Raw genomic sequence first — 67,876 nt, forward strand, 5'->3', positions numbered from 1 at the left:
ACACCTGCTCTTTCCATGAGATAAACTGACCAGGTGAATCGAGATGAAAGCTATTATCCCTTATTAATGTCACTTGTTAAATCCAATTCAAATCAGTGTAGATGAAGGGGAGGAGGCAGGTTAAAGAAGGATGTTTAAGCCTTGAGATAATTGAAACATGGATTGTGTATGTGTGCCATTCAGAGGGTGAATGGGCAAGACAAAATATTTAAGTGCTTTTGAACCGATATGGTAGTAGGTGCCACTGGTTTGTGTCAAGAACTGAACATGTGTGGATGGGGGGAGGGGGTATAACTCAATATTATGAAGGTTTCTTAATGTTTTGTAATGTTTAGATTGAGATAATTCAAACAGCTCAAACTGAGAGGAGCAAAGTGAAATGCCATCTCCAGTGAACCATCCAGATGCTCTAAATGTGTGCAATGTGAAGTGAAATCCATGGAATTTGTTTAACAAACCACAAAAAATGTTTAAATAACTGGCATGGGTCAATAACTATGAATGTTATGAACGTAACCAGACAAAGGCCATTACCTTATCAGGATCAGCTAACAGACATATTCTCATTCAGCCATGGCCAAGACAAAATATTCATAAAATAACAGGAAGCTGACACAATCTGATGTCACTGTGAATCCATCCCCCCAGTCACCTTCTTTGAGTCTCGCTGGCAGTCCAAGCAACACAGCTGGAAAGTATTCACTGTGAACAAAGAGAAATTGTGAAGGGAAACTCAACACTCATCCTAGGTTTACACAAAGGTCAAGTCACTAATTTGAAACATCCCCTATAGGTCCCCTGTAAGTGGCTGATCTGCTGTGCCTGTAAGCATAGATTTACAATGTATACTTGCACAACCACTTGTTAATGTAGCTAGGTTAGCCTAAATAGTTATTTTCTTTTGTGAGTTGCTGTAAGAACAAAATAGAAAATAAAGAAGTAGAATGAGAAAAATTGGAAATTATAATATATTTCCCCCCACCATTCAATCATATAATTTACTTCACGTAAATTAAATTCTCTATGTAAAAGAGCACATTTTATAAGTACATTTTGTGATTGAATTTGTTCATTTGATGTGTGTGGTCCCTTTAAGAGGAGTCAAAAGAAAATGCTGTATTTATAACCAAGTGGGAAGCTGGTATTTACCACACTGGTAAAAATCCAGTTGCACGAACCTACAACTGGTAATTACTAGTGGTAAACTCGTGTATTATCTCCGAGCTCCGATTTCTCACACATTTATTTTTATTTTATTTCACCTTTATTTAACCAGGTAGGCAAGTTGAGAACAAGTTCTCATTTACAATTGCAAAGCAGTTCGACAGATACAACGACACAGAGTTACACATGGAGTAAAAACAAACATACAGTCAATAATACAGTATAAACAAGTCTATATACAATGTGAGCAAATGAGGTGAGAAGGGAGGTAAAGGCAAAAAAGGCCATGGTGGCAAAGTAAATACAATATAGCAAGTAAAACACTGGAATGGTAGTTTTGCAATGGAAGAATGTGCAAGGTAGAAATAAAAATAATGGGGTCACACATGCTGAACTCTGACGTCAAATATTAAGGAAAATGTCTCAATAACAGCATTTTCGGCAGTAAAATGCAACAACAAAACAGTATTTATAGAAAGCAGTCTATTCATGTGTTTTTTAACACTATAATTTGTTTGCGAGCATGATAGCTGTACCTTTTTGTCGATGGTCTCAACAAGTTCAAAGCACGTGAATGCACCGAACTCGTTTTTACGACTTCACAACTGGTAATTACCACCTTCCCACTTAGTTCTCAACGCAGCAGAAGTCCCAGCATCCCAAGCGATACAGCTAGCAAGCCAACCCGGCTTTTGACAAATATTTCCTATAACAAATCATTTGTGGGTGCAAAACCAATTTCAGATTAATACATAGGAAACGGACGTTATTGATGTTGCATACTGAATAGGTCTGTATGTTCTGGCTAACATAAATGTGCCTCAACAACCCTAAATCGTTGCAACAAAACAAAAATACTAACTTAGCTAGCTAATGTGTTTAGCCTTAGTTCACAGACGAACACGTTAGTTATAAGTTTATCTGGCCAGGTAGCTATTTTACTCGATTACAAGCTCGGGTACATCAAGCAATGTCAGGACGAAAGAGGACGCAAATATCCGTACCTGAGTCCGAGGACCAAGTAAAAAAGGGCGTGTCACTGAGACAGGTGAGGTCTACCGTCCATGACCATGAGAGCGGTGATGTCAGACCAGGGACAGTGAAGAGTCAGTACTTCTCCAAGGAGGGGGACCCTCAAAGGCTTGGAGAAGAGTTCTTCAACCAGCCCTGTATAAGTTTGGCTAAAGCATTCCTGGGCAAGGTACGTTCCCTAGAATCAAACATTGTAACCCAAACCGCTGTTGAATAACCCTTGATCAGATATAGATTATAACACAGTAGCTAGGCCTATGACTAGGGCAGCCCTCGGGATGGGAAGGTTGGCTCTTGTCTACCCCTGATATAGCTACAGATTGTTACACCAGATAATGTGATTGAACTTTTTTTTAAACTTGAAATAGACACGATGGTAGAGTACATATTGTTGGATTACTTCATGGAACACAAATGGGAAAAACAAAAATGATTATCTGGTGTAACAATCTGTAGTCACCTCTAAGGATTATTGTTGCAACTAAGAGTTGGAAAGGTCATCTATTTTAATCCTGAACAGAAACACTGTGCTTGCATTCAAACGACCAGCAAATTTCAAAGCCAGGAAGTGCTTGGTATGCAGAGTTACTATTAATAATCATAGCCATGACTCCTTTGCACTTAGCTTTTTTTTAAGCCCTCCAGTGGCTGAATCCTGTGCATGTTTGTGTTTAATTAAGCTAAGTCTGGACCAGTTTACAGGAAGGCTGTAATAAAAAGTATGAAAGCCATTATCATGTGGCAAGGCTTCCGGGCTGGTTGTTAATTGTCAGAGAAGCTTGGTTCCCCCCGGTGTGATCATGCATTCCACCAGCCTTCCAGCACACACTGCCTCAGAACACTGTGTGGTTTGTGAACAGTCCTTTGCTCAATGCTGAAATAATTGCTCTCCTCAATGGTGACTTCTTTCAATGGCACTGAAAGAAACCCTCTGACTCTGAGTAGTTGGTGCTGACTGAGATCCAAACAACTGATGGGAGAGGACTTATCTTGTAGAGAAATATTGTTTTCCTTCTCACATTAACCTCATTTTATACTACTTTGTCCCCCCCAGCAACACCTATACTAAATGCCTTCTCAATGGAGTCTCATGGCCTCTGTTGATTTTGTATTTATTATGGATCCCCATAAGCTGCTGCCAAAGCAGCAGCTACTCTTCCTGGGGTCCAGCAAAATGAAGGCAGTTTATACAATTTTAAAACATTGCAATACATTCACAGATTTTACAACACGCCGTGCATCCTCAGGCCCCTACTCCACCACTACCACATATCTACAGTACTAAATCCATGTGTACAGTGGGGCAAAAAAGTATTTAGTCAGCCACCAATTGTGCAAGTTCTCCCACTTAAAAAGATGAGTGGCCTGTAATTTTCATCATAGGTACACTTCAACTATGACAGACAAAATGAGAGAAAAAAAATCCAGAAAATCACATTGTAGGATTTTTTATGAATTTATTTGCAAATTATGATGGAAAATAAGTATTTGGTCAATAACAAAAGTTTATCTCAATACTTTGTTATATACCCTTTGTTGGCAATGACAGAGGTCAAACGTTTTCTGTAAGTCTTCACAAGGTTTTCACACACTGTTGCTGGTATTTTGGCCCATTCCTCCATGCAGATCTCCTCTAGAGCAGTGATATTTTGGGGCTGTTGCTGGGCAACACGGATTTTCAACTCCTTCCAAAGATTTTCTATGGGGTTGAGATCTGGAGACTGGCTAGGCCACTCCAGGACCTTGAAATGCTTCTTACGAAGACACCCCTTCGTTGCCCGGGTGGTGTGTTTGGGATCATTGTTATGCTGAAAGACCCAGCCACGTTTCATCTTCAATGCCCTTTGCTGATGGAAGGAGGTTTTCACTCAAAATCTCACGATACATGGCCCCATTCATTCTTTCCTTTACACGGATCAGTCATCCTGGTCCCTTTGCCGAAAAACAGCCCCAAAGAATGATGTTTCCACCACCATGCTTCACAGTAGGTATGGTGTTCTTTGGATGCAACTCAGCGTTCTTTGTCCTCCAAACACGACGAGTTGAGTTTTTACCAAAAAGGTATATTTTGGTTTCATCTGACCATATGACATTCTCCCAATCTTCTTCTGGATCATCCAAATGCTCTCTAGCAAACTTCAGACGGGCCTGGACATGTACTAGCTTAAGCAGGGGGACACGTCTAGCACTGCAGGATTTGAGTCCCTGGCGGTGTAGTGTGTTACTGATGTAGGCTTTGTTACTTTGGTCCCAGCTCTCTGCAGGTCATTCACTAGGTCCCCCCGTGTGGTTCTGGGATTTTTGCTCACCGTTCCTGTGATCATTTTGACCCCACGGGGTGAGATCTTGCGTGGAGCCCCAGATCGTGGGAGATTATCAGTGGTCTTGTATGTCTTCCATTTCCTAATAATTGCTCCCACAGTTGATTTCTTCAAACCAAGCTGCTTACCTATTGCAGATTCAGTCTTCCCAGCCTGGTGCAGGTCTACAATTTTGTTTCTGGTGTCCTTTGACAGCTCTTTGGTCTTGGCCATAGTGGAGTTTGGAGTGTGACTGTTTGAGGTTGTGGACAGGTGTATTTTATACTGATAACAAGTTCAAACAGGTGCCATTAATACAGGTAACGAGTGGAGGACAGAGGAGCCTCTTAAAGAAGAAGTTACAGGTCTGTGAGAGCCAGAAATCTTGCTTGTTTGTAGGTGACCAAATACTTATATTCCACCATAATTTGCAAATTAATTATTAAAAATCCTACAATGTGATTTTCTGGATTTTATTTTCTCATTTTGTCTGTCATAATTGAAGTGTACCTATGATGAAAATTACAGGCCTCTCATCTTTTTAAGTGGGAGGACTTGCACAATTGGTGGCTGACTAAATACTTTTTTGCCCCACTGTATGTATAGTGTGTATGTTATTTTGTGTGTATGCATGTGTCTGTGCCAATGTTTGTGTTGCTTCACAGTCCCGCTGTTTCATAAGGTTTTTAAAAAATCTGTTTTTAAAATTGATTTGTACTGCTTGCGTCAGTTACTTGATGTGGAATATAGTTCCATGTAGTCATGGCTCTATGTTGTACTCTGTGCCTCCAATAGTCTGTTCTGGACTTGGGGACTGTGAAGAGACCTCTTGTGGCATGTCTTGTGGGGTATGCATGGGTGTCCGAGCTGTGTGCCAGTAGTAGTTTAGACAGACAGTTCAGTTCAGTTCAGACATGCATTCAACATGTCAATACCTCTCATAAATAAAAGTAGTGATGAAGTCAATCTTTCAGCCAGGAGAGATTGACATGCATATTATTAATATTAGCTCTCTGTGTACATCCAAGGGCCAACTGTGCTGTCCTGTTCTGAGCCAATAGAATTTTTTTGTGGCACCTGACCACTCGACTGAACAGTAGTCAAGGTGCGACAAAACTAGGGCCTGTGCTAGTGCCTGTAGGACCTGCCTTATTGTGTTAAGGCAGAGCATCGCTTTATTATAGAGAGACTTCTCCCCATCTTAGCTACTACTGCATCAATATGTTTTCACTATGGTATTTTACAATCTAGTTTTACTCCAAGCAGTTTAGTCATCAACTTGCTCAATTTACACATTATTTATGACAATATTTAGTTGAGGTTTAGGGTTTAGTGGGTGTTTTTTTCCAAATACAATGCTTTTAGTTTTAGAAATATTTAGGGCTAACTTATTCCTTGCCACCCACTCTGAAACTAACTGCAGCTCTTTGTTGAGTGTTGCAGTCATTTCAGTCGCTGTAGTAGCTGACGTGTATAGTGTTGAGTCAACCGCATACATAGACACTCTGGCTTTACTCAGTCAGTGGCATGTTGTTATTAAAAATTCCTGATTCTAACTGGATTATATTTGATAGGCTTCCATTAAGACAAGTAACTCTTTATCCACATTATAGCAGGGGGTGTAAAGCCATAACACATACGCTTTTCCAGCAGCAGACTATGATCGATAATGTCAAAAGCTGCACTAAAGTCTAACAAGACAGCCCCCACAATCATTTTATCAATTTCTCTCAGCCAATCATCAGTCATTTGTGTAGGTGCTGGGCTTGTCGAGTGTCCATCCCTATAAGCATGCTGAAATTCTGTTTACTGTAAAATACCATTTTTTCCCCCAGAACTTTACTTAGGGTTGGTAACAGGCTGATTGATCGGCTATTTGAGCCAGTAAAGGGGGCTTTACTATTCTTGGGGAGCAGAATGACTTTAGCTTCCCTCCAGGCCTGAGGGCACACGCTCTCTAGTAGGTTTAAATTGAAGATGTGGCAAATAGGAGTGGCAATATCATCTGCTATTATCATCAGTCATTTTACATCTAGATTGGCAGACCCTGGTGGCTTGTCATTGTTGATAGGCAATCATTTTTTCACTTCTTGAGTTGATGAGTTGAATGACCTAGATAAACATGGTGGGAAAATGTGTGTTGTTTCTGTGTTCCTGTAACAACATTGGAGTCCAGCTAGCGGTTGCACAGCCATTGGCACACACACACCATCAGCAGGGCTTATTGTGACCCCACACATGTAGTCTAGTTCTCTTCAGAGACAACAATAGATCAAGTTCCTACTGAAGACTTACCCACTGAGGACACACATGAAGGAAAGTCTTTATTTAGGCCATCCCTTGTTTGTGCTGCAAGGTATTGGTGCGTCGGAGTGCGGATGGCACTGAGCTGAGAGGGAGGGTGGTGGAGACTGAGGCCTACCTGGGAGGAGAGGACAAGGCCTCTCACTCTGCTGGGGGAAAATGCACTGAGAGGAACACAGCGATGTTTATGAAACCCGGCACCATCTATGTGTACCCCATCTACGGCATCTACCTCTGTATGAATGTTTCCAGTCAAGGTAAGACCATACAACAAAGCAGTACAACAGCCAGGCTTACCCTGAAGGCAGTGGAACAAACCACCAGTAATAAACCAAACTGCCATTAAAATCACATGCAGTAAAGTTCAGTGTGTTGGCCTTATCTGTAGGAAAATCACCTAATTAGAGACTAAGTAGTGTTGCATCTCCCAGGCTCCCCCATATTACTTTCATTAGGCCGTAGTTCTCTCTCTTTTTCAACTGTTTCTCATTATTGAAGACGTTATATTATATGTTGCACCATGTTATTATCCATTCATTCACACTGGAGAAAGGGCAGAGGAAGGAGACAGTATGGCTCCGCTCTATCATGCCCTGTGTTTGTTCTCTCTAGGGGAGGGTGCTGCCGTGCTTCTGCGGGCTCTGGAGCCTCTACATGGCCTGCCTCTGATGAGGCAGCTGCGGACAGCCAGGCGGAGAGAGGGGGCCCGGCCCCTGAAGGACAAGGAGCTATGCAATGGTCCCTCAAAGCTGTGCCAGGCCCTGGACATACCACGCTGCTTCGACCGGAGAGACCTAGCCTCAGAGCCAGAGGTGTGGCTGGAGAGGGACCCCCAGATAGGACCGCAAGAGCCAGGCCTCAGGGAGGTGGTCTCAGCAAGCCGGATCGGCATTGACTCTCATGGGGAATGGGCCACCAAACCCCTGCGCTTCTATCTGCGTGGTCACCACTGTGTGAGTGTAGTGGACAAACAGGCAGAGACAGAGAGTTGAAATTGGGAATATTTTGGGAATTGTATCAAACCATGATGAGTACATAATGTTTTTTTCTTAACTATAACCAGCTTTTTACAGACAATGCTAGAGCAAGTGAAAACATGTCAGCTATGAGCTATTTCAGTAATTTGGTCTAGCTATAGGCAAATCATTGCAAAAGACCCAAAGCCAAAATGTTTGCTCCGAGGGGAATCCAGAATCAATACATACACACATTGTTGCACAAACACAAATCCCACAGATATGGAATATGCCATATTTGTATGCTACAAATGATTAAACTACATTCCAAACATCTGTAAAATATTTGATCTAGCCTCCCCTCCCTGCTATCAAAGCAACTAGAATTTCCATTCCAGTCATTCTCAATCTTCCACCTGTTTTTTAATAAAAGTCCTTGCTTGAAAAGTTATTTTGTAATAATTGATTTCACAGATGTTTGGAACGTCGTGCTCCTTCTCTCAAAGCAGAAACAGCATGTCTGATGTTTGGCATCTATTCATTCTTTCCCTCCCACTGAGACCCCTGGGGGAGGCAGCCTTGCCTGCAGCCTGGAATGAGCATTGGGGTTGTTTTCCTACATTGTGTTTGTTGGAGATGATTTATCACTTTTGGGAATCCCCCAAATGGAAAGGCTCAAGTGGAGTACAGTGTTTAAACTGCCCAATTTATAGGTGTCACTAAAGCTCTTCACACACTGTTATTCAATCATGTAGTATTGAAAACAAGGCATTGAACCTAAAACATCTAAGAGACAAAGGGACAAATTAAATCATCTAAAAGCTACATACATTTACTCACATTCCCCCAAGCAGAGCAGACAGTTATGCTTTTTTAAATCAGTATATTTTTCTGGTGCATTGATAGATGAGTACAGTATATTAGTTACCTCAAATTGCAATATTATCCAGTTGGCTGAAAGCAGCAAGCACCATAATAAGGCCTTTGTACAGCAGCAGTCTGTATCATTCTGTCCGTCTGGTATTTCAGAAAGGGTCCTTCATCTCATGACAGACCTCTCTACTCCAGAGGAGACTGGAAGAGGGAGATGACAGACCTCTACTCCAGAGGAGAGCAGACGAGGGAGATGACAGACCTCTACTCCAGAGGAGAGTGGAAGAGGGAGATGACAGACCTCTACTCCAGAGGAGAGTGGAAGAGGGAGATGACAGACCTCTACTCCAGAGGAGAGTGGAAGAGGGAGATGACAGACCTCTACTCCAGAGGAGAGTGGAAGAGGGAGATGACAGACCTCTACTCCAGAGGAGACTGGAAGAGGGAGATGACAGGATCCTCATGGTTGGTGACCACCAGAACACTTCTGAATTTGTCAAAGAGGGTCTTCAGCTGAGAGCGCCTCATGTTTTCATTATACATGATCTCCTCCAGGTGATGGTGCCCTCGGAAGTAGTGCAGCAGCCTGGAAGGAACATCACACAAGAGGCAGAGAAATTAGACTAAAGCAAATTCTCCATCAAATCATTAGCTGAGTAAATCTAGCATGAAGCAGCACTTGTTAGAGCCAGTGATCACATTAGTGCATCCTGCACACTATGCAGTCACGCTATTGATTCACTGCTTAGGGTTTTGGCGTTTTCCTTCAAGCTTTTTCTCACTTTTGCAACTCAACAATTGCTACACAACCGAAAAATAACATTCTCTTTCCCATATATTGTTACATGACGACAGGATGAGAAAAATATTTTTTCTAAATTTTGTTAAATTTTTTAAACAAAAATCCTTTCATTCTCCACAAGACCAAGCTGACAGATGTATGTTTGTTCTGAAGATATACGAGTCACAAGAGCCTCCAGCCCAGGTCCTTCAAAACGACCCAGCCCACCTGTCATACTGGCTGTTACACAATAGAGGGCGCCATTACGCCACTGTCCACAGCCACTGAAATACAGTAGCCCACCTTGGTGCCAACTAGTAAAGGGCAGGGGACATACTTTACCTGGCAAACATGCGCAGGTCTTCAGGGCTCTGTGCAGCCGGGATGTTGAGGATGACCTGGCGCTCGTGCTCTGTCAGGCTGGCCAGTAACGTCTCGGTCATCCTCCTGTTTAGTGGAGAGTCTCCACCAGGAAGCAGTTCTGCACTGGAGTTATCCATACTGGGACTGGTCAGGGTCATGTCATCACTGCTGGCTACAGAGAGAGAGAGTGAGGGGTGGAGAGAATGAGTGAGACAGACATTGATTGAGGAGGAGGAATGACAGACAGGGGTTGATGATTAGCTGACTAGAGGCACAACTGTAGCAGGTAACCCTATTGAACAGGTTAACCAGGTACAGAGTATGTTTTAATATACTACCATCATAAGAACAGAGTGTACTTCAACACTTCACCCCCAGAGTGCAAGACAGCTGGTTGAAGGGGCAGTTCACATACTTGGGGATCCGAAGCTGAGTGCGCTGGGCGTGCTGAGGCTGCGGCCCCCCACCCGGGCCACCAGAGGGAGCTCCTCGTCCCGCAGCAGACCTGACTCCTCCTCACTGGGGGGCACCAGCAGACACACGTAGGTATGGAGCTGGATCAGCAGGCGCCGCTGGAGCATCCACACCACCATCTGGATCAGCTGGGCCTGGCCAGAGGAGGAGGGGAAAGGAGAAGGGACAAACTGGATCAGAGACACCACTCAAAGAAAATAACTGAACATGTGGAACTGGAAGAAGTGTCACCCTGTAACTGGGCGCATCTCTTTCAGACAGACAGGTTCCAACCTGGCCCAAAATGGAGCCAAGAAATAGCTGTGTGTTCTGGTCCTGTTCCCATGAAAAATAAATGTTGAGAAGGATGGAGTTGATGTGATGTCTTTTATTATTTATCATCTTCGCTTAGAGAGCTCGGCCAAACCAGGATGGGTCTGGGAGAGAGCCCAGACGTTCTTTCTGCTTCAGACATCAGCATTTCTGATTATATGCTGAGTAGCTTTCTGGAAGCTATCTTTTAATCAAAACGAGCGTGTGTATTTCCTAATAGACCTACCTCCTGCACAGAAGCATCCAGTGGGTTCCTAAACTCAGACAGTGAGAGGGGCAGGGAGAACTTGGCCAGCATGGAAGGCAGGTCATGACCTGGGAACTGCTGGCCAAACGCCTCAGCCAATGGAGAGTACCTATGCAAGAAGAAGGAGATGGTGATTTCTTACTTCTTCATATTGTACCCGGTACAAATGTTCAAGCAGGAGAGAATCCTTTCAGTCTACAGTACAAAATACAGACGGACACAGTGGCCCAAAGGAAATCTAATTCAGTCAACAAAAATAATGAGTTAACATTATATGACATCACATTTTGTTATAGATTCACCATCCAATCATTAGGTCATAAGCCAATCATAATTCAACATTAGCGCCCTGATGCTCATGATGAGTTTATTATGTTGGTATAAAATGGATGTACAGATTACAGTGTCTGGTTCATTAGTTTAGCCACCTCTCAATACACACCCTGTTAATGAGGCATGGAAGGAATGAGAGAAGGAGAGAAAGGGAGCACGAGGCTGTTCAAACACTCACACACAGATACTCACAGGCTGATGTTGGCGTGTGGGGACAGCATGTAGACATTGTTCTCACACAGAGGGTACACTATGATGGCTTTTCCCCAGTACACCAGGTGAGCAGCAATCTGGAAGATCTGCACACACAACAAACAGAAGCAAACATGTAACTGTGAAAATGCATTATTGGGCATGGACAGAACCTGTCTATTGAAAGGAAATATTACTGAAGAGAAAGAAGATTCCTAATTTACTCCACTAGATGGCAGTATGAGAACAGCAACATGACACCAACGCCATGGTGTGCCATTGTGGACAGTTTAATGACTTGCTATTATTTTTTATTGACAATTCTTTATACTGCAGCATGTTAGTGTTCAGCAACTTACAATGAAATATAGTCCCCTGTTGAAAAGTGGGCTGATGTCAAATAAACCTGGCTACAAATTTAGGGTATTTACTATTTAGGGTATTTCAATTGCTTTCAAATACATTTGGAAGTAAGTATTTATATTTCATTTTTAAAGACAAGCAGTTGAATATTGGAACATATTTGGAAAGTATTTAAAAATACACTGACTCAAATACACTCCAATGCATTTAACCCAGGCATTTGAAAATAATATTTGAAATTAGTATTTGAAAATGCTTTCAAATAATAGTAGGCTATTTATAGGAAATTATTTTAAATACATTTACATGCTTCCAATAAGTATTTTATTCAGTCACATTATTTGAAAATACTCAAATACACAGAAAACAAGTACTAAAATAATAAAATCAAATACCCATGTATTTGAACCCGAGGCTGGTGTCACTGATACAAGGTGCTCATACAAACCTGTAACAGGTTCAGGTCTGCATCCTGTGCCAGCTGCTGCAGGTTCTTGACTGCAGAGCAGGTCTTAATGAGGCGCACCAGAGCAGGAGAGCAGTCCAAAGGCAGCTGGGCTAGCAGAGCCTTCTCACTGTCCAGCAACAGCAGAGCATGATATGGCCTGGGGGACAACAACACATACATTTAACACAGAGCCCATGTTAATGACAAATTATCACTAGTTACATTCTATATAGTCCATGAAGTGTATGGAAATACACTTAGTGCCCCTTCATTGGGGGTGTCAGGTAGCCTAGTGGTTAGAGCGTTGGATTTGTAACTGAAAGGTTGCAAGATCGAATCTCCGAGCTGACAAGGTACAAATCTGTCGTTCTGCCCCTGAACAGGCAGTTAACCCACTGTTCCTAGGCCATCATTGAAAATAAGAATTTGTTCTTAACTGACTTGCCTAGTTAAATAAAGGTAAATTAAATTGCTAGAAATGTACAAATTTTTTTCTTGGAAAATACTCATAATATATAGCTATTATTATAGCTTATATTTAAGTTTCAATGCATGTTTTACTAAGGGAAAATTGGACTTGTAGTATTTTGAGATGAAGACGCTGTAACATTGCTCTGACTAAACATAAGCATGTGAAAGGCAGAAGAAGTAAATAAAGAATGCCATTAGGTGGCGCTGTGGCCTACAGGAAATTATTGGTGGAGCTGCTCACCAGATGCAGTTAATAGTTCCACATAAAGAAGCAGGCCACAAGAGCTAACTGTTACCACAAAGACTTCTCTCTCACAGCCTCGGTATATAATTACTGTAAAACGTTCCATAATACAATCAGATCAACCTAATGTCCACATACAATGAAAGCCTACGAAGTTCTGCCGTCAGTTACAACTTGTAACCCACACGTCACAAACAGTGTTCAGTAGCTCACAAACTCACACGCATACACACCTTATGGCCTTGAGGCTACGCTCCAGAGCCTCTGGGGGTACGTGGTTGCCCCCTACCCGGTGGATCTTGTGAGGTAAACAGAAGCTCACCTCCAGCCAGTTGTTGATATGGAGCCTCACCACCCCTGTTGTACACAGGCTAGAAACACAACACAGACTCTATTATTACACCTGCACTGTAAGAACAAAGAAACTATCCACAAATACATGACTTTGTAGGGTGTTTTTACAAACCTGTCATATGCCTCCTTCAAGTCCCTGGCAAGCTTGCATTTAGGAAGGATTTGTCTGAACGGTGACTGAGGGCTGCCATCAGCTAAGAGCGAAAACACAGAAAATCAAGTCACATACATTGACCTCTCCGTGACATTGTAAATCCATGTCGCGTGAAGACTTTGACAGACACCTCTCATCCCCATCTTCTTTGGAACAATATGGAGAGGAAAATATATGCATTGTTCTGTAAAATGCTATCAGAGTAAAGTGGGTACTTCATGGTATATGGTACTTAATGGAGGGTACTTTTTGGTACTAGACTCAAGCACTGAGTGGTGTGTTTTGGGTATGTAGTATGTGACTCACTCTCGGTCATGTTGGTGACCTCGTCCTGCACGGCCAGCATCAGCTTGGCCTCTCTGGTGAGGTACTGGCAGCGGCGCTCCTCGTGCTGCAGGGCGATGGCGATGCGCCGGGACAGGTTGTGCATGCAGCTGATGACTGACGGGTCGGCGTTGGCCTGTAAGGGGCGCAGGGACAGAGAGACGGCATGAGACACTGGTGCAAAGCAACTGGAACACTAGCCACACTTCAACACTTGGTTAAAGGGATACTTCGAGATTGTGGCAATTAAGGCTCTTTATCTAACTCCCCATAGTCAGATGAACTCGTCGATACCATTTTTATGTCTGCGTCCAGTATGAAGGAAGGAAAAGGTCGTGTCGTGAGCCAATTCTTACTAGCGTTAGGACTGGAAGTGTATAGACTTCCAGTCATTGCGCTAACACTAGGTAGCAACTTCCTTCAAACTGCACGCAGAGACATAAAAATGGTATCCACAAGTTCATCAGACTCTGGGGAGGTAGATAACGGACCTAAATTGACAAAATATCCCTTTAACTTTTTACTACTAAAATGTACTTTATTATTAGTTTGTAGATGATTAGAAATCTGTAATAGTTATAACACCTTGGTTGAAATTGTGAGCATCTACTAAATTATTACATTGTAATTGTAACAAATAGGGAATCTATGGTCCGTAAGTCAGTAACCCAAGATATCGGTTTGTTTACATCACTAGATCTGAGTATTAGCAGCATTGCTGACTGCAAAACATGTTGACTTTAAAATATTGTAATCTCCAACTTCAAAACAGCAATATTAGCAGCATAATCCATTTAGAGGTTCAATAATAACTATTTTATTTTATTATTGACTGGTAAAATGACCCTCGTTCCAAACTGCTCATTTAGAAAAAAAATTGCATACTATACAAAAATAATATCAGATATTTGATCAATACATGCATGTCAAATTGTATTTTTGCAGTTAAATAATTTTGGGTGAACCCGAGATTGAGTGACATTACTGGCACTCAATTACAAAAAAATGAATCAATGAATCAATAATGTATTTAAACAAATTACTCATATTTCAAAATAAAAACCAAACAAGTCAAAAGGGCAGGACATAATTTTCTGCATTCTCATGTTAGGTGCAGAGCCATAGAGCCATAGAAAATGCCAGTGAGTGACAGGCTGGGTGGGTTGCTGGGCAGATATGAGGTTAGAACATGACTGTGCACATTCCGCCCAGTCTCAGCTGTGCAGGGCTAGGCAGCCTCCAGTGAATCAGCAGTCTGCCAGGCTGAGTCATGCCCAGGGGAGGGTAGTGCCATGCCGGGTAGAGTGATTAAACAGAGCCCAATGCTCCCGCCCAGCTCTCACCCTTCTTTCCACCACAGATAGACCCCATGCTGGAATGTTATCACCCCGAGAGACCCATCCCTTTCTGAGAAAGCACTCTCCCTGACCTGGCCTCACCCACCCAAATTACCAGCTGATTTATTTAATTTATTTAGAGAAAATGTATTTATCACCAATGAATGTGGTGTTTGTAAAATAAGCACATAATGTGGAAAACATTTAGCTAATCCAAAACCTGAGTATTAGCACTTATTCATCAAATTAAGAGGAATATTATTGACATGACAATAATTATATTCAAGAGGAAAGAGAAAGCTATTTATGGAAAATAAAAATTACGTTCTTACCCTCAGAGCAAACACAACACTGAACAGGATCATGGTGGGCATCTCCCTCTTAGGTGAGGGGTCTGTCTTGGACACCTGGACAGAAAGAAATAAGATAATAAATATAATAAATGTTCTAAATCACTCTGACTATGATCAATGGCTTTGCACACCACTATTTAAATCATAATACATTTAAATCATAATACTTGCTATTGTATGTATTGAAATGTATAAAACAACACAGTGAAAACATTCATGTTAGTCCTGTGACAAAGTTATAGAATAAACAGCTGTAAATGTCTCCTTTTATTCATGCCTTTTATACTGGTATTTTCAACATCTTATTTACAAAAATACATAAATATATAATTGCACTTTTTAAAGCTTGGTTTATTACAGTAGGTATTCAATTAAGCTTTTAAATAACATTCTATGAGAGCCATAGCTCATGAATTGTTGGTATAATTTCTGAAAAGGGCCATTTTGTAAGGATACTAACATACAGCTCAGGCTCAGTTTTTAGGGGATCACACTGATGAGAAATTGCCATTTGGATAGAATCAACAGCATACAAATCACATGGATTAAATAAGTCTTTATGGAAAGCAAATTATTCACTGCACCAGTTGAGTAATTTGTTATCAGGTTCATCATGACACTAATTTCAACCCTCCAATAGACTACATGTAGTCCAGTGAATGGAATAGTACCTATCATCAACCTACTTAGGTTAGATACGTTTTAGTTACGTTACAAACCATTTCAATATTTGCCTAGAATTTCACTCCAAATGATTTCTCCACCCCTTATATTCAACCATTCTATCTTACTTCTGTAAATTGTCAAATAATTATTGTGAAACACTGAGATGTAAGGCACTTCTTCCACTAGATGGAGCAAGGGACCTGAATTCACAGTCTCAGAGTGAAATTAGAAGTCAAAGGAGAATTGCTGTTTCAGATTGAGGGGAGAAGATCTGCCGTCTCTCATTGAAGCCACGAAGTTCAAAGCCGACCGCAGTACTGCAGAATTTTTTTGCAGAAAATAGTGATTGGGAAAATGTAGTGATTGGAAAAATGTAAATCTTCATGGTCAATCTTCGTGTAAATAAATGAAAATATTCTAAGACAAGCATGGTACCAATAATTGCTTCTATTACACCAGATGTATGTCCTTGAACTGATTATTTTAAAACCAAAAGGTTGCTGGTTCCAATCCCCGAGCCAACTAGGTAAAAAATCTATCAATGTGCCTTTGAGCAAGGCACTTAACCCGATGCAATCTCAACCACACTGCACAATGCCCTAACCCATCTGGACAAGAGGAATACCTATGTGAGAATGCTGTTCATTGACTACAGCTCAGCATTTAACACCATAGTACCCTCCAAACTCGTCATCAAGCTCGAGACCCTGGGTCTCGACCCCGCCCTGTGCAACTGGGTACTGGACTTCCTGACGGGCCGCCCCCAGGTGGTGAGGGTAGGTAACAACATCTCCACCCCGCTGATCCTCAACACTGGGGCCCCACAAGGGTGCGTTCTGAGCGTTCTGAGCCCTCTCCTGTACTCCCTGTTCACCCACGACTGCGTGGCCACACACGCCTCCCACTCAATCATCAACTTTGCGGACGACACAACAGTGGTAGGCTTGATTACCAACAATGACGAGACGGCCTACAGGGAGGAGGTGAGGGCCCTCGGAGTGTGGTGTCAGGAAAATAACCTCACACTCAACGTCATCAAAACTAAGGAGATGATTGTGGACTTCAGGAAACAGCAGAGGGAACACCCCCCTATCCACATCGATGGAACAGTAGTGGAGAGGGTAGTAAGTTTTAAGTTCCTCGGCGTACACATCACAGACAAACTGAATTGGTCCACCCACACAGACAGCATCGTGAAGAAGGCGCAGCAGCGCCTCTTCAACCTCAGGAGGCTGAAGAAATTTGGCTTGTCACCAAAAGCACTCACAAACTTCTACAGATGCACAATCGAGAGCATCCTGTCGGACTGTATCACCGCCTGGTACGGCAACTGCTCCGCCCACAACCGTAAGGCTCTCCAGAGGGTAGTGAGGTCTGTACAACGCATCACCGGGGGCAAACTACCTGCCCTCCAGGTACCACCCGATGTCACAGGAAGGCCATAAAGATCATCAAGGACAACAACCACCCGAGCCACTGCCTGTTCACCCCGCTATCATCCAGAAGGCGAGGTCAGTACAGGTGCATCAAAGCTGGGACCGAGAGACTGAAAAACAGCTTCTATCTCAAGGCCATCAGACTGTTAAACAGCCACCACTAACATTGAGTGGCTGCTGCCAACACACTGACTCAACTCCAGCCACTTTAATAATGGGAATTGATGTAAAATATCACTAGCCACTTTAAACAATGCTACTTAATATAATGTTTACATACCCAACATTATTCATCTCATATGTCTACGGATATACTGTACTCTATATCATCTACTGCATCTTTATGTAATACATGTATCACTAGCCACTTTAAACTATGCCAATTTGTTTACATCCTCATCTCATATGTATATACTGTACTCGATACCATCTACTGCATCTTGCCTATGCCGTTCTGTACCATCACTCATTCATATATCTTTATGTACATATTCTTTATCCCTTTACACTTGTGTGTATAAGGTAGTAGTTTTGGAATTGTTAGTTAGATTACTCGTTGGTTATTACTGCATTGTCAGAACTAGAAGCACAAGCATTTCACTACACTCGCATTAACATCTGCTAACCATGTGTATGTGACAAATTAAATTAGATTTGATTTATTTAGCTGCTCCTGTAAATCGCTCTGCGGAAGAGCATCTACTGAATGACTAATGGAAGCCTGCAGTACCCCGGTAGGCCTTCAACTTGATATAATCATTGAGAGGGGGCAGCACGGAGCTAGCCTGCAACGTCACTTTCTGGAGTAGCTCAAACTGTGCATGTTATGTATCCATGAGACACCATATTAACCAACTTTCTTGGCTTCAAATGTGCTATTGAGTCTTCACAAAGGGATGAATTGTGTCACGTGACTGATGGCTTTGTCCATCCATTCATATACAGTCATTGTTCAGATCTCATGGTACTGCTGGACTGACTGACAGAGAATCTCTGCGGGTGAATGTGTAATTATGCTCAGGCCATCACAAATTCACAAAAAAGTATCTTACCTGAATGGTGTGAGGATGCTGGAGGAGGGTGGGGTGCCCAACGAAACGCACATTGTCTATCTTCAGCTCAAACTTCTTCCCACACATATCAGACTTGGTGGCCAAGATAGTGGCGAGGATAATGTCAGAGAACCTTATTGGAGAAAGAGGAGAAAAAGACCTAAGTAAACCAGCTGAGAGTAGAGCAGGAAGGTAGGAGAGCAACAAGATATCTGAGAAAGTGCCAATTATATCTAATTCGGTTTTATTGTCTTTGTTTTATTATTTAGTCCATCAACCTATAATGGTAGCCATAGTGTGACTATGGATAGGAGGGTTAGGTTAACCACATGGATCAGCCTGCAACCTGATTGATGGATCACAGTTTGAAAGGAGCTGATGTAAATAGTACTTGGAGAGGAGAGACGACAGTGAATAAGCCCCCTCTGGCAGAGAAGGTGAGGGCTTTGTTAAAGGGAGGTGACAGACTCATGCTGGTTTACATAGCTCATGCTGCAGGCTGGCCCCATCATCAAATACAAATTATATCATCATTATCAGGAGCTATTATTCCACCAGAAAACCCGAAAAGGGACAGATTCTAATCCGATCTTAATCATGACTATGTTTTTTGTTCTGCGAAATACGTTATTATGGCTCTGCTTGGTTTAGCCATGTAGAAGAAGTCTATGTATCTATTCAGAATTGATTTCCCAACAATTAAATATCATCAGATGAAGTGGATTCCAACGCTGAATGAACTGAAAAATCTACGTTGCTGGTTTTGGAGCAATCATTTAACAAGGCTTAATTGAAATGCAGGATTTACCAAGATAGACCAGTGAATCATTCCATCTGTAATAATTCAACAGGAATTGCAGAGATTAAGGTTGGCGTAGGTATATATATATGTACACACACAGGATATATATTTATATATATATATATATATATATGCAAGACAAAACAGGAAGGAAGGAGTGAATAAAGACAAGGGTGTTGTAAACAAAAGAAAGGTGGTTTTAGAATGACTTGGTCTTACCCTGCTACCAACTGTTCATCAGTTAACGGAGTTTGTTCTCTGAAATGGGAGTAGGGCCAGAAAAAAAAGAAAACGCAAACAAAAGGAAAAAAATGCAGCAGACAATTGGACAGAGTGCATAACAGAAGGACATCACAAACAAAAGCTAAACAAGATTACCACTTGAGAGTGACTTGAATCAATATTTAAAAAGCAAATTGATCTCATTTTTGTACCAAAGACTTGATTACAGAAAATGTTGTAACGCTTCACGATGCATTGCTCTTGTCCTGGAGTACAAATGCTATAATTGACCCAGTAACAATGTTATCAACATGTTATTACAAAGTAATTTAACATTTGCTTTGTAATTACATAGTAGTCAACATTAGTTTTTTTTGTTAGTGGACTCCATTAAAATGCAACAACAAAGAAATAACTAAGTAACAACAAGTTACTAGAGTAATTACCATGTTAATATCATAGATGGGTTGAAATAGGTCAAGAGTAAGCCTAACTTGATGTAAATAGGCCTGTAGCTTTTATTGGGTAACTATCAATTGTAGCCATGTGTATTTTTGTTAAATTCTTGCTTTTAAATTAAATGAGTCACTGAAATCTTCTTCTTTTTTAAATGCTGTATCTTGTGGCCACTATTTTACATGCCAGTCATTTCTTATTATCTGAATGTCACTTGAAAATTTAAACGCAAACATTTGAAAAGCCCACATGTTAAACAAAAGGCACTGATGTAACAAGGTTAAAAAGCTCATGTAATCTATCCATTTATTTGACACACATATAGAGTGACTTTCATAATCACCTTATTCCAAACAACAGATAAGGGGTGTATTGCCATGAACCCATGCTGTAATATCACAGACAAATATGCAAGAGGGCACAAATACAACCCTAGCCGTCTTGGGTGTACACCAGCCAATAGGACCCTAGCCAACACACATGCCGCAATTGTTTTAATCAAATGTTGACTAATTTTGTTCTGATATGAACATATCCAAAACATGACTGCTTAACAAAACATATGATGAATATGCTGAAGCCTGTCACACTGGTGCAGTTTCACACAGTCCCCTACCCCATTCATAAATGCTAACTACTTTAGCAAATATTGATGATAGTATCTTCTGACTAGGGGAGTTTTGTTGAGAGCCCAAACACTTGCTCACTTGCATTAACACTTGCATTAACAAGCATTAAGAAGCATTGCCTGAGGTACTATATTGGAAACATAAGGAATGTATCTTTCATATCAGTGAGAAATACTTTTTATGTTTTATTAAAGTTACTACACACCTTATAGGGTTAGTGTTCCCACACAGCCATATCTCCATGTTACAGAGCTTGTTGATGGAAGACATTGGCCGCCACCTGTGAAAATTGGCTATCTAGTGTGTTCGGAACACCTGTGTGTAAGATAACTGAGGAGGAAGTGTAGTTCATAAACTGGGGGCACACAAAGTGTATGGATCTGTGTAAAACTACTAAAGTAAGTGTATCTTTTTTTATTTGAAAGATTATTTCTCACTGACATGAAAGATAGGGGGCATATCAGCATACGTTTCGAAAACCGCTTCGAAAGCGATGATTATTGACGTTTTTAAACCTTAAAACACAGCATCGGAATTGTAGTTTACACCGAGTCAAATGCGGACGAATGCAATGGCTGAAAATTCTACATACGGAGAAGGATTTTCGAAAGCTAACAGTCCCCATTCAAAGGGATGTTGTTTATTTCCCCGTCGTGATATAGGCCTAAACATGGAAACATTATGTAGGTGACATAATATGATGACCAATACCTTGAATCTCCATCTGGGTCTTCAAGAACATCTCCTGTAGTGTTCAATGCATATGGACTTCGCTGTTTTGCTATTGGGCAAAAACATCAGATTAGAAGATTTGTTTACCAAATCTTACATATCACACCACATAGCAAGCTAACGTCACACACACATGAAGGACTACTTACTCGTGAGTGATGATGTGCAATCTGAAACCTGTTGAAATGGGTACCTAAAGAGCAATTTGTTCCCTCGGCTACCCGAAGTAACCAAAATTACACTGATAGGGCTTGTCTTTTCACCACATTTGAAGAACCTATTTTCAGACTGTTTATACATAGATTTTCGCTCGCCTTGTAAATCAAATGAAGATGAATGAATGTACATATTTTAACGTCGAGTTAGCAAATTGTTTGTCAATTAATATTTAACAATACTGTAGCTAGTCACATGGTTATAAGAAACCTAGTTGCCAGACTTTCCAACAATTTTTAAATATAACTTTAGCTAGCTCCGAGCTAACTAGCTTATGCTAGCTAAGAAATGTTTAGGGTTAACGTTAGCTATCGCAGCTACATTGATTAACTACTTAACAAAACTCGGTAATATACTGGCGACAATATATTTGAATACTTATATAATTATGTTAGATGTGTTGTTTCTCTACTCCAGCTCAGCGCTGCCTTCCAATGTTGTGTGTTACACTGATATGTGATGTAGACCGTAAAAATAGTTCCGCTAGTGGGGTGGGAGATTACAGTGACTATGTGAGATTATCGGTCGATTCTAAAACAAATACCCTGTGTAGTAAAACTCGCATTTTGCCAGTTAATATCATCACTGTTATTTTTCACATTCAGTAGCAATGCATCTGTACTGTAGCCTCGCGAGCCAGCATGATCACGTGAGGCTAATACAACTGGAAAGCATAGAGCAGGGGTTCTTAAACGTTATCACCTAGAGACCCAAATAAAACATCAAATAAAAAAAATTAAAAAGTTTCATACACATATTTAGCAGATGTTATTGCGGGTGCAGCGAAATGCTTGTGTTCCTTGCTCCAACAGTCCATTGGTATCTAACAATTCACAACAATACACAAATCTAAAAAAGAATGGAATTAAGAAATATATAAATATTAGGATGAGCAATGTCGGAGTGGCATTGACTAAAATACAGTAGAATAGAATACATTATATACATATGAGATGAGTAAAGCAGTATGTAAACATTATTAAAGTGACTAGTGTTCCATTATTAAAGTGGCCATTGATTCCATGTCTATGTATATAGGATAGAAGCCTCTAAATTGCAGGGTTCAGTAACCGGGTGGTAGCCAGCTAGTGATGGCTATTTAACAGTCTGATGGTCTTGAGATGGAAGCTGTTTTTCAGTCTCTCGGTCCCAGCTTTGGTGCACCTGTTCTGACCTCGCCTTCTGGATGATAGCAGGGTGAACAGGCCCTGGGTCAGGTGGTTAATGTCCTTGATGATCTTTTTGGCCTTCCTGTGACATTGGGTGCAGTAGGTGTCCTGGAGGGCAGGCAGTGTGCCTCCGGTGATGCGTTGGGCAGACTGCACCACCCTCTGGAGATCCCTGCGGTTGTGGGCGGTGCAGTTGTTACAGCCCGACAGTTTGCTCTCAATTGTGCATCTGCAAAAGTATCTGAGGGTATTAGGAGCCAAGTCACATTTCTTCAGCCTGTTGAGGTTGAAGAGGTGCTGTTGCGCCTTCTTCACCAATCTGTCTGTGTGGGAGGACCATTTCAGATTGTCAGTGATGTGTATGCCGAGGAACTTGAAGCTTTCCACATTCTCCACTGCGGTCCCATCGATGTGGATAGGGGCGTGCTTCCTCTGCTGTTTCCTGAAGTCCACAATCAGCTCCTTCGCTTTGTTGACGTTGAGGTTATTTTCCTGGCACCACGCTGCTAGGGCCCTCACCTCCTCCCTTTCATCATTGTTGGTGATTTGTTGTGTCATCTGCAAACTTGATGATTGAGTTGGAGGCATGTGTGGCCACACAGTCATGAGTGAACGGGGAGTACAGGAGGGGTCTGAGCACGCACCCTTGTGGTGCCCCTGTGTTGAGGATCAGCAAAGTGGTGGTGTTGTTTCCTACCTTCACCACCTGGAGGCGACCCATCAGGAAGTCCAGCATCCAGTTGCACAGGGCAGGGTTCAGACCCAGGGCCCTGAGCTTAATTATGAGCTTGGAGGGTACTATGGTGTTGAGCTATAGTCAATGAACTGACGTAGGCATTCTGACGTAGGCATTCCTCTTGTCCAGGTGGGATGTGGCAGTGTGCAGTGCAATGGCGATTGCATCGTCTGTGGATCTTTTGGGCCGGTAAGCAAATTGAAATGGGTCTAGGGTGTCACGTAAGGTAAGGTAGAGGTCATATGATCCTTATCTAATCTCTCAAAGCACTTCATGTGAGTGCGAATCGGCGATAGTCATTTAGTTCAGTTAGTTACCTTTGCCTTCTTGGGTACAGGAACAATGGTGGACATATTGAAGCAAGTGAGGACAGCAGACTGGGATAGGGAGAGATTGAATATGTCCCTAAACACTCCATCCAGCTGGTCTCCGCATGCTCTGAGGACATGTCTAGGGACGTCGTCTGGCCCGGCAGCCTTGCGAGGTGCGAGGGTTAACACGCTTAAATGTCTTACTCACGTTGGCCACGGAGAAGGAGAGCCCACAGTCCTTGGTAGTGGTCTGTGTCGGTGGCACTGTGTTATCCTCAAAGCGGAGAAAGAAGGTGTTTACCTTGTCCAGAAGCAGGAACGTCGGTGTCCGCGACATGGCTGGTTTTCCCTTTGTAGTCCGTGATTGTCTGTAGACCCTGCCATATACAGTGGGGCAAAAAAGTATTTAGTCAGCCACCAATTGTGCAAGTTCTCCCACTTAAAAAGATGAGAGGCCTGTAATTTTCATCATAGGTACACTTCAACTATGACAGACAAAATGAGAAAAAAAATCCAGAAAATCACATTGTAGGATTTTTAATGAATTTATTTGCAAATTATGGTGGTTAATACGTTTTTGTCACCTACAAACAAGCAAGATTTCTGGCTCTCACAGACCTGTAACTTCTTCTTTAAAAGGCTCCTCTGTCCTCCACTCGTTACCTGTATTAATGGCACCTGTTTGAACTTGTTATCAGTATAAAAGACACCTGTCCACAACCTCAAACAGTCACACTCCAAACTCCACTATGGCCAAGACCAAAGAGCTGTCAAAGGACACCAGAAACAAAATTGTAGACCTGTACCAGGCTGGGAAGACTGAATCTGCAATAGGTAAGCAGCTTGGTTTGAAGAAATCAACTTGGGAGCAATTATTAGGAAATGGAAGACATACAAGACCACTGATAATCTCCCTCGATCTGGGGCTCCAAACAAGATCTCACTCCGTGGGGTCAAAATGATCACAAGAACGGTGAGCAAAAATCCCAGAACCACACGGGGGGACCTAGTGAATGACCTGCAGAGAGCTGGGACCAAAGTAACAAAGCCTACCATCAGTAACACACTACGCTGCCAGGGACTCAAATCCTGCAGTGCCAGACTTGTCCCCCTGCTTAAGCCAGTACATGTCCAGGCCCGTCTGAAGTTTGCTAGAGAGCATTTGGATGATCCAGAAGAAGATTGGGAGAATGTCATATGGTCAGATGAAACCAAAATTTAACTTTTTGGTAAAAACTCAACTCGTCGTGTTTGGAGGACAAAGAATGCTGAGTTGCATCCAAAGAACACCATACCTACTGTGAAGCATGGGGGTGGAAACATCATGCTTTGGGGCTGTTTTTATGCAAAGGGGCCAGGACGACTGATCCATGTAAAGGAAAGAATGAATGGGGCCATGTATCGTGAGATTTTGAGTGAATCCCTCCTTCCTTCAGCAAGGGCATTGAAGATTAAATGTGGCTGGGTCTTTCAGCATGACAATGATCCCAAACACACCAACCGGGCAATGAAGGAGTGGCTTCGTAAGAAGCATTTCAAGGTCCTGGAGTGGCCTAGCCAGTCTCCAGATCTCAACCCCATAGAAAATCTTTAGAGGGAGTTGAAAGTCCGTGTTGCCCAGCAACAGCCCCAAAACATCACTTTACTAGAGGAGATCTGCATGGAGGAATGGGCCAAAATACCAGCAACAGTGTGTGAAAACCTTGTGAAGACTTACAGAAAACTTTTGACCTCTGTCATTGCCAACAAAGGGTATATAACAAAGTATTGAGATAAACTTTTGTTATTGACCAAATACTTATTTTCCACCATCATTTGCAAATAAATTCATTAAAAATCCTACAATGTGATTTTCTGGAGAAAAAAATCTCATTTTGTCTGTCATAGTTGAAGTGTACCTATGATGAAAATTACAGGCCTCTCTCATCTTTTTAAGTGGAAGAACTTGCACAATTGGTTGCTGACTAAATACTTTTTTGACCCACTGTATGTCTCGTGTCTGAGCCGTTGAATTTCGACTCCACTTTGTCTCTATACCGATGTTTTGCCTGTTTAATTGCGTTATGGAGGGAATAACTACACTGTTCGTATTCGGCCATATTCCCAGTCACCTTGCCATGGTTAAATGGGATGGTTTGTGCTTTCATTCGCGTTTAGCGCAAATGCTGCCATCTATCCATAGTTTCTGGTTCGGGCAGGTTTTAATAGTCACGTGGGTACAACATCTCCTATACACTTCCTGATAAACTTAGTCACCGTATCAGTGTATTCGTCTATGTTGTTCTTGGAGGCTAATCAGAACATATCCCAGTTCGCGTGATCAAAACAATCTTGAAGCGTGGATTCCGATTTGTCAGACCAGCGTTGAATAGTCCTTAGCACAGTTACTTTCTGTTTGAGTTTCTGTCTATAAAAAGGGAGGGGCAAAATGGAGTCGTGATGTGATTTGCCGAAGGGAGGGCGGGGAAGGGCCTTGTAGGCATCCCGGAAGTTGGAGTAGCAGTGGTCGAGTGTTTTAGCAGCACGAGTACTACAGTCAATGTGTTGATAGAACTTCGGTAACGTTTTTCTCAAATTTGCTTTGTTAAAATCCCCAGCTATAATAAATGCACCCTCGGGATATGTGGTTTCCAGTTTGCATCAAGTCCAGTGAAGTTCTTTGAGGGCCATCATGGTATTGGCTTGAGGGGGAATATACACAGCTGTGACTGTAACCAAAGAGAATTCTCTTGGGAGGTCATACGGTCGGCATTTGATTGTGAGGTATTCTAGGTTTGGTGAACTAATGGACTTCAGTTCCTGTATGTTATCACAATCATACCATGAGTAGTTAATCATGTAACATACACCAAATTTCCACTCACGCAGCACTCCAGACCCTAGAACTGATCATTTCTTTGTTCATTTTTTTATTTTACCTTTATTTAACTATTCAAGTCAGTTAAGAACATATTATTTACAATGATGGCCCAAGAACAGTGGGTTAACTGCCTTTTTCAGGGGCAGAGCAACAGATTTTTACTTTGTCAGCTCGGGGATTCAATCTAACAACCTTTCGGTTACTGGCACAACGCTCTAACCACTAGGCTACCTGCCGCTCAGCATGAGTAAAACCTTTTGCTTGATACTGTTATTCATAATAAAAGTCGACATTAGAATCCCGTTTACTTTTAACCACCTCTGAGCGAATTTATCCAAAGAGCTCTAATGCGCCTAAAGTCGTTTTCCATTGCTTTGCTGCCGTTATATCAGTTCTAGCATGTCTCAATAATGACCAATCTACACTGAACAAAAACATAAACACAACATGTAAAGTGTTGGTCCTATTTCATGAGCTGAAATGCAAAATCTCAAATGTTCCATTCACACAAAAATCTTATTTCTCTCAAATGTGTTTATTTCCCTGTTAGTGAGCATTTCTCCTTTGCCAAGATAATCCATCCAAAAATGTGCAGTTTTGTCACACAACACAATGCCACAGATGTGTCTCATGTTTTGAGGGAGCATGCAATTTACACGATGACTACAGGAATATCCACCAGAGCTGTTGCCAGAGAACTGAATGTTCATTTCTCTACCATAAGCAGCCTCCAACGTCGTTTTAGAGAATTTGGCAGTATGTCCAACCTGCCTCACAACAGCAGACCATGTGTAACCACGCCATCCCAGGACCTCCAGATCTGTCTTCTTCACCTGTGGGATCGTCTGAGAGGGGGTGGAGGGGGTGCTGAGGAGTATTTCTGTCTGAAATAAAGCCCTTTTGTGCGGAAAAACGCATTCTGATTGGCTAGGCCTGGCTCCCCAGTCGGTGGGCCTGGCTGCCAAGTGGGTGGGCCTATGCCCTTCCATTGGTGCACCCATGCCAAGTCATATGAAATCCATAGATTACGGCCTAATGAATTTATTTCCATTGACTGATTTCCTTATATGAACTGTAACTCAGTAAAATCTTTGAAATTATTGCATGTTGCGTTCAGTATAAATAGCCTACCTACAACTGGTAATGCATTGTTGCTCTGTCTCTGTGCAGCACTCTCCCAACCAGTGCTCTCAACGCACGCACACCCCTCTGGCTCTCCCCGTCTTCACCATTCATTCATTCACTCACTCACTCACTCACACACTCAGTAACAGCCTGCTCACTGCCTCAGCATCAGGCCACAGTGAAATGTATATATATATATTTTAGGAAATGCCATGGCGGCTGCGATACAATTTAGAAGTAGCCCAAAGACCTGCCACCCAAGACCAATACATTTTCACCTGCAACATCGTTTTCAAAGTAGCCCAATTATCAGGAAAACTGAAAACACGTCTGCAGTGCACCACAAACATACGGTTCATAATTGCCAATCACAACACTGGACTGGCCAATGGCAGGAATTTGTTAGTTCGTCCATCACTCCAGTAAAAGTGACCAATTTAAGGTTTATAGACATGCACCCGCCTGTAAGCCCACACCCCCATCAGCCTAGAATCCAAATCCAAAGGTGCCAAAACTTGAGAGAGCGCAATTTGAGAAATTGAAAGTGAGTGACTATTGCTGGTGGATTTAATGCACTCAAATACTTTTTTACACATTTGAATCACGTTTGCTTACAGTTCTATATGTACTGTTTAATTAATAAATCTTCTCTAGGGTAGGGGGCACTATTTTCACCTCCGGATAAAAAGCGTTCCCAAAGTAAACTGCCTGCTACTGAGGCCCAGAAGCTAGGATATGCATATATATTTGGATAGAAAACACTCTAAAGTTTCCAAAACTGTTAAAACAATATCTGTTAGTACAACATAACTGATTTTGCAGGGGAAAACCTGGGATTTGTGTTGTTGTTGTAGTTTTCTATTCAATGCCATTACAGTATCCATTGATTTAGGACTCAAATTGCACTTCCTAGAGCTTCCACTAGATGTCAACAGTCTTTAGAAATAGTTTCAGACTTGTATTCTGAAAAATGAGCAAGACCAGTCTAAATGAGTGGACCCTACAGTGTCACACAGAGCTCTTTCATGCGCAATCCCGAGAGTGCGCCTTTCTTGTTTACCTTTTATATTGACAATGTTATTGTCCAGGTGAAATATTATTGATTATTTAGGCTAAAAACAACCTGAGGTTTGAATATAAACATAGTTTGACATGTTTCTATGAACTTTACGGATACAATTTGGATTTTTTGTCTGCTTGTTGTGACTGTGTTTGAGCCTGTGGATTACTGAAGAAAACGGGCAAATAAAACTGAGGTTTTTGGATATAAAGAGAGACTTTATCAAACAAAACAAACATTTATTGAGTAAATGAATGTCTTCTGAATGCAAACATATGAAGATCATCAAAGGTAAGTGATTAATTGTATCTCTATTTCTGACTTGTGTAACTCTTCTACTTGGCTGGTTACTGTTTGTAATGATTTGTTTGCTGGGCGCTGTTGTCAGGTAATTGCATGGTATGCTTTCGCCGTAAAGCCATTTTGAAATCTGACACCATGGTTGGATCAACAAGAAGTTCATCTTTAAACCTATGTATTACACTTGTATGTTTTCAGAATTTTTATAGTCAGTATTTCTGTTTTTGAATTTGGCGCACTGCAATTTCACTGGATGTTGGTCATGCGGGACGCTACCGTCCCACGTACCCTAGAGAGGTTTTAAGACATGTTTCTTTTTAATCTACGATGAGTTTCTCCTTGCTCAAAGTCACACTTGCAGGCTCTCAAGTTTAATTTGCGCTCTTGACTGGCCTGTGCACTCGGGACTCACAATGCAGAGGGCTCCGTATAACTCCTCATTGCCATGATTGGTTGACTGTAGGTAGGGGCGCGAGGTCCAGTATAAAACACAAACTCACTTCCTTGGCAACTTCCTTCACAACAGCTTTGCTTTGCTAAATCAAGGTGTATGAAAGCCATGACGATTGAGGAGACTGCATGGCAGTAAATGCTGTACGGCCACTGTACAGATTGACCATGCAGAGCCTTTTACGCACTAATGCCGGAGACTAAAATAATGAAAGAAAGCCCTTAATGTAGCCTATAGTTATAAATTGCTCAATAATTATACATTCATTGATTTTTAAATGTATTGTTTTCTCTTTTCTTTTTTTCTTCTTTTTTAAAATTTTACCCCCTTTTTCTCCCCAATTTCGTGGTATCCAATTGTTTAGTAGCTACTATGTTGTCTCATCGCTACAACTCCCGTACGGGCTCGGGAGAGACAAAGGTTGAAAGTCATGCGTCCTCCAATACACAACCCAACCAAGCACCAATGTGTTGGAGGAAACACTGTGCATCTGGCAACCTTGACATTAAATTTCAAAACTCACAGTCTGATTCACAGTTTTTCAAGCTGACCTGCATTGATGATCTGCCAAACATGGGCACAATTACGCTTTTGATATTGGAGGATGCCATGACTAGCTCTGGGGTGTCCTTGAGTAATCCACACTTAACTTCACAGCATCCAGGACAACTGAGTGACAACTTTGAGGTGCCAACCTTTTCACATGACCTTAAATTATAACTGAGAGAGGGAAATCAAGGGTATGACCAATTTGGAAGACAACTGGTGTTAACCAGAAACCAAAGAAACAGATTTTGGATGGCGTGGCAAGAGCTATGTATGAGAGGAATGAGTATCCAAGTGTGACTTTGAAGATGCTGCAAAAGCCTTAGTCCACTGACATAAATTCCTTGCTGACAATGGGTCACCAAAAGGGTGGGACGGATGGAAGAATGGCCTTAAGTTTAAAGTAGGAAAATACAGAATGAAACTAGGCAGAGATAGGTGTCCTGAGGTTGGTAAAAAAATGTGCCCAAAAAAGGAAAGATCCAGAATCACCACTTAAACACACTGTTTACTGTGGCCCAGTCAACCTGTCACAGTTCCCTCAATCAAACGTTGAAGCAGATCTGGAAAAGCTAAGGACTGATATTTCTCTTGAGATGAAGAAGACACACAAAAACCTGGCTGTAATCAATCGTTGTATGGGAAAGACAGATGCCCTGAGAAGACAGGAGATTCTGAACAGCAGTACTGAAATACAGACAGTGGAGAATAGATGGCCGGCACTATTTCTAGAGTCACAGGTATTGCTTTGGCCTGGTGGCAGTGTTAACATTCTGTTACAATGTCTAAAATGTAGGGAATAGAGGGTGTGTGTGGGGTGTGTGGGGGGTATTGAGTTAGTCATTCAGTAAGAGCCTGGTCATGTATAATCACATTAAGTACAGAAGACTTCCGTGTCTTTAAATCAAATATCTAATCTACAGATATGTGCTGAGTTTCATCGCATAAATAATCAGAACCTGCAGCGATTGTTCTTTTCTGCACTAGACCATCACACTGAACGCTTGCTGGCTTTATCCCGGGAGGTGCAGGGACAGATGGGGAGCTTTGGACTTTGGCTTTCTGCCATTCTGAAGACGAATGATGAAATGGTTTGTTACATTCTAATTTGCATATTTGCTCAGTTTCCTTGGTTCTGTGCGGCCACTCCCCCTATGTATTACTATTTTTTACCCTTTTCCAAACTCTACCTGCAGTGTACATAACATTGGTTTGGGGTGAAATGGTAGTAAAAGGGGTGTTGTGTCTCGATTAGTGATTGAGCCTATGGATAGCCATATTGGTTTAAAATCACTGTGCCTATATACTTTTCCCATTTGTCCTCTGCAAGTTGATTTATTAATGTTCTGTCTGTGTCCTTTTAGCAATCAAGGGATGTGAATGTCAGGCGAACTGCTGCCCTTCATTGTCTCCCAGCACTACTTCTTGAAAGCGACTCAGAGGTGTTCAAAACCTGCAAGGTTGGTTAATACACTTCAGGGTTATTACAGAGTTTAAGACTGCTCCTTTTAACATTGATGTGCCCAGAAATCACAACACATCTTCCGCATTGGTTGATCTGTATTTTACTCTTCCAGTTGTCATACTGTAGGAACGTGAGTCAAGAAATCCTGGTGTCCTCATTGGTCCAGTCTGCATACCTGCTATCCTCTCTGATGATGAAGATGCAGTCTCCCTTCAGTCTCACCAAGTCTCCATCATCCACGAAGATAGAGTGGTGATGCACAGCTTCCAATCCTGGCCAGATGCTTTTCTCGCTCTAATTGGCCTGGTTTATGCTCTACATCTGGATTACCCAAAACCCATGTCCAGCTCATTTCTATTCATTCAGAAAGTGTTCCTTAATGTTGATTGCGAAAAGCTCAAATCAAGTTTTGGCCTTGAAAAATAAACTGTAACCTAATTTTAACCTGTTTTCAGCTCAAATGTGCCTGTGGTAAGACAACAGATGTTGTTGTTTTTTTCAACCTTAGTAAAGAGAACTTGGTGATTGTTGGAACAAAAAAAGTTTGTATTCTTTTTTTGTTATTTCCTTTCATGTGCATTCTCTTGAACTGTAACCAGATGAACAAAAATGGACAACTGTGAATCTCATGTGTTTGAAATGCTGTTGTGGTATTCTCCAATAATAAATCATATTAGTTTGTACAGTTCAACATGAAATTTACACCTGAACCTAAATTATTTACATGGAAGCATGCTGAGGGATTGGCTTGTGTCTTGTTGTCTTAGCAAGGAGGTAGGCTTAGTAAGGTACGCCTATGACTGTGCTTTTGTGGACTTTGTAAAAAGTACATTGAATGTGTACGTTGTGAAGTGGTTAAATTTGTTTTACACAATAATACTCACTTCAGCTATTGTTATATGTTTGTTCTATGTTATATTGCCTAACCAGCAAATACTCACAATCATTATTTGAATTATCAGACGTCAATACTTGTATTAATTAACTTGAAGTCATTAGACGTTTACAAAGCAAAGCATGATGAACCGCTAAATGGGGTGGCTTTGAACTTTGCTCCCTGGTTTGCTTTGAGAGAACATGCCATCATGATAACCTCTGCTTACAGTACTAATACTGAGCACTTTCATATAGCAGTCTATACAGTAATATATTCAGTCATCTGTTTCTGTTATACTATTATGGTGTTGCGGGAGCTCATGGTCTCCTGGTACTCCTTCAGGCAGTGTTAACAGCAGTGCTCCAATGAGAATTGATTTTGGCATGTTGTGTGGCATCTGCCTGTTCGTTGCATAGCATAAAATTGTTTTCCACAGCAGGGTTAACTGGTGCATCTGAACATCATTGTTAGTTGGCCCAACTTCTAAGACACACCATACACATAATTTTGAAACTATGGGAATGGAACGATTAGGAAAGGGGTGGCTAGTGAGGTCTAAGTCAGTCTCTCTTCCTGCCTATCGTTCGTTCTTCTCTTATGCCTTGTCATCTTACTTGTCTCCTATTGTCTCCTCCCACAACCTACACCAGCCACATGTGGATACAGCCAGATAAGAAATGAAAGGGTGTCGAAAATGGTTGGTGAGGTCTTCTCATGCCCTCTACTCTTTTGTCAATGTTTTATGCCTTACACAATTTGTCCTCTCTAGAGTCTCCCATCAGACAGGGTAAATTGCGCTGATGTACAGTCCTCTGCAATGACCTGTGTGCTGACACTAATCTGGCTCTCTATAACATTGTACTCTGTCAGCGCGTGTGATGTATAGGTGATAGACATGCTTACTCTCTGGCATGATGTAGGCAGAATTATGTAGGCACCTCAAAGCCTAACAGTGAGAATAATACAAATTGCTAAATGTAGTAATGCCCCAATTGGTTAGGGCCAAACCTATTTGAACAGTGACAGGATGTTGGAGGCCAACTCAAAATGTTGTCAGAAGGCCTATATTCCCCAAATTATGGCGCAATTACATTACACATTCAATGTGTCCAGGACATGGTCCTTAAGCTCCTGGTGTCCAATTCAATTTAGATTTTAAAACTGTTTTGCATCTGATCGAGGAATTGGCCTAGTGTTGATTAAATGTAGCTTGCACCTGGGCCTAAAAATGATAAACATGGTGTTAGTTGGTCATGACTAGATTAGTCGAGTGTAAAGTGTCACTGTGGATGTCTGTCTGTCTCCAAGAAAATGTGGCTTATGAAGCCCTGAATTAAGAGTAATATTTATGTTCAAGTGATATAACCTCTAAAGAGTTAACTGCATGTCATATAAAAGCTGGTTCATTTGACATATGGGGCGGGCATCTGGAAGTATGTATTATTTTAAACTGAAGCCCGGTCATCGGCCAAAGGCAACATCTTCTCTGTGATCATAGGGGTGACTTTCTCCAAGTGCATGTGCAGTAGTATACCTCACACACAGGCGGCTGACTTCCCGCCAAGGTTTGTACGATTACGTTCATATAATTTAAAGCTACATTGCAATAGTAAGCCAATTTCTGAAATAAATCATATCAAAACCATGAAATAGTACAACCGGTCCTATTTTTTTTGTAACAAAATTCTGTATGTCAATCAAAAAAAAATCTACTATAAATACAGGCAAAAACAAATGCGAAATGGCCTCCTCCATTCCACAGAAATCACATTTATAGTCAATATTCAGCTTGAATCTTTCCAAAACATGTTTCACAGAATAAATTCTATGTAACGTTTTAGATGAAACTTCCTTTACCGTGTTACTGATACGATATGTGTTAGCAATTTTCCATGCTTTCCCCCATTGTATATCACCATAGATATTTGACCAAAAGATGTAGTATATTTAATTAAACTGCTAATAATACCAGGTACATTTCATATTCACAAATGCAAAAGGTCTAATTCAAAACCTAACTTTTTTCACTTTATAAATGGATTGAAACCATATTGCACTACTTGAACTAAAATGAAAAACAAAAAGACAATTACAACTTGTATTATTAATGAATATTATGTGTTTATTTAGGATTCCTGGCGTTGTAAATAGTTTGTATGTATGCTTGTTTGCATGTGACTATTCCTCTTTTGTTTGATGATATTTGTTCATTAAAAATAAAATAAAAATGAATTAGGGAGCCAATTGTGAGCACGGAAATCTAATGTAGTCTCATTATTATAGTTAGGGAGAAAATTTCCGGAGCCTACTACTACGTAGCGTATGTACGTTAACATTAGATGAAGTCGGTTAACTTTTCAGCAGTTCATGTTAGCCAATTAATTTAAGGAGAAGTGCTGCTGATTTTCATGACCTAGCCTAGCTAAATACAAAATTATCCGAAAGGTAAATCTTTATTTATTTTTTAAAAGAAAACTATGCGTAATATATTATATGATTCTTATAATGTTAATTACGGAATATTGTGAAAACTATGTGGCTAGCTTTATTTAGCAAGCATGACTAACTGGTAGCCAACTCTGACGGATCAATGCACGTGTAACGTTAACGTCGATCATTTCATGTTCAAATCCATCTGCGTATTTATTTGTTGATGTTTTAACTGGTTGGCAGCACGCCTCAGCAATTAGCTAGCCTAGCTAACGTTAGGGGGAGTAAAGCAGTTTTCAATTGCCTTTGTACTTTGTTTTATGTATGTGCAGAGTACCATCGCATCACAAACTAGAAACTCCGGGATTCGTTTTATTCCATGTTGATCAACACACAGAACGCTTGCTAGCCCTATCCAGAGAAGCAGGGAAAGACTGGAAGAAATGGACAGAAGATAGCTGCCATTCTGAATATGTACAGCCAGGTATACAAATTAAATCAGTAAGCAAAATGTAAAGCAAATGATTGGATTGAAATGATACATTTTAAGATCAGTGATGCCCTTACACAGTTTGTAATGTTTCTCTGGAGCAACCACCCTTTGTGGGTTGTGTTTGTGTGTGAGGTTAAAATATTATTTTACCCAAAATGAAGGAGCGGAGTTGTGTGTCTTCATAAGAGTTTATTGTGACATGATAATTAAATGTGCATGTTATTTCTCAGGAGGGAACATCCCAAGACCCTGCAGCCATCGAGAACAGCAGCCATCATCTGTCATTGATGACGATGGAGATGTAGCTGCTGTGCCATTCCATCCAGGAAGAGTCTACGTGGTCCTTGAGGAGAACGTGGTTACGAAGGATTTCCGGTGCTGGCCTAATGCACTTGTATGTTTGTACGGGCTAATGTACTCACTCCAACATGGATACCCGAATTGCACGAAGAACACGTTTGGGTTTATACAAAAGGTGTTGTTAAACTTGGATGGAGACAGAATGAACCCAAAGGTTCTTGCTTTGAAAAATCAACTGTAAAATACAAATACCAAAAACATTTATGGCGCTAAACAATTGTAAATAGTTACGTTATCCTAAAAGGAAAAGAGATTTAGGGATAAAAAAATGTAAAAACAACTGAAGAAGACGAAATGTTTTGTAGGCAAATGTCTGCCTGCATTTGATTTGATCTGTGCCTTTAGTCAAACCGGTCACAGGGATACAGAGATACAAGAGTAACTTGACTTCAGTTGGTGTAGAGTTTAATTGAAAGTGTTTCTGTTTGGGAATCCTGAACATGGGCATTGGGAAGTTACCTTACAAATCCTTGTATATATGACGCTTTAGAAGCAATGGACACAAATCTCACATTGCTGACGTCATCATATGAAAAATGGCCGAGGTCCCAGAGGATAAAAATGGATAGGGAATCTTCATAGAGTTGAAAGGAGAGGTCCTTTGCATACCTGTGTAGTGTTGTGGACCGGTACATATAAGAAGGTTGGGGAAACAACGTTCGCACACACTGTCTACTTGCATTTAGGACGTTTATATGTCAGTTTAATGATTTGGCGTGACACCTTAGTCAGGAATGAAGGTTTAGGACCGAAACAATGCGTGTATAAGTACATTTTATAATCTGCAAGTTTTACTTTGTTTTGTAAACATAATGGATTGAAAATTGTCGTGGAGGAAGAAATGTAAATTGTCAAGATGAATAGTCATTTTAAACAGTTGAATGTAGTGAAGTTGTTAGAATGTGAAATGGATATCGCACATCACTACCTCATTTTTATTTTAAATTTAAAATTGAATGGAAGCTACCACATCAGTTGAAAGTGTTAATTGGAGAAGGGTCATTATACTGTGCTTATGTTTTAATAGTTAAGTTGTTGATGGGGAATGTTGCAGTTACACAGTATTGAATTGATTGAAAGTTGGAGGTTTGTTATCGGAGTTTTTTAAAGTTCTGTTCAAATGAGTCATGTATGCTGTACAGAAATGGCATTCATCTATTGATGGATGCTAAAATAGATTAATCATGTTTGGTGCATTCATGTAATTAGATGTGTTTCTGAAAGACGCAGTGTTTTAAAGAAAATGTCATTTTATCTTTTAAGAAAAAACTGTTGTAAAGCTAACTTGCTTTAGACTAGTCGACTGAAAGAAAGAACTTGGATTTTAAGAGTAGTTTTTGACTTAAAATGTTGATGTGCAGCTGGTTTCCACAAATTATTTGAGTTACTTACCAAAAAATATCAAGTTACACACACTAACAAATATTGTGCCCTGTTTACTTAAAAAAAAATGTAGGTAGCTATTTGCATCAGCCTTTTAAGTATAATATACACTTCACTTTTAGTGCATTACAAACTCAAATATATTAAGTGCAAACAACTAACAGCATCTCAACAATTCCTTTCATTCAATTTAATTTTATCAGGTTCAGAATGTTTTTTGTTTGTTTGACCTGCTCAAGTCCTTCAAGTCCTAGAACTAATGTAAGAACTTAATGTAATCAGTTACAGAACCAATATTGTACATTTAATTTGCTGAATTTATTCAGTATCATAATTGATATTCTATGTTTAATCTACAAATGTTTGCTCAGTTACTTATGGTACTCGGGTTAGTAAAATGCATTTAAATTGGGTTCCTACTACTCAAATATACTCACAACTATACTTAAAAAGCTGATGCAAATAGTTACCTCAATATACTCAATATACTTGGGATAATTTACTAAAAAGTATTATTTATATACAAGGGAATATGCAAAAAAAAAACAGTGTTCAACTTCAAACTTCACCTTTATTTTGAAGGAAGGTTTTCTTCAAACTTGCATCTTAAATTGCCCCTTAAACCCTACTCCTTTAGCATTATTTTGTCATCTGTAAGAATTCTGGGAAAACGCCACCTTGCCTCATTAGGTAAAGGTACATCCAGATAGCGTGCACCTGACTACATATCATTTCAGATCTTCACAATTACATTACGTTTAGGTGATAGATTGGGATTAGCACTTTGACCTCACATCTTGTACAGTTTGGAAAGAATTCTCTGGTGGTCTGTGTGCCCCTTAACAACAAAGCAATAGTAATGATATATCTTAGTCTTAGTCTGAACTTTAGCTCAAATACAACCTCGTTCAAACTGTTTAGATTAATCAAAACATACATTGCACATATTGTTACAAAATATATGCCAAAATGTCCCTTAAACCTGACTCCATATGCACTAGTGAAGCCCATATGGACATATTATTTTGACAGCTATAAGCATTCTGGGTGTAACTCCACCTTGCCTCCTTAGGTAAAGTTACATCCAGATAGCTTGCACCTGACTACAAATAATCTCAGAAATCCACTAGTGCATATGGAGTAAGTTTTAAATCAAAGCTGTTTTTTAAAACAGGAATTGACCATGTCTCGTATGACTTCACCTGAAAAAGAGCATACTGTAAACTGTAGCTCCTATACCACCTAGCAACCAGCTTTTCAGCTTTCTTGCTACTTACTAAAACGTTTTGTGTTTAATCAACTTTAAATTGTTGCCCATTTGAGATCATGTGACACTTTAAGTTTGAGTAAAGCCAGCTCTAACGTTGTAAGTAACTGTACTCTAGAATCCTAGTGCAGCGGGTTTCCACAAATCTTTTGAGTAATGATAACTAATAAGGGTTTACAGTGTAGCCGCACTTCATTCACACAATAGTCCATGACCCTAAACCATCCGTTTCCCATCGGTCAATGCCCTAACCATAATGTTGTTTATACTAATACGAATAAGGCAGCTTGTTTCGATGACTTTATTTTCACTCAGGCAGGGATGTCAGAACTTATTCATTTGTCTGGGGTGCATTTAGATGTACCGACTCCCCATGGCTGCGACAACCACTTTCATGAACTTCTGCCAGGTTGCCTGGATTTCAGGAGTGAAAGAGGCTCCGAACTTGGCGGCAATGACAATTGTGAGGACGTCAGCCAACACCTGTGAACAAAAGACAAAGGAGGACGTTGTTAAATAAGACTGACGATTTTGTTTTACCTTTGGAATTAGACGTGTTGCTCTGATTGTAGCCTAAAATATTAGCCTATTTCTCAAGACAGAAGGCATACCCTGAAATTGTCAGGGTCGACGAAGAGTTTGTTAGCGTGGGTCTCGCTCAGTGACTTGTATGTGGCCAAGATGTTTCCCATGTTCTTCACAGCTTTATCCAGAGCTCCACACACGATCTTGCCGTGAGCAGCAACTTTGGGGTTGCCCATGATTGCTGCGGGAGTGGACACATCTCCGAAAGAGCCGAAATAACGCTGAGTCCAGGGGTAGACGATCAGGACTCTGTCATTGCAAGAACACCGAAATATCTTAATTATTTTCAAATGTATTTCAATGATATGCCTAATTAATACTCTAACATGCTCCATTCAAATTTAACAATATCAACTCAATATTAATAGTAATGATAAGATAACAGGACACGTATAATAGTGTTATAATTACTCATGATCATCTCCACTATAAACTATATTAGATTATATATTTGAATGAGGCTGAAGCCATGACCTACCTTCCCAGAGCCAGTGGTCCGACCTCATTGATATCTACTTTGCCCCAGACAGCACTGATGGTGCTCTTCTCTGTGTCTGTCCAGTCAACCATGTTGTCAGTGTTTGTTTTCCGGTTTTGCAACAAGATTGAAAAATTCATGTCTTGTGTAGGGAGACACTGCATGCAATTTATATTTATGAGTGCTCTCCGCCCACTGGAGACGCCACTGGCTCTGGCAAAGATCAGTATTGGCCAAGTGAGCGCTTCAGCTCTCGAACTTGATGTTATTGAGAATTCAGTTTCAAAATCCAATATTTTATCTGTTAAAAACAACAGTAAAAGCTAATTGATTAGTTGTTGCAGAATCAATTATTTAGGTTAGATCCTAAAATCTGAAATCATAAGTAATTAGGCCTATACAGTTTTATCTAGATTACCAACGTTTCAAAATTCGTATGATCCCTAGCTAAACAGTTTTGTTGATCCAACTGATGCACGATTATGGCAAAACTATTCAAAATGTTTTCATCGCAGTGTATAAGGCTATTCAAATAAACGTTTCTAAAGGGATGCAATCACTTTAATTACATTTTTTTTACGAGTTGTGATAATTTGATAATTCAAGCTAATTCCGGCCTACAATTTGGCAGTTTCTTATCTACGACAATATTATGCCTTCCTTTTTTATCCAGGGATTCAGACCTTCCCGCCCATTTTAAGTGATTCATTTCAAGACAATAAATATGATAAGCAGGAATGTCCTGTATTATTTGCAGATAGGTGTGTACCCATATCCTCGCATGACTTTTGAATTTTTTTCCGATCATCTTTCGAAGTCCAATTAACCTTTTAATTGTGGATCATATCGAACTTTAATTGAACACATGTCAAATATGTCACCTTGAATAAATATTCTCCAATTGAATGCAGGTATTTGAAGGTGGATTTGATTTGTACAATGTAATTTATTAGGTGCATCGTAATTTTAAATTGCTAATTAACTAGTTAACTAATTTGTCTATTTTGGCAAAAGCAGATTTAGAATTAGCCTATTGGAAATATATGATATACAGAAATATTTCGTTTTATGCAACAAAATAAATTATTATTATTATTATTATATTTATCAATCAAACAAATTGTAAAATAGTTGACAGCTCTGGTACAATTTATTTCCATACATTGTTTCACAGTACAGCCAGAAGACGAAAACTTAGGCAAAAATGTTTCAGAAAAAAAGTTAATGATGTATATTATTACAAACATAGCCCTCTGACATAACATTTGATAACAGCCAAGATGCTGGTTTCTTACTCTTGGATTTTGACCAAGATGGTTGCGGTGTAGGGGGAGTGTACCCTAGTTAGTAGCTGGGCGTGTCTCCCGCGCTACTGTAATATAAAGGGGCCTAGTTGTAAAGGCAGTCATCTTGTCAGGTTAAATTCTTGTATATTTAATACGGGTCAATCAGAAAGGAGCAAAATGAGTCTGACAGCAAAGGACAAATCTGTAGTCAAGGCCTTCTGGGGCAAGATTAGTGGAAAGGCAGATGTCGTCGGTGCTGAGGCATTGGGGAGGTAAGCCTTCTTAATTAAATAATTATGAGACTGGTTGTGTTTAAACTGATGACAGCGGCATATTGCCTGCCCTGACCAAGCATTTTAACATACAATAAGTAAACTACTTTGATTACATTGTAGACAGAAGACGAGAGGAGTAAGACACGCATAATGCTTAAAAGTTAAGGAATCTGAATAAGCCTAAAATGGTATACAAACTCATTTTTACAGGATGCTGACCGCCTACCCCCAGACTAAGACCTACTTCTCCCACTGGGCAGACCTGAGCCCCGGCTCTGCCCCAGTCAAGAAGCATGGAAGCACCATCATGGGTGCAATTGGTAATGCTGTCGGAGTGATCGACGACCTCGTCGGAGGACTGAGTGCTCTCAGCGATTTGCACGCCTTCAAACTGCGCGTTGACCCTGGCAATTTCAAGGTTGGCTCCCAGATAACTTATTATCTTTATATATATATATATATATATATATATATATATATATATATATATATATATATATATATATATATATATATATATATCACTCTCAACTTCAACTCTAAGTATGTTGCTGGATTAATTCGTCAATATTAACTTTTAAAATATACTTTTCAGATTCTATCCCACAACATCCTTGTGACCCTGGCTATTCACTTCCCTTCTGAATTCACTCCCGAAGTGCACATTGCTGTGGATAAATTCCTTGCAGCCTTGTCCGCTGCCCTGGCTGACAAATACAGATAGATTGGAGTGCTGCAGTTCCTTCTCTGTTGTTATCACAATAAAATAGACGGGCAATGAATGACGTTATTTTCTGTGTTTGTGTCCTTATTCCACCACATTTCACCATCAAGGTCATATTTCAATGTTAGCAATACAACAGGCTAAATGCTGTAGATTCACACGTTAAAAAAATGGAATGACAAAAGAATGAAGACATTATTTTAAAAATAGTGCTTTAAGCCCAACATGCGCTAGCTCAGTATGTTGTTTCCCATAATTTTGGCTAGCCTATCTAATAGCTGTAACATTTATTTTGATGAATGTGGAGTAGTTGCTGAATGGGATACTACTAGAGACATAAAATACTCAAAAGTATCCTAATTTAATATTTCAAATTCATGTGAAATATTAAATTAGGATACTTTTGAGTATTTTACTTTTATTGGGGTAAAATCAACGTGTAATTTGTAACAAGATACTTCAGAGAATGGTATTTTGTATTTTCAATGCAGTGAATTTGGTCCAAAATTGGGAAGTGGACTCGACTTTGAAAGCGACACGTTATTTACGCTCATTCTGAAAGTCCTGTGCACTCTACAAAATTACGTTTTGTTTGGTTGGCCCAACTGCTGGGCTGCTGGCGTTTGGTGACTTAGTTAGGTTGTTTTCTTTAAAAAGAGCTGTGTTGAGTTGTTGATGCTGGGTTATTGGTGCTGGGTTACTTAGATTTCTAAAATTGATGGTTTAAGCCCTGAATGCTGATTGGCTGACAGCCGTGGTATATCAGACCCTATACCACGTGTATGACAAAACATTTATTTTTACTGCTCTAATTACGTTTGTAACCAGTTTATAATAGCAATAAGGCACCTCGGGGTCTGTGGTATATGGCCAATATACCACGGCTAAGGGCTGTACCCAGGCACTCCGCATTGCATAAGAACAGCCCTTAGCCCTCGGGCCTTATTGCTTAAATTACCCAGTGGGTCAGATCAGAAGATTGGAGACGTAGTTTAGGGGTGTGGCTTTCAGATAATTATGTTTAGCCACCATGGGAGTTAATGCCATTCTTGTTCATCTGTTCTGTTGTACAGTTATCACATGTTAAGGTTGAACATTCACTTTTTTGTATCTTCAATGAGGTTTAGAGAGTGTATGAGTTCCCTAAAAGCCTATGCAAAGGTGGGATAAATACCACCTTATTATGATATGTAATACATCATCTGAATATTCTAGAATAGTGTTTCAAATGCAAACATTTTAAAAACTCTTAAATGTAACTAAATGTAATCCCCAAAAGTAATGATTTATCATGAGAGGGCTATAAACAATAGTAATGCTGCGTACTCCAAGATATGTTAAAATCTCACCTTTCTGGCAAAAATAGTTATACATGGCTGATAGTACAATCACAGTACAATTACGAAAATAAGAAATATTGATATGATGTATTTCCTATTCAACAAAACTGTATGAATAAGACTTCAAATTACTTATATGCTTTCTAAATATAGTATAATCAAATTATAAAATGACTAACTATGAGATTTCACCTTCCTTATAACTGTAAAATACATATCTGTATATACAGTGTTAGAGAAAATGTGCATGTTTTCTAAAGGTCTCTCTTGATCCAAATGTCTTCCCCCATTGCTGTGAATGTCTCACAAAACTCTTCCTGAACTAATTAGGAATTCACCTTTCATCTAATTTTAATCTGGTCCATCTATGACAAACAGAAAGTGGTTTTCGTTTGAAATATATTAATTATTTTAGATTACTGTCTATCAATCGATCTCTGAATGTGCTACAGCGACGAGACCACTGTATCATGTTGCTTTATGATGTAAGGATTTCAGGCATATGGGTTGTTAGTTGTTAGTGGCTGTGACATAGTGTTCAGCCAGGAGTTGATGGACAGTAAATTGATGCAATAAATAATATATATAGGCCTATATTTTATTTTTTACCCTCCAATTCCGTTATATCCAATTGGTAGTTGCAGTCTTGCCCCATTGCTGCAAATCCAATACGTACTCGGGCGAGGCAAAGTTCGAGAGCCATGTGAATCCGGATCTGTAGTGACGCCTCTAGCACTGCGCTGTGCCTTAGACCGCTGCGCCACTCGCGAGGGCGCAATAATTCTTACAGCACTATTTTGTATTTTATCGGATTAGTTTGATTATAGCTCTGCATTAGTTGCCCTCGTTTTGCAAGACGTCGAGATCTGTCACATTGCTGTGGATAAATCCGGTGATGGTGAGGGCAAGGCTCCAAAATCATATTTTAAATGGATTATGTTAGGCTACTCAATTAATGTGTTGAAAATATGACGTTTAAAATGTTGCTAAAAATATTGACTTAAATGGGTTTTTAGGTCCAAAAATAGTAAAAGCATTTGTTGACCGTGGATTTCAGTCATTCTAAGGACATACATATTTAAATATCTAAAACAAAGAAAATACTATTTAAATATACTGTAGCTATCATATTACAATTAGAAAACATTATGTGATGGTAGGCAGGTAGACTAGTGGTTAAGAGTGTTAACCGTTTTAGGAAATAATTTATTTTCAAACTTGAAGATGTGTAGGCTAGGCGATGTACACAGCTTGTTTGATTCCATTGAGGGCCTAACTAGAATCCAATTGCCATCAGGAAAATTGCAGGAGAGTATTTTCCATCGAAAAACAACACTTCAAAAAGATAAATGCTTTTACGTGTATTTTATTATTTTCAATGCGTGTAGCTATGGCACAGGCTCCAGCCTAACAGACTGGAGTTGGAGTGTCATCTCTCTTCCCTATTGATGCTGTCGAGTGATGCTCTAGTGGTACTGTCTGCCAAGAGCGGACACAACGACAGCCAGGAACTTCTGGAAGGCTTCCTGAGTATCAGCATTGAAAACGGCGGGACCGAGCTTGGCGGCCACGCACACGGTGATGCAATCGGCGAGGAGCTGTGGAGAGAGGACCGTAAAGGAACCAGATAGAGAATGTAATATTTAAATAAGCTTTACATCGGCTCATAACGCTATTTAATTCATTATTTTTGTATTTTGTTTCAGTTTGCTAGTGTAATACTCACCCTGAAGTTGTCGGGATCCACGTGCAGTTTCTCGGAGTGCATCACACTCAGTGCAGCATAGGTGTTCTTGATGTCATCCAGGTTCTGCACAGCTCTGTCCAGTCCGTGCATCACGGTCTTTCCGTGCTTGGCCACGGCGGGGTTACCCATGATGGCAGCGGGTGTGGATAGGTTGCCGAAGGTGCTAAAGTGCCTCTGAGTCCATGGAGACACGATCAAAAGTCTAAAAATAATTTAAACAGGCTGCCATTAAAATTGTACTTCACAATCAATATGGTCTGTACCGCACCAAAGGTAAACACCGGGATGTCCTACTACGCAATTAGTGCTAATTAGCCTAGGTAGCCTATTGTCGTGTTATTATTGAATGATATCTACATAAATATTATAAGAATGTACCTGGCCAGGGCCTGGGGTCCGATCTCATCCACGCTGATCTTTCCCCACAGGCCTACGATGGCACTGCGCTCAGCATCTGTCCAGTCGACCATGTTGACGTTTGTTTGTTGATTTCCGTTGGTACTAGCAAAATGTTACAAGGGATCCCTGAGGTTTATATCTCATGGAACGTCCAATTTATTGATGTTCAGAATCTCCGCCCTGAACAGAACACAGAAAATGATTGGATGAATGTCTTAGGGGGCAAGGTCCTCGAGTGTGGCACATATCGGCATCTCACTTTTAAAGATAATGCTTGGTCATTTAGGCGTTGCCAAATTCAAATTACTACGGATGGAATTATCAAGCCATGATTAGCCTTCATCGGTATTTTTGTCAACATTTAGTAATTGACATAGCCTTGTTCTGTTCAATGTTCTCTATATACTGCAAATAGTACTTAATACCCCAATTCATATTGTTAAGTTCAAAATAATATCTGACACTATTCAAACGAATGAAGGTTCGGAACTTTAATGCCAATTATCTCAGGGTAGAACCTTATTTGGCCCTAAATTCTATTATAATGTATCGTTGTAATATTCACATTGAATTGCAATATTATCTTTATAAAATGCTAATTATTGATGTAAGTGTTTATTTGGGATCTCATTTAAAAAAAGTTAAGCCTAGATTGGGAGTAAACTATTAAAGAAAGAGCATGACTCGAAATATGTTTTATCTTCATATTCAGACGGACCCACCCATTTGATAGTTCCATATTTCTGGTCTTTTTGAATGATTTATCTAAATGTCAGTTGGTGAAAAGTCGTTTCATCTGCCTTCATCAGGGGAATTACATGATGGGTTCTAACTGGACACTATTCAATGTGGATATCAGCCTATTTACTTCAATGAAACCACAGCTTTTTGTTTAGCTCCACTGAAATACAATGCTCGTAGACTATATATTGTTACAATGTTTAGTGATAGGCCTAGGGTACGCTTTTTCACCGAAACAAAACCTTTCCGATTATCAGGTATATAATTTGTCTCGGTATTTATGTGTTAACTGTGAATATTGACTACATAGGCCAAATTGGATCTAAGCCAACACGTCTTGATTTGGTTGCTAGTTGCCAATCCAATCACGTTGCAAATATTTGTCAGTGTTGGGGAAGCTACTCTGAAAATATAGTTTACCAAGCTAGCAATTACTTCACACTGGAAGAAATGAAGCTACACTAAAGCTACCCTTAAGAAAATATAAAGTTACTATGGAAAATAAGTTCACTATCCAAGCTACTTCGTGAAAAATGATCATATGTAAATCTGAAATGTAATAGAGTAAAAATGGTAAGTCAGAGAACTTTGAGGTAAAATGTTGACAGTGTGTATTTTAGCCTATTAGCAGAAAAACGATGTTTCAAGTCAGAATTAGGCAGGTCTAGCGCCAAAAAAATATATGATTGCCTACTTAATCTATATTGTATATTTCAAAAATAAGTAGTGTGTAGTGCCAGTAGTTAGCTGCTACATGGGGGGAAAAGTAGTGTGTAGTTCCAGTAGTTAGCTGATACATGGGGGGAAAAGGAGTTAACTACTGAAAACCCTAACTAGATTTCAATGTAGTTCAACTACCACCGAGCTACTGCAAATGCAGTCCACTACTCCCCAACACTGCCTTTTGTACAGAATCACATGTGAGTATAGGAAAGATTAGACCGTACGATTAAACCTCAACCGTAAAGAAAATATTGAGGTATTAAGTGTTTCAAAAACACTTTGTTATTCAATCTATATGAAATAAATACATACAATGTTTTGACAGCATTTTTACAAACAAAATCGATTATGTGCAAATGTCATATTTCGGGCATTATACGAATGATCTCAGATCCGTAACATATAAAAAACATTAATCATGTATTGGAAAGATGCCCAATCAGAGGAGGAGCCGAGATTATATCGGGGTGTGCCTTCTCGCATGCCTCAATAAAAACAGCCTCTGAGAAGTCTACGCTCACAAGCTTCTTTTCTCAGCATCGTTATTTAAGTGGATAAACGGACAAGACAGCTATGAGTCTCTCAGCTAAGGACAAAGCCAACGTGAAGGCCATCTGGGGCAAGATCCTCCCTAAATCCGATGAGATTGGAGAACAGGCTCTATCCAGGTAATTACATAACGATGTATGATAAATTAAAAACTATAACAGGTATTCAAATTATTAACACATAACTCCTCAGTCAATTATAATGGAAGCTATGAATGCGTAGCCTTCTCAGCAAAAATATGGACGCGATACTGACCGTGTGAATGATTATTTAAAATTAATTTTGTCTCACCTAATTTCTAATGTCCACTACAGGATGCTTGTCGTCTACCCTCAGACCAAGGCCTACTTCTCCCACTGGGCTTCCGTGGCCCCCGGTTCCCCTCCAGTGAAGAAACACGGCATCACCATCATGAATCAAATCGATGAATGTGTTGGTAACTTGGACGATCTCTTTGGTTTCTTGTCCAAACTCAGTGAACTGCACGCCACCAAGCTGAGGGTGGACCCCACCAACTTCAAGGTAAGAGAAAAATACACTAAAAAAAGCACACTAAAAAATATTTTTTTTTACCTGTGTGAAGGTGAAATCATCTATTTCCGTTTTCCTTTGCAGATCCTGGCTCACAACCTGATTGTGGTCGTTGCCGCCTACTTCCCCGCAGAATTCACCCCCGAGATCCATTTGTCCGTGGACAAGTTCCTGCAACAACTGGCTCTGGCCCTTGCGGAGAAGTACCGCTAAACTGGAGTTCAGCTGCTAAACTGTCATCCAAGGTACAAGCTCTCACAGTTTTACATCAGAATTAGACGTTCATCCATGTTTCTCAAACGTAATGTCCTTCCGATATTGACACACGGACAATAAACCAAAATGAAACTCATAATACTGTGTTTGTTTTTCATTTTCGTTGTCTCACATTCACATTCAATATCCATAGGGGGCAGAAGGGCACGTACCTCCTCATATTTGTCCTCTTAAAAAACGAAATAATAATAATAATATTTTTTCCCCCTAGCTTTAGCTAGCTCAGACGGGTTCCCAAACTCATACCTATCTACCAATAAGCCATTTCAGGCTATCAATCAAGTCATAGAAGCAAGCTTGTCAAAAAAATCTCAAATTTAGGGCCCACCCCACAGCCATCCTCAGTCATTTTGTGTCCCTTCAGAATTTTGCGGTGCATGAAGCCCCTGCTCACATTGTCTTGCGATTTACAGTGCATTCGGAAATAATCCAGATCCATTTACTTTTTCCTAATTTTGTTACGTTACAGAATTATTTTAACATTTACTAAATCGTTTTTCCCCTCATAAATCTACACACAATACCCGATAATAACAAATAAAAAACTGGTTTTATAAATGTTTGCAAATTTATTTAAAAAACAAAAACTGGAGGAGTCATGTGGGACTGCTGAAAAAGATGGCAGCATTTTAGAGAGCTCCTACCAGCATGTAAATATTGAAATTCAAGGTCATACACTTTTATTTTTGTCTTAATATATTGACTTGAAGTACAGTTTAATATAAAGATCATTTACATTTTGAAACATATCGCTAAAGTGGCGTTATTGGAATTTCGACACACGATAAAAACTTATTACACGCGGTATTCACAGAAGGCCACATCGGCTAGCAAACAACCAGCAAGTCCTCCCGAACATCACAACCAAGACATGGATAAACACGTAAATACAGAGAAATCGGTAAATCTTTAGGATCTATTTGAGTAAATGGGAAATTGAACACGATTTTGTTGGATGTTGCATCAGATTTCTCGACAATAAAAACAACAACTACCGAGTTGAAGGAAACAGTTGATGCGATACAAGAGAGGATGGATGGGGCAGAGGGGACGGATTTTGACAGTGAAGGATGCCATCTCCCGTCTGAAGAAGGCTAATGATTATCACGTGAAAAAATTGTGGAATCGTGTTGAATAATTTGAGAACAGAAGTAGGAGATATCCATACCTAAATCCAAGATGGCGTAGCAGTCAGACATCTTTTGTCCTCCTCTTGTTCCATATATATCTTTTATACATTTTTCTTCGCATATCTTTTTTATATCTTTTTTTCTGAAAACTCAACTTCAAAACACTCTCCTGCAACCTGCCTCACCCAATGTGTTGCGGATCTGTTTTTTTTCTGAAGTATTATTCACCTCGAATCCGAAATCACCAACAGAAGTTAGCCAGCTCACTAGCTACTAGTTAATGTTAGTCCACGGCTAGCGGTCATCAGCTATCTTTTAGCTCGGAAAGCTCTCATCAGTTATGTACAACGCGACTCAAACCAGAGCATACCGGATCTATTTCCTCGGATTCCTACCGCAAGCTCTGGACATTTTCACCTGGATCTTGCAGCTGCTATCCGAGTGACTATGGGCTGACGTCAGTCCCGGAGCAAGCACCAATTAGCCGGAGCTAGCCCACGCTAGGCCCATCTTCCGGGTTAGCTGAAGAGTTCCATCGGCCACTCATGGGCTACAATCACCTATCCGGACCCGTTTTACTGCCGGTGCAGAGCCCCACCGGGCCTTCACAACTGGACTACCGATGTTATCTGCCCGAGGGGGTTATTCAACTGGCCCCTCCGTCGTGCTGTTAGGTGACCTAAACTGGCACATGCTTAACACCCCGGCCGTCCTACAATCTAAGCTTGATGCTCTCAATCTCACACAAATTATCAATGACCCTACTAGGTACAACCCCAAAGCCGTAAACATGGGCACCCTCATAGATATCATCCTAACCAACTTGCCCTCTAAATACACCTCTGCTGTTTTCAACCAAGATCTCAGCGATCACTGCCTCATTGCCTGCATCCGTAATGAGTCTGTGGTCAAATGACCTCCCCTCATCACTGTGAAACGCTCCCTGAAACACTTCAGCGAGCAGGCCTTTCTAATCGACCTGGCCCGGGTATCCTGGAAGGATATTGACCTCATTCCGTCAGTAGAGGTTGCCTGGTTATTCTTTAAAAATGCCTTCCTCACCATCTTAAATAAGCATGCCCCATTCAAGAAATGTAGAACCAGGAACAGATATAGCCCTTGGTTCTCTTCAGACCTGACTGCCCTTGACCAGCACAAAAACATCCTGTGGCGTTCTGCATTAGCATCAAACAGCCCCCGTGATATGCAACTTCTTAGGGAAGTTAGGAACCAATATACACAGGCAGTTAGGGAAGCTAAGGCTAGCTTTTTCAATCAGAAATTTGCTTCCTACAACACAAACTCAAAAAATGCTTTCCACCTGGCTACCCCTACCCCGGGCAACAGCTCTGCACCCCCCACATCAACTCGCCCAAGCCTCCCCCATTTCTCCTTCTGCTAAATCGAGTTAGTGGATGTTCTAAAAGAACTGCAAAATCTGGACCCCTACAAGTCAGCCTGGCAAGACAATCTTGACCCTTTCTAAAATGATCTGCTGAAATTGTTGCAACCGCTATTACTAGCCTGTTCAACCTCTCTTTCGTGTAGTCTGAGATTCCCAAAGATTGGAAAGCAGCTGCGGTCATCCCCCTCTTCAAAGGGGGGACACTCTTGACCCGAACTGCTAAAGACCTATATCTATCCTACCCTGCCTTTCTAAGGTCTTCGAAAGCCAAGTTAACAAACAGATTACCGACCATTTCGAATCCCACCGTACCTTCTCCGCTATGCAATCTGGTTTCAGAGCTGGTCATGGGTGCACCTTAGCCACGCACAAGGTCCTAAATGATATCATAACTGCCATCGATAAGAAACAATACTGTGCAGCCGTATTCATCGACCTGGCTAAGGCTTTCGACTCTGTCAATCACCGCAAAAATCTCTGAAGCTGGAGACTCACATCTCCCTCACTAGCTTTAAGCACCAGCTGTCAGAGCATTTGACAGATCACTGCACCTGTACTTAGCCTATCTGTAAACAGCCCATCTATCTACCTCATCCCCATTCTGGTATTTATCTATTTATTTTGCTCCTTTGCACCCCAGTATCTCTACCTGCACATTCATCTTCTGCCGATCTACCATTCCAGTGTTTAATTGCTATATTGTAATTACTTCGCCACCATGGCCTATTTATTTCCTTAACTTACCTCATTTTCACTCACTGTATATAGACTTTTTGTTTTATTTTGTTCTACTGTATTATTGACTGTATGTTTTGTTTATTCCATGTGTAACTCTGTGTTGTTGTATGTGTCGAATTGCTACGCTTTATCTTGGCCAGGTCGCAGTTGCAAATGAGAACTTGTTCTCTACTAGCCTACCTGGTTAAATAAAGATGAAATAAAAATAAATTTAAAAAATCCTTATCGGCAGACTCAACAGCCTTGGTTTCTCAAATGATTGCCTCGCCTGGTTCACCAACTACTTCTCTGATAGAGTTCAGTGTGTCAAATTGGAGGGCCTGTTGTCCAGGCCTCTGGCAGTCTCTATGGGGTTGCCACAGGGTGCAATTCTTGGGCCGACTCTCTTCTCTGTATACATCAATGATGTCGCTCTTGCTGCTGGTGAGTCTCTCACCCCTCTATGCAGATGACACCATTCTGTATACTTCTGGCTCTTCTTTGGACACTGTGTTAACTAACCTCCAGACAAGCTTCAATGCCATACAACTCTCATTCCACGGCCTCCAACTGCTCTTAAATACAAGTAAAACTAAATGCATGCTCTTCAAACTCTCCTTCGAGACTCACATCAAACATCTCCAATCCAAAATTAAATCTAGAAATGGCTTCCTACTTCGCAACAAAGCATTCTTCACTCATGCTGCCAAACATACCCTCGTAAAACTGGCCATCTAACCGATCTTTGACTTCGGCGATGTCATTTACAAATTAGCCTCCAACACTCTACTCAGCAAATTGGATGCAGTCTATCACAGTGCCATCCGTTTTGTCACCAAAGCCCCATATACTACTCACCACTGCGACCTGTACTCTCTCGTTGGCTGGCCCTTGCTTCATACTCATCGCCAAACTCACTGCCTCCAGGTCATCTAAAAGACCCTGCTAGGTAAAGCCCGCCTTATCTCAGCTCGCTGATCACCATAGCAGCACCCACCTGTAGCACGTGCTCCAGCAGGTATATCTCACTGGTCACCCCCAAAGTCAATTCCTCCTTTGGCCGCCTCTCCTTCCAATTCTCTGCTGCCAATGACTGGAACTAACTACAAAAATCACTGAAACTGGAGACACATCTCCCTCACTAGCTTTAAGCACCAGCTGTAAGAGCAGCTCAAATATCACTGCACCTGTACATAGCCCATCTGTTAGTAGCCCAAACAACTACCTCATCCCCTACTGTATGGATTTATCACCCCAGTATTTCTACTTTGCACGTTCAGCTACTGCACATCTACTATTCCAGTGTTTAATTGCTATATTGTATTTACTTCGCCACCATGGCCTATTTATTGCCTTACCTCCATTATCTCACCTCATTTGCACACATTGTATATAGACTTGTTTTTCTACTGTATTATTAACTGTATGTTTGTTTACTGCATGTGTAACTCTGTGTCGTTTTATGTGTCAAATTGCTATGCTTTATCTTGGCCAGGTCGCAGTTGTAAATGAGAACTTGTTCTCAACTTGCCTACCTGGTTAAATAAAGGTTAAATAAATCAAATAAAAATACGGTGAGATTGGTTCATCTGAAAGAGGGGAGTGAGGCTCGCTGTGGACTAATCTCGTGTGTGCAGAAAAACATCGCAGAAGGATTCGGATTTGATGACAGGAACGAATTCGAAATTTAACAAACACGTCACAGTTTAACGATGACTGGCGAGAATAGGCCCCCGAGAACAGTTCTCCTCCGCTTCCTACGATCTACAGCCCGGGACAAAGGGGTGGCATTCAGTGGGAAGGCCACCGGCTGTCTCTTTCCCCCAGACTTGTTCAAGGAACTGGCAATGAAGAAGAAGAAGTTTGCAATGGCAAAGAAACTACTACACGAGCACAAGGTCCGGCACACACTGGCATTCCTAGCGCCCCTGCTATTTTCTTGAAAGGGAAAGTTAGGAAAGGAAAATTATTTTGAAGGACAACGTGGAGGCAGAGAGATTCTTGCTAGAGCAACGTTTTTAGCCTAGATAAAGACGATACAAGGTAAAATACAACTTGAATTGTATGCTGTTTACTATACAAATGAAGGTAGCCTATGCGGTTGTGGGACTCTGGGGAGTGTTTCTAATTTAGCATTTCAAGCTCCTCATGGACCATAAGGAATTTTGAATTGAGATTATTTTCTGCAACATCAAAGACAGTTATGTGATGATTAACTCATCCAGAAGCAACGTTACATTCCTAGTTGCTTTGTTTTATTTTGGGATGGGTTTTTTACGTTTTTACACTGTTTTACTGTTCAGCTAGAGCATATATTGTGAAATGGTATAATGATGTTCGTTAGTTGCCACGTGTGTTAAATGGGACACTTCACGCTCACAGGCTATAATTACTCAGCACAAATATGGTTATGTTTACACAATCTCATGGAATATAAATGGTTGTGGTAACCAAGTGAAGAGGAAAAAGATGTTGACATATTTAAAATCAAAACAGGCAGATATTGTGTTCATACAGGAATCACATTTAATAGACACTGGCACTGACATTTAGAGGAGGCTGGGTTGCAGAAATGTACACTGCTCAAAAAAATAAAGGGAACACTTAAACAACACAATGTAACTCCAAGTCAATCACACTTCTGTGAAATCAAACTGTCCACTTAGGAAGCAACACTGATTGACAATAAATGTCACATGCTGTTGTGCAAATGGAATAGACAACAGGTGGAAATTATAGGCAATTAGCAAGACACCCCCAATAAAGGAGTGGTTCTGCAGGTGGTGACCACAGACCACTTCTCAGTTCCTATGCTTCCTGGCTGATGTTTTGGTCACTTTTGAATGCTGGCGGTGCTTTCACTCTAGTGGTAGCATGAGACGGAGTCTACAACCCACACAAGTGGCTCAGGTAGTGCAGCTCATCCAGGTAGGGACATCAATGCGAGCTGTGGCAAGAAGGTTTGCTGTGTCTGTCAGCGTAGTGTCCAGAGCATGGATGCACTACCAGGGGACAGGCCAGTACATCAGGAGATGTGGAGGAGGCCGTAGGAGGGCAACAACCCAGCAGCAGGACCGCTACCTCCGCCTTTGTGAAAGGAGGAGCAGGAGGAGCACTGCCAGAGCCCTGCAAAATGACCTCCAGCAGGCCACAAATGAGGGTGGTATGAGGGCCCGACGTCCACAGGTGGGGGTTGTGCTTACAGCCCAACACCGTGCAGGACGTTTGGCATTTGCCAGAGAACACCAAGATGGGCAAATCTGCCACTGGCGCCCTGTGCTCTTCACAGATGAAAGCAGGTTTACACTGAGCACGTGACAGACGTGACAGAGTCTGGAGACGCCGTGGAGAACGTTCTGCTGCCTGCAGCATCCTCCAGTATGACCGGTTTGGTGGTGGGTCAGTCATGGTGTGAGGTGGCATTTCTTTGGGAGGCCGCACAGCCCTCCATGTGCTCGCCAGAGGTAGCCTGACTGCCATTAGGTACCGAGATGAGATCCTCAGACCCCTTGTGAGTCCATATGCTGGTGCGGTTGGCCCTGGGTTCCTCCTAATGCAAGACAATGCTAGGTCTCATGTGGCTGGAGTGTGTCAGCAGTTCGTGCAAGAGGAAGGCATTGATGCCATGGACTGGCCCGCCCGTTCCCCAGACCTGAATCCAATTCAGCACATCTGGAACATCATGTCTCGCTCCATCCACCAACGCCATGTTGCACCACAGACTGTCCAGGAGTTGGCGGATGCTTTAGTCCAGGTCTGGGAGGAGATCTCTCAGGAGACCATCCGCCACCTCATCAGGAGCATGCCCAGGCGTTGTAGGGAGGTCATACAGGCACGTGGAGGCCTCACACACTACTGAGACTAATTTTGACTTGTTTTAAGGACGTTACATCAAAGTTGGATCAGCCTGCAGTGTGCCAAAGGATAGACTTGCAATACATACAGTGGGGAGAACAAGTATTTGATACACTCCTGATTTTGCAGGTTTTCCTACTTACAAAGCATGTAGAGGTCTGTAATTTTTATCACAGGTACACTTCAACTGTGAGAGACGGAATCTAAACCAAAATCCAGAAAATCACATTGTATGATTTTTAAGTAATTAATTTGCATTTTATTGCATGACATAAGTATTTCATACATCAGAAAAGCAGAACTTAATATTTGGTACAGAAACAATTACAGGGATTACAGGGATCATATGTTTCCTGTAGTTCTTGACCAGGTTTGCACACACTGCAGCAGGGATTTTGGCCCACTCCTCCATACAGACCTTCTCCAGATCCTTCAGGTTTCGGGGCTGTCGCTGGGCAATACGGACTTTCAGCTCCCTCCAAAGATTTTCTATTGGGTTCAGGTCTGGAGACTGGCTAGGCCACTCCAGGACCTTGAGATGCTTCTTACGGAGCCACTCCTTAGTTGCCCTGGCTGTGTGTTTCGGGTCGTTGTCATGCTGGAAGACCCACCCACGACCCATCTTCAATGCTCTTACTGGGGGAAGGAGGTTGTTGCCCAAGATCTTGCGATACATGGCCCCACCCATCCTCCCCTCAATACGGTGCAGTCAACCTGTCCCCTTTGCAGCAAAGAATGATGTTTCCACCTCCATGCTTCACGGTTGGGATGGTGTTCTTGGGGTTGTACTCATCCTTCTTCTTCCTCCAAACACGGCGAGTCGAGTTTAGACCAAAAAGCTCTATTTTCGTCTCATCAGACCACATGACCTTCTCCCATTCCTCCTCTGGATCATCCAGATGGTCATTGGCAAACTTCAGACGGGCCTGGACATGCGCTGGCTTGAGCAGGGGGACCTTGCGTGCGCTGCAGGATTTTAATCCATGACGGTGTAGTGTGTTACTAATGGTTGTCTTTGAGACTGTGGTCCCAGCTCTCTTCAGGTCATTGACCAGGTCCTGCCGTGTGGTTCTGGGCTGATCCCTCACCTTCCTCATGATCATTGATGCCCCACGAGGTGAGATCTTGCATGGAGCCCCAGACCGAGGGTGATTGACCGTCATCTTGAACGTCTTCCATTTTCTAATAATTGCAAAAACAGTTGTTGCCTTCTCACCAAGCTGCTTGCCTATTGTCCTGTAGCCCATCCCAGTCTTGTACAGGTCTACAATTTTATCCCTGATGTCCTTACACAGCTCTCTGGTCTTGGCCATTGTGGAGAGGTTGGAGTCTGTTTGATTGAGTGTGTGGACAGGTGTCTTTTATACAGGTAACAAGTTCAAACAGGTGCAGTTCAAACAGGTAATGAGTGGAGAACAGGAGGGCTTCTTAAAGAAAAATTAACAGGTCTGTGAGAGCTGGAATTCTTACTGGTTGGTAGGTGATCAAATACTTATGTCATGCAATCAAATGCTAATTAAGTACTTAAAAAATCATACAATGTGATTTTCTGGATTTTTGTTTTAGATTCCGTCTCTCACAGTTGAAGTGTTCCTATGATAAAAATTACAGACCTCTACATGCTTTGTAAGTAGGAAAATCGGCAAAATCGGCAGTGTATCAAATACTTGTTCTCCCCACTGTATACTAGCAGAATATATGGGCCTTGCAGAAAATATGGATATTAGACCATCCTAATGATAGAGAACATACTGTTTTCTCCCACTGTCATAAAACACATTCCAGAATAGATTTATTCTTGATATCTAATTTGATGGTTACTAATGTGATTGATTGCAAGATTGGGCCCATTGCCCTCACAGATTGTGCTGTAGTAGAGTTACATATTGATATGAGGCGGCAGCCTAGTGGTTAGAGCGTTGGACGAGTAACCAGAAGGTTGCAAGTGCTACCTGTCTGGAAGGATGTTTTGAAATATCTGGTGGAGTGTTGAGGCTTAACAACTCCAGTTTCACCAAGAATATGTCTCTTAGGCGATAGAACAGAGTTACCTAACGTAACAAATTAGGAATTTGCACTGATCACTGCTGGTGTGGTTACAGCAGCTAGAGTAATACTTAGAATTTGGAAGGGTCATGTGACTCCTACTCTGAAACAGTGGATAGAATCAGTGTTGGAGGTAGCATCTTATGCTTGCTAGTATCACTGGTAGAAATCAAAATTCTAGAAGCTGGACGCGTTTTATTTGTCATGTTTCTAAGACTGTGAGGTGATTACTTATGCTTGTGAACCCATTTAGTTCTGTATTGTAACCTGTGAGATTGTCATGCCCTGACCTTAGAGAGACTTGTTTATTCTCTATTTGGTTAGGTCAGGGTGTGACTTGGGTGGGCATATTTGTGTTTCTATTTCTTTGTTGGCCTAGTATGGTTCCCAATCAGAGGCAGCTGTTTATCGTTGTCTCTGATTGGGGATCATACTTAGGCAGCCCTTTTTCTCACCTGAGATTGTGGGATCTTGTTTTTGCATAGTTTTTACTATGTCGCCTGCAGAACGTTACGTTCATTTATATTTTGGTGGTTTTTGGTGTTCATCAATAAAGAAAGATGTACACTTACCACGCTGCACCTTGGTCTCATTCCAACGACGATCGTAACAGAGATACTATTTGACTGTGTATATGTGCTATGTTGGAGGATATGTCTTGATGTCATGCTCAATGTTTTTATGCTGTACAGTGTTTATTTTTGTGTTTAATAAATACAACTTTAATAACAAAACAAAATGAATATCACATTTACATGAGTATTTAGACCCTTTACTGAGTACTTTGTTGAAGCACCTTCCGCAGTGATTACAGCCTTGAGTCGTCTTCGGTATGTCGCTACAGGCTTGGCACACCTGTATTTGGGGGATTTATCCAATTCTTCTCTGCAGATCCTCTCAAGCTCTTGTCAGGTTGGATGGGGAGTGTCGTTGCAGCACAGCTATTTTCAGGTCTTTCCAGAAATGTTCGACCGGGTTCAAGTCTCTGGCTGGGCCACTCAAGGACATTCAGAGACTTGTCCCGAAGCCACTCCTGTATTGTCTTGGCTGTGTGCGTAGGGTTGTTTTTATGTTTTTTATATTTTTGTAACCTTTATTTAACTATGCAAGTCAGTTAAGAACAAATTCTTATTTACAATGGCAGCCTACACTGGCCAAACCTGGACGACACTGGGCCAATTTTGGCAGCCCTATGGGACTCCCAATCACTGTCGGTTGTGATACAGCCTGGATTTGAACCAGGGTGTCTGTAGTGACACATCTTCAAGACTGCTGCACCACTCGGGCTGTGTCTTGGCTTGTCTTGGCTGTGTGCTTAGGGTCGTTTTCCTGTTGGAAGGTGAACCTTCTCCCCTGTCTGAAGTCGTGAGCGCACTGGAGAAGGTTTTCATCAAGAATCTCTCTGTACTTTGCTCCTTTCATCTTTCCCTCGATCCTGACTAGTCTCCCAGTCCCTGCCGCTGAAAAACATCCTCACAGTATGATGCTGCCACCACCATGCTTCACTCCTAGCATGAAGCTCCTACCATCCCTACGATGGTGCCAGGTTTCCTTCCGATGTGATGCTTGGCAGTCAGGTCAAAGTGTTCAATCTTGGTTTCATCAGACCAGATAATCTTATTTCTTATGGTCTGAGACTCCTTTAGGTGCCTTTTGGCAACTCCAAGTGGGCTAGAATGTTCCTTTTACTGAGGAGTGGCTTCCATCTGGCCACTCTACCATAAAGGCCTGATTGGTGGAGTGCTGCAGAGATGGTTGTCCTTCTGGAAGGTTCTCCCATCTCCACAGAAAAACTCTGGAGCTCTGTCAAAGTGACCATCGGGTTCTTGGTGTCACGACTTCTACCGAAGGTAGCTCCTCTCGCTGTTTGGGCGGCGGTCGGCGGCACCGGTATACTAGCCATCACCGATCCATTTTTCCTTTTCTGTTTGTTTTGTCTTTGGTTCTTTTTCACACCTGGTTTCATTTGCGTTCATTTCTGTGTGTATAATTGTAACCTGTTGCCTGCCTAAGTTTGTGTGGGATTAGTTGTTGATTGTGAGGTGCTCGGTTAAATATTACCCTTATTTGTTTTCACAGGTTCTGAAGTATATGAGTGTCGGAACTTTGTTTGTTCCTCCGTACGTTTGTACAGGTTTTCTGTTGTCGAGGGCTTTGTCCTTTTGATTGTGCCATTCCTGTGTTGGTGGACTTTCTTATTAAACACGCTTCTCAGACATCCCTGCTCTCCTGCGCCTGACTCCTACACCTACCACCTAGACGCAAATTGTCACACTTGGTCACCTCCCGACCAAGGCCCCTTTCCCCCGATTGCTCAGTTTGGCCGTGTGGCCAGCTATAGTAAGAGTCTTGGTGGTTCCAAACTTCTTTCATTTAAAAATGGAGGCCGCTTTGTTCTTGGGGATCTTCAATGCTGCAGAAATATTTTGGAACCCTTCCCAAGATCTGTGCCTGGACACAATCCTGTCTCGGAGCTCTACGGACAATTCCTTTGACCTTATGGCTTGGTTTTTGCTCTGATATGCATTGTCATCTGTGGGACCTTATATAGACAAATGTGTGTCTTTTCAAATGTCTAATCTATTGAATTTACCACAGGTAATGGAAACAGGATCCACCTGAGCTCAATTTGGAGTCTCATAGCTAAGGATATGAATACTTATGTAAATGTTACATTTGCAAACAGTAAAAATAACTTTTCGTTTTGTCATTATGGGGTACTGTGTGTAGATTGATTAAATTGTTTTCCTCATCAATTTTAGAATATGTCTGTAATGTCACAAAATGTGGAAAAAGTCAAGGGGCCTGAATAATTTCCGAACTAGCTGTATGTTGTGGCCAGACATGACTCCGTGTTGTCATATAGCCTACATGCAGAATAGCATGATTGATTTCCCTGCTGTATCTTGCCACACAACCACACAAGGTCATTTATGGAACTATAGTGAAATGGGACCATCTTGGGAACCCCCCCCCCCCCCAGTTGACTGCAGCATAACAACCTTATTTGCTATCTTGGGTCAGACTCAAATCACAGCCTATAGCACACATCTTTGTATAATTGTATTCAATATTTGAAAGAATCAGGACTCAAACAACCTTGTTTAACATGAGAATCGGATGTTTGACGTCTTCAAGGTGTAAGATGACAACGCAGTGTAACATTTTACATTTCAGAATGGAAGCCAATTCATTATCAGTGGGAGAAGACTACGTTTCCTAGGCAGATCTCGAGAGCTTGTTGGTGATCCAATAGGCCTATGTTGTAGCAGCCCATAAAACAACAATGTTAATACCATATTGTTGCTTTAGTGATAATTTTTTAAACGACAATGATCGAGAGCTCATTCATGATTTTCAAAGAATAAGATTTGACTGCTTTTTTTACTAAAACACAGACTTGACTACAGGTGTTAACCTGCGTATGCAATCACTTTGACTATGGCTGCAAATAGGCTATTGACGGGTTATTATGCTTTACGCAATAATGGACTAAATCACAGATCGAGCACATCATTGCAAAAAGTACACAGTAGCCTAGTGGCAAAATAACTCAATTGATTGAATATGAAATTGAGTTCAGTATAATTGAAAAGCCTTTATATGCCCATGTATGTAGGTAGTTGTAATACAGCCATCTTGGTTTTCATTTGAAGCATTATTTTATCCTTCACTTGTTTGTAAGAATTGCAGATACTTCGGCAACTTTGTGTTTGTAGTCAGCTTCGTTCGGTTGTTATCCGCAGTCACCGACAGGATAGACATCTTGATTCTATATTTAGCAGATATCTTCTGTTGATGAAGTGATGCAGAAGGGCAAAAAAAGCATCTAACCATGCACTTTGGCTGCTCTGTTAGTGGTCTATTGATGTTAAGAATTTTGTCGTGGAACTGAACCTGCCCCCCCCCCCCTCAAAAAAAAAATACTTTTAATAAATACAACTACAATAGTTTGTTTCAATGTCTTTATTTTTACTCAGGCAGGGATGTCAGAACATAATCACTTGTCTGGGGTGCATTTAGAAGTACCGACTGCCCATGGCTGCGACAACCACTTTCATGAACTTCTGCCAGGTTGCCTGAATTTCAGGAGTGAAAGAGGCTCCGAACTTGGCGGCAATGACAATTGTGAGGACGTCAGCCAACACCTGTGAACAAAAGACAAAGGAGGACGTTGTTAAATAAGACTGACGGTTTTGTTTTACCTTTGGAATTAGACGTGTTGCTCTGATTGTTATGTGTCTAGTCTTACATCAGTAAAGCCTAAAATATAAGCCTAATTCTCAAGACAGAAGGCATACCCTGAAATTGTCAGGGTCGACGAAGAGTTTGTTAGCGTGGGTCTCGCTCAGTGACTTGTATGTGGCCAAGATGTTGCCCATGTTCTTCACAGCTTTATCCAGGGCTCCACACACGACCTTGCCGTGAGCAGCAACTTTGGGGTTGCCCATGATTGCTGCGGGAGTGGACACATCTCCGAAAGAGCCGAAATAACGCTGAGTCCAGGGGTAGACGATCAGGACTCTGTCATTGCAAGAACACCGAAATATATTAATTATTTTCAAATGTATTTCAATGATATGCCTAATTAATACTCTAACATGCTCCATTCAAACGTAACAATATCAACTCAATATTAATAGTAATGATAAGATAACAGGACACGTATAATAGTGTTATAATTACTCATGATCATCTCCACTATAAACTATATTAGATGATATATTTGAATGACGCTGAAGCCATGACCTACCTTCCCAGAGCCAGTGGTCCGATCTCATTGATATCTACTTTGCCCCAGACAGCACTGATGGTGCTCTTCTCTGCGTCTGTCCATTCAACCATGTTGTCAGTGTTTGTTTTCCGGTTTTGCAACAAGATTAAACAAATGAATGTCTTGTGTAGGGAGACACTGCATGCAATTTATATTTATGAGTGCTCTCCGCCCACTGGAGGCGGCGCATATGATTGGCTCTGGCAAAGATCAGTATTGGCCAAGTGAGCGCTTCATCAATTCCAACATCAATTCCAATAATGTATCTGTTAAAAACAACAGTAAATGTTAATTTATTAGCTGTTACAGAATCAAGTCTGTAGATTAGATCCTAAAAGATGGAAGTTTATGTAAATAGGCCTATACAGTTTATCTAGATTACCAACGTTTCAAAATTCGCATGATAACAGCTTAGTTATCAGTTTTAATTTATTCCTCTGATGCAAGAATAAAAGCAAGGTTATGGCAAAACTCTTCCGAAGATTACACGTCCTTCATTGCTATTCTAATAAAAAAAAAATAGAAAGAGATGCAACCACTAAACATTTTTATGAATTTGGAAAATGTGATAATTCAACATAATTCCGGGCTATAATTTGGCACAGTTTCTTATCTACGACAAAATGACGCCTTCCATTTTTTTAATCGGGGTATTTCAGACCGGTCCCGCCCATTTTAAGTGATTAATTTCAAGACATTAAATATGATAAGCAGAAATGTCCTGTATTATTTGTAGATAGGTGTGTATCCATGTCCTTGCATGACCTCTTTCTTCCTCTGACTTTTTTGTCGATCATCATTCGAAGTCCAATCAACCTTATAATTGGGAATCATGTCCAACTTCCATTGAACCCCAGAGTAGCATATGATAGATACATATTAGGCCGTCATTGTAAATAAGAATGTGTTCTTAACTGACTTGCCTATTTAAATAAAAAATACAAATGTGAAACACGTCACTTTGAATAAATATTTTCGAATTGAATGCAGGTCTTTGAAGGTGGATTTGATTTTCGCAATTTAATTTACCAATGTAGTATATATTATAGCACTCTACCATCAAATATAGAGCCTACCTTTAATGATTTAACATTATGTAGGATAGAACGAAATTTGCGTCATAATCTAGGTCTATACAATTTCAAATATAGCAAATTAACTGTAAATGAAATATTTGGTTATTTTGGCCAAAAAAGCTGCATCTTTTGAATGAACTTATTGGAAATATATGCTCGGTTAGGCTACTCTGAAAGATCTCGTTTATGCAACGAAAAAATAAAATAATAGCAATAATTATCTTTATCAAACAAATTGTAAAATTGTTGACATCTGTTTCATCTGGTGCATTTGATTTAAATGCATTATGTTACAGTACATTCAGAAGATTAAATTGTAGAATACAAAAATAAACTAAAAGTTTAAACAAAAAGTTGGATATTATTAGAAACATAGCACTATAGCACTATGACATCTTATTTAATATTTCATAAACGCCAAAGAACTGTTCCTACTCTTTCATTATTTAACGTTATTTAGGATATAAAATAAAATTTTGCCAATTAACTATAAATTAAATATTTGTTTATTTTGGCAAAAGCAGCTGGAACTTTAGAATTAACCTACTGGAAATATATGCTTAATTACACTGAAATAATTCGTTTTATGCAACAAAATAAATAATAATCTTTATCAATCAAACTGTAAAATTGTTGCATCTGGTAGGCCTACAATTAATGTATATGCATTGCGCATAAAGGAACCATATTAATGATGGATATTACTAGAAACATAGCCCTCTGACACCTTATTGAAGTTTTTAATATAAAACGCTAACTTAATATTTTATAAAAGCCAAGAACGTTTCTTACTCTTGGATTTTGACCAAGATGGTTGCAGTGTAGGGGGAGTGTACCCTAGTAGCTGGGCGTGTCTGCCGCTCTACTGTGATATAAAGGGACCTAGTTGTGTAGGCAGTCATCTTCAGATAATTTCTTGTATATTTAATACGGGTCAATCAGAAAGGAGCAAAATGAGTCTGACAGCAAAGGACAAATCTGTGGTCAAGGCCTTCTGGGGCAAGATTAGTGGAAAGGCAGATGTCCTCGGCGCTGAGGCTTTGGGGAGGTAAGCCTTAATGAAAGAATGATGAGAATGATTGTGTTTAAACTGATGACAGCGGCCTATGTGCCTACCCCGAATAAGCATTTTAACATACAATAAGTAAACTCATTTCATTACGTTGTAGACACAGACGATGGGAGAAATATGATACTCGTAATGCTTAAAAGTTCAGCATCTAACAAAAACTCCAATATGAATCGAACTATTCTGTACCTTCCTTTGCAGGATGCTGACTGCTTACCCCCAGACTAAGACCTACTTCTCCCACTGGGCTGACCTGAGCCCCGGCTCTGGGCCAGTCAAGAACCATGGAGGCATCATCATGGGTGCAATTGGTAATGCAGTCGGACTGATGGACGACCTCGTGGGGGGACTGAGTGCTCTCAGCGATCGGCACGCCTTCAACCTGCGCGTTGACCCTGGAAACTTCAAGGTTTGCCCACAGATAACCTATTGTCTGTATATTGATCACGCTGTCTGTTGCTATGGCTTATTCCTTCAATATTAACTTTTAAAATATACTTTTCAGATCCTGTCCCACAACATCCTTGTGACCCTGGCTATTCACTTCCCTTCTGAATTCACTCCCGAAGTGCACATTGCTGTGGATAAATTCCTTGCAGCCTTGTCCGCTGCCCTGGCTGACAAATACAGATAAGACCATCATGAAAGTCCATCATTGGACTCCAGTTCCTGCTCTGTTGTTATTGCAATAAAATAAACAGGCAATGAATTAAGTTACGTCCTTTGTTGTGTCCTTATTCCACCACAGTTCACCATCAAAGTCATATTTGAATTTCATCACTGTCACATCTAGATTGAATACATTGAATGAAGAAAGGAAGGGATTAAGTACTAAATGGTGCTTTATGTCCACCATTCACTATCTCACTATGTTATTCTCCATAACTTTGGATAGCCTATCTAATACGTGTAACATGCATTTTGCTGACATCATTTAATATTTGATGAATATGGAGTAGTTACTGATGGGTTGGTAAACTGAATGGGTTATATGAAGACGGTAGAGGCACAATGAAAACCTATTCAGAGAAGAACAAATATGTATTTTATTTCTAAATTAATTGTAAATAGTTTAATAACTTTTAAAAACGGTCAAAATGACCATGTAATTTGCAACAAGATACTTCATAGAATGGGCTATTTTGTATTTCCAATGCAGTGAATTTGGTGGGGGAAGTGAAATCGACTTTGAAAAACGAACACGTTGTGTTATACTGTATATACCACACTATACACTCACTCTCATTCATGAAGTTCCGTGTCTCGACTTTCTCTCAAACAAAACACCTTTCGGCACCGTGGCATTTTGTAGTTTAATTTGATACATTAATATTTAGGATTGTTTTTTTTTGTAATAAAGTATATTTGCGCATCTCTGAACCTAAATGTCTGTAAGTTAAATGGTTCTACTATTTCGTACAAACGTGTATTGTTTTATGAATTTTTACGAGTTTTAGTCTAGTTGTCCAACTTGAAGGCTTTTGTTGCACGCTCGTGTTCCTGAATGGTTTTGCGCGCAGGCTTGGTTTTACGCGCAGGTCAGGTGCCGACATAGCCAAACATATGGGGGGGTGGGGGGTTTCCACTAACATTTGAGATGTACAAACAGGCTATAACCTGTTTTATAGGCTATAACCACCAAGTTAGAACAATCGGCGGAATTAACAGGTGAAAATAGACCAAATTATTAGCGTGAGGCACATTGAACGCCGTTTGGGTCTTTACCTGTCAAACAAGACACGTCATATAACACTGTTTGACGCATTAAATAAGCTTTGAATTTGACACGTCAAATAACACAATTATATTATATAATGTTGTGTGCTGAATTTGCACGTGCAAAGCACTGTTAAAGCTGTACAAAAAAAAAAGCAGCCAAACAACACACACCCCGTCACGAACGATGTTTTAACAATCCCGCTTTGGAGAAAATAGACCACATTATTAGGGTGAGGCACATGGGCTACTAACAGCTTTCTACACAACATACACTTAGTATTACTGTCTTAGCTACAGTATACATTTCTCCCCGGCATATTACATAATTTATGCAGCAGCATACAATACATTTTTGGAATCACCTTGTGAAGGTGGCGCAGTGGTCCTTTGTTGGCAAATGTTGTCATCAAAGTCTGTCATTTTCTGGATTTATGGTGTGAACTCGGGGGAAAAAACAGCCACTCCATTGAATATCAGGCTAACATTAGTTGTCTATTTGCAACGCTTTCAGTTAGCCACTGACTCCTTCCACACGACTTGTTGTTGAATTTGCGATTTCCAACTTGTGTATATCAGGTACCAAGATAAGACCCATGTGCAGACTGTGTGAAGTAACAATGTTTATTATAACCACAGAGGCAGGCAAACGACAGGCCAAGGCAGGCAATGGTCGACAATCCAGAGTAGGAGCAAAGGTACAGGACGGCAGGCAGTATAAGGCAGATTTCAGTAATTAGGAAAAGGTTAAAAAAAACACACACAAAAACAGGAGGACAAGAAAAAAAACTGGAAAAACGCTGGATGTGACACGGATTAATGCATAAAATTACAAGAAAAACAGGCATGGCCCCCTGTTACTCAATTAATGTGTTTAAAGGTCCAATGCAGCCGTTTTTATCTCAACATCAAATCATTTCTGAATAACAATTAGGTAGCCTATCCCAAAAAAAGCTTCTTAGCCAAAAGCAATTTCTCAAGTAGGAATGTTGCTTGGACTGTGAGAGTGGTCTGAGTGGAGAGGGGAAAACATAAAACTAGCTTTTATTTGCAAAACTCCATCCCATGAAAACAGGCAGGAATTTCAGGCATTATTTTCAAACCACTCTTACACTAAAAGGGCATTATCATCATTTTCACAATTTCACATTATTATTTCAACCTCATAGTGTGGAAATATATAAAACACCGGGAAATCATGTTTTTCATTGCACTACAATTATTTTGATGATTTTGGTATGACCTTTAAAAATGTACTTAAAGGTTTGATTTAGGCTACATGGGGTTTTAGTCCAAAAACGGTAAAACATTTCTTGACAGTGGATTGCAGTAATTATTTTGTAAGGAAACCAATATCTAAATATCTAAAAACAAGGAATATAAATATCTAAATATGGTAAGGCCAATATTTGTCCATGATTTAGGAAAGCATTTTGATTTCAAACTGGAAGATATGTAGCCCTAGGTTTAGGCCTGTATCACCAATTTGAACCCTCTAAATGCCTAACTACACAAAAAAAGAAAAGGTTCCTGAAGTCCGCTTTATGGTTTCTTCAAATTGAAACTGTGGGGGAACCCCTATAAGTTCTTCAAAGAACCCCTTTTAATGGTTCCTCAAACAACTTTTTGAATAACCTTTTGGAGTTCATTTTTTAACTACCCCCCTCCCCAGTTATTATTCTCATTAATAATAATACGCATAACAATAACAACAATAGCACAATATTCTAGTTCTCAGTGTTTGTTATGACTTTAGTGGCAAAGCAAAATAAAAAAATCTAAATATGAGGTAAACTCTCAGCAGTGAAAAGTGTAAAGATCTCCTCAATTTAAGAGAAGGTCCCTTGTATGAACTAAATGTATATTGTTTTATGATGATCTCTCTTTTCATATTTGTGCAAATCCTTCTAATACAGAAAATGGACACAATTCAATGGATATCAATCAACAAAGAGGCAAGAATATGTAGGCTATAAGAATATGTTGTTGGCTAGCTGTATTGGGTGCAGAT

The 67,876-nt window shown here is 40.7% G+C and overlaps 8 protein-coding genes and 1 long non-coding RNA gene across 10 annotated transcripts; 5 read left to right on the forward strand and 4 right to left on the reverse strand.

The window, feature by feature from the left end:
• Positions 1–1,791: 1,791 nt before the first annotated feature.
• Positions 1,792–8,204, forward strand: mpg (N-methylpurine DNA glycosylase). The gene is made up of 3 exons (XM_020486624.2): positions 1,792–2,365; positions 6,853–7,057; positions 7,413–8,204. Exons 1-3 carry the CDS (start codon positions 2,135–2,137, stop codon positions 7,790–7,792), a joined length of 816 nt encoding a protein of 271 aa, XP_020342213.1. The 5' UTR covers positions 1,792–2,134; the 3' UTR covers positions 7,793–8,204.
• On the reverse strand, positions 7,789–22,070 carry nprl3 (NPR3-like, GATOR1 complex subunit). Of its 2 annotated transcripts, XM_031827415.1 has the most exons (14): positions 21,524–22,070; positions 21,354–21,423; positions 19,555–19,593; positions 18,534–18,666; positions 15,359–15,433; positions 13,672–13,825; positions 13,324–13,405; positions 13,091–13,228; positions 12,143–12,299; positions 11,332–11,438; positions 10,786–10,915; positions 10,189–10,381; positions 9,753–9,945; positions 7,789–9,215 (listed from the first exon to the last, which is right to left on the reverse strand). In XM_031827415.1, exons 1-14 carry the CDS (start codon positions 21,720–21,722, stop codon positions 9,050–9,052), a joined length of 1,836 nt encoding a protein of 611 aa, XP_031683275.1. In that variant the 5' UTR covers positions 21,723–22,070; the 3' UTR covers positions 7,789–9,049. The 2 variants fall into 2 exon arrangements, with proteins under 2 accessions (XP_031683275.1, XP_020342214.2); XM_020486625.2 differs by lacking the exon at positions 19,555–19,593 and having other exon boundaries at positions 21,524–22,046.
• A 9,065-nt stretch (positions 22,071–31,135) lies between these two features.
• On the forward strand, positions 31,136–33,332 carry LOC116374458 (uncharacterized). The gene is made up of 3 exons (XR_004210399.1): positions 31,136–31,239; positions 31,513–31,608; positions 31,726–33,332. It is a non-coding gene; the product is annotated as an uncharacterized LOC116374458 (long non-coding RNA).
• Positions 33,333–38,710: 5,378 nt separating this feature from the next.
• LOC109893404 (hemoglobin subunit beta-1-like) lies at positions 38,711–39,618 on the reverse strand. The gene is made up of 3 exons (XM_020486627.2): positions 39,487–39,618; positions 39,035–39,257; positions 38,711–38,906 (listed from the first exon to the last, which is right to left on the reverse strand). Exons 1-3 carry the CDS (start codon positions 39,576–39,578, stop codon positions 38,778–38,780), a joined length of 444 nt encoding a protein of 147 aa, XP_020342216.2. The 5' UTR covers positions 39,579–39,618; the 3' UTR covers positions 38,711–38,777.
• Positions 39,619–40,898: 1,280 nt separating this feature from the next.
• Positions 40,899–41,771, forward strand: LOC109893413 (hemoglobin subunit alpha). Its single transcript, XM_020486634.2, has 3 exons — positions 40,899–41,044; positions 41,258–41,465; positions 41,643–41,771. The coding sequence occupies exons 1-3, from the start codon at positions 40,950–40,952 to the stop codon at positions 41,769–41,771; spliced, it is 432 nt and encodes a 143-aa protein (XP_020342223.2). The 5' UTR covers positions 40,899–40,949.
• A 2,688-nt stretch (positions 41,772–44,459) lies between these two features.
• LOC109893406 (hemoglobin subunit beta) lies at positions 44,460–45,395 on the reverse strand. Its single transcript, XM_020486629.2, has 3 exons — positions 45,237–45,395; positions 44,838–45,060; positions 44,460–44,709 (listed from the first exon to the last, which is right to left on the reverse strand). The coding sequence occupies exons 1-3, from the start codon at positions 45,326–45,328 to the stop codon at positions 44,578–44,580; spliced, it is 447 nt and encodes a 148-aa protein (XP_020342218.1). The 5' UTR covers positions 45,329–45,395; the 3' UTR covers positions 44,460–44,577.
• A 1,838-nt stretch (positions 45,396–47,233) lies between these two features.
• LOC109893415 (hemoglobin subunit alpha-4-like) lies at positions 47,234–48,156 on the forward strand. Its single transcript, XM_020486637.2, has 3 exons — positions 47,234–47,389; positions 47,585–47,792; positions 47,886–48,156. The coding sequence occupies exons 1-3, from the start codon at positions 47,295–47,297 to the stop codon at positions 48,012–48,014; spliced, it is 432 nt and encodes a 143-aa protein (XP_020342226.1). The 5' UTR covers positions 47,234–47,294; the 3' UTR covers positions 48,015–48,156.
• Positions 48,157–61,181: 13,025 nt separating this feature from the next.
• On the reverse strand, positions 61,182–62,144 carry LOC109893408 (hemoglobin subunit beta-1). Its single transcript, XM_020486630.2, has 3 exons — positions 61,984–62,144; positions 61,532–61,754; positions 61,182–61,378 (listed from the first exon to the last, which is right to left on the reverse strand). The coding sequence occupies exons 1-3, from the start codon at positions 62,073–62,075 to the stop codon at positions 61,250–61,252; spliced, it is 444 nt and encodes a 147-aa protein (XP_020342219.2). The 5' UTR covers positions 62,076–62,144; the 3' UTR covers positions 61,182–61,249.
• A 1,830-nt stretch (positions 62,145–63,974) lies between these two features.
• On the forward strand, positions 63,975–64,866 carry LOC109893412 (hemoglobin subunit alpha-like). Its single transcript, XM_020486632.2, has 3 exons — positions 63,975–64,128; positions 64,351–64,558; positions 64,655–64,866. The coding sequence occupies exons 1-3, from the start codon at positions 64,034–64,036 to the stop codon at positions 64,781–64,783; spliced, it is 432 nt and encodes a 143-aa protein (XP_020342221.2). The 5' UTR covers positions 63,975–64,033; the 3' UTR covers positions 64,784–64,866.
• The last annotated feature ends 3,010 nt before the right edge of the window (positions 64,867–67,876 follow it).

The sequence above is a fragment of the Oncorhynchus kisutch genome, linkage group LG6, assembly GCF_002021735.2.
Source record: "Oncorhynchus kisutch isolate 150728-3 linkage group LG6, Okis_V2, whole genome shotgun sequence".
Classification (NCBI taxonomy): Eukaryota; Metazoa; Chordata; class Actinopteri; order Salmoniformes; family Salmonidae; genus Oncorhynchus; species Oncorhynchus kisutch.

What these genes read in the sequence shown, in the direction of transcription:
- LOC109893412 (XM_020486632.2), top strand. Translation starts at nt 64,034, where the DNA reads ATGAGTCTGACAGCAAAGGACAAATCTGTGGTCAAGGCCTTCTGGGGC. An exon ending in GGCGCTGAGGCTTTGGGGAG is followed by an intron (nt 64,129 to 64,350) that starts GTAAGCCTTAAT and finishes CTTCCTTTGCAG; the next exon opens with GATGCTGACTGCTTACCCCC. An exon ending in TTGACCCTGGAAACTTCAAG is followed by an intron (nt 64,559 to 64,654) that starts GTTTGCCCACAG and finishes TATACTTTTCAG; the next exon opens with ATCCTGTCCCACAACATCCT.
- LOC109893408 (XM_020486630.2), bottom strand. Translation starts at nt 62,075, where the DNA reads ATGGTTGAATGGACAGACGCAGAGAAGAGCACCATCAGTGCTGTCTGG. An exon ending in GGACCACTGGCTCTGGGAAG is followed by an intron (nt 61,755 to 61,983) that starts GTAGGTCATGGC and finishes TTGCAATGACAG; the next exon opens with AGTCCTGATCGTCTACCCCT. An exon ending in TCGACCCTGACAATTTCAGG is followed by an intron (nt 61,379 to 61,531) that starts GTATGCCTTCTG and finishes TTTTGTTCACAG; the next exon opens with GTGTTGGCTGACGTCCTCAC.
- nprl3 (XM_031827415.1), bottom strand. Translation starts at nt 21,722, where the DNA reads ATGTACATTCATTCATCTTCATTTGATTTACAAGGCGAGCGAAAATCT. An exon ending in AGCATCCTCACACCATTCAG is followed by an intron (nt 15,434 to 18,533) that starts GTAAGATACTTT and finishes CTTTCTGTCCAG; the next exon opens with GTGTCCAAGACAGACCCCTC. An exon ending in CCACACGCCAACATCAGCCT is followed by an intron (nt 10,916 to 11,331) that starts GTGAGTATCTGT and finishes CTTCTTGCATAG; the next exon opens with GTACTCTCCATTGGCTGAGG.
- LOC109893413 (XM_020486634.2), top strand. Translation starts at nt 40,950, where the DNA reads ATGAGTCTGACAGCAAAGGACAAATCTGTAGTCAAGGCCTTCTGGGGC. An exon ending in GGTGCTGAGGCATTGGGGAG is followed by an intron (nt 41,045 to 41,257) that starts GTAAGCCTTCTT and finishes TCATTTTTACAG; the next exon opens with GATGCTGACCGCCTACCCCC. An exon ending in TTGACCCTGGCAATTTCAAG is followed by an intron (nt 41,466 to 41,642) that starts GTTGGCTCCCAG and finishes TATACTTTTCAG; the next exon opens with ATTCTATCCCACAACATCCT.
- LOC109893406 (XM_020486629.2), bottom strand. Translation starts at nt 45,328, where the DNA reads ATGGTCGACTGGACAGATGCTGAGCGCAGTGCCATCGTAGGCCTGTGG. An exon ending in GGACCCCAGGCCCTGGCCAG is followed by an intron (nt 45,061 to 45,236) that starts GTACATTCTTAT and finishes AATTATTTTTAG; the next exon opens with ACTTTTGATCGTGTCTCCAT. An exon ending in TGGATCCCGACAACTTCAGG is followed by an intron (nt 44,710 to 44,837) that starts GTGAGTATTACA and finishes CTCTCTCCACAG; the next exon opens with CTCCTCGCCGATTGCATCAC.
- LOC109893415 (XM_020486637.2), top strand. Translation starts at nt 47,295, where the DNA reads ATGAGTCTCTCAGCTAAGGACAAAGCCAACGTGAAGGCCATCTGGGGC. An exon ending in GGAGAACAGGCTCTATCCAG is followed by an intron (nt 47,390 to 47,584) that starts GTAATTACATAA and finishes TGTCCACTACAG; the next exon opens with GATGCTTGTCGTCTACCCTC. An exon ending in TGGACCCCACCAACTTCAAG is followed by an intron (nt 47,793 to 47,885) that starts GTAAGAGAAAAA and finishes TTTCCTTTGCAG; the next exon opens with ATCCTGGCTCACAACCTGAT.
- mpg (XM_020486624.2), top strand. Translation starts at nt 2,135, where the DNA reads ATGTCAGGACGAAAGAGGACGCAAATATCCGTACCTGAGTCCGAGGAC. An exon ending in CTAAAGCATTCCTGGGCAAG is followed by an intron (nt 2,366 to 6,852) that starts GTACGTTCCCTA and finishes TTGTGCTGCAAG; the next exon opens with GTATTGGTGCGTCGGAGTGC. An exon ending in TATGAATGTTTCCAGTCAAG is followed by an intron (nt 7,058 to 7,412) that starts GTAAGACCATAC and finishes TGTTCTCTCTAG; the next exon opens with GGGAGGGTGCTGCCGTGCTT.
- LOC109893404 (XM_020486627.2), bottom strand. Translation starts at nt 39,578, where the DNA reads ATGGTTGACTGGACAGACACAGAGAAGAGCACCATCAGTGCTGTCTGG. An exon ending in GGACCACTGGCTCTGGGAAG is followed by an intron (nt 39,258 to 39,486) that starts GTAGGTCATGGC and finishes TTGCAATGACAG; the next exon opens with AGTCCTGATCGTCTACCCCT. An exon ending in TCGACCCTGACAATTTCAGG is followed by an intron (nt 38,907 to 39,034) that starts GTATGCCTTCTG and finishes TTTTGTTCACAG; the next exon opens with GTGTTGGCTGACGTCCTCAC.